This window comes from Taurulus bubalis, assembly GCF_910589615.1.
Source record: "Taurulus bubalis genome assembly, chromosome: 2".
Classification (NCBI taxonomy): Eukaryota; Metazoa; Chordata; class Actinopteri; order Perciformes; family Cottidae; genus Taurulus; species Taurulus bubalis.
This window is the reverse complement of record NC_136590.1, coordinates 43,043,108-43,115,196: the sequence shown is the minus strand read 5'-3', so window position 1 is coordinate 43,115,196 and position 72,089 is coordinate 43,043,108. Positions and strand designations below refer to the sequence as shown.

Here is a 72,089-nt window from a genome sequence, read left to right as displayed (position 1 = left end):
ACGGAGTACACGATGGTATGTTTTTTTTAATTCCCAACTGTCCGGACAGGTGGTGGTCATGGGCTAAGCTCAATACCTGGGACCGAAACTCCTTTGGTACCACCACCTGCGTAACCACATCGAACTCCGCCCCAGCCACTGGGAGCCACTGACGCAACAGGACCCCCTCACCATACACATACGCTGCAGTCTTGGAGTCACTTTTCGGCTGCCGAGCAGCCAACGAACAGGCAGCTAGAGTACTATCAGCTTGTTGAGCGATAACTAGCTGACCTTTCTCCACTGCCAAACACAAGTTATCCTCCACAGTCACCACCTCAACAATAGGCTCCCCTCGCTTGCCAGCGGAGGGGCTGCCCGCATCTCCAGACTTGGAGAGCTCCACTAAATCACCCCGTTTGCGACTCTGCGCCCGCGTTACCACACAGACCGGAAAAATGGGCAGCACGCTATGCGACGCCGGGTTACTAACAAGCACACCAGCCGTAGGTTTCTCAGTTACCTCGGGAGTAGAGGGAAACACTCTAACACCAGCTAAATCATTCTCGAGGATGAGATCAACCCCTGCGACGGGCAACCGATCTCTCACAGCCACTTGAACTGGGCCAGACACAAAGGCGGAGGAGAGTGTAACTATATGATGAGGCACCCGTAAAACACTCAACTTAATTCCCCACACCAACAGGTCAGAACCACAGTAAGACCGGTCAGAGAACGGTACCGCACCACGTCGATCCACAGAATGTTTTGCCCAGTATCCCTTAAAATTGTAATTGGGACCCTGTCCCAGTCACGGCCACAGAGAAAAGTAACCCTGTGAGATAAAGGGTTTAAAAGAATCATCAATCTCCTGCGACGGCAATTGCTCCGCTCAAAGCCCATACTGACTAGTTTTTGCCTCCCCCTGAATTAGACCGATGGCAGAAGGGCTTTTCCTCTCTGATTCTTCCTTTTTCCGCAATACCGGGCAGACTGCAACGAAGTGGCCCGGGTCATGACAATAAAAGCACTCTCGGTTTGCAGTGGGGGTCGAATAGTTACTGCGGCGGAAATGTTTCGGCGACCTCGCTTTATTTATCATAGGTACTGACGGCTCATGGTGCATAGAAGATGGAAACACACTTTTGTGGGTCAGGACATACTCATCCGCCAGGACAGCCGCTTCAGCCACTGTCGCCACCCTCTGCTCATTCAGGTACAAGACAATGCGCTCTGGCAGACACTTTTTGAACTCTTCCAACAGAATCAGTTCCCGCAGCTGCGCAAAGTCAGCAACTTTACTGGATTTACACCATTTATCAAACAGCATGCCTTTCCCACGCGCAAACTCCACGTACGTCTGGCTCCCATCCTTTTCACCACTTCTGAACCCTTGCCTATAAGCCTCAGGCACTAGCTCATATGCCCGTAGCACTGTAGTCTTAACCGCGTCATAGTCTAAACTCTGCTCCAGCGTTAGTGTGTTACACACCTCTTGAGTTTTACCCACCAACTTACACTGGAGCAGCAAAGTCCAGACCTCCCTTGGCCACTTTAAGGTGGACGTGATGCGCTCAAACGCACTAAAATAGGAATCTACCTCAGCCTCCCTGAACGGTGGCACCAGCGCTATATGCCTGCTGACATCGAAGCTATCTCGGGGAGATTGTGGGGTTTGATTTGGTATCGGTGCCTGGGGCGGGCCACCAGGCTGGCGTTCCAGTTCTAAGGCCCTCACCCTAAGATGCATAGCTTCCACCTCTAACTCCCGATTCCTCAAATCCAGCTCTCTAATGCGCAGTGTCAGCTTAAGCTCCTCTGTTTTCACAAGTTCAGCTTTAGCTGATGCTAACACGTTCGTTAGCCTGCGTAGCGAGAAGATGAAAAAGGACATGATCTCAGGATGAGGTCGGAAGTTATACCCGGCTGGGGACTCATCCGAGGTCACACGTGACATTTTTTGGTATACGTACTCGAACTGCGCAAGCGCAAGACGGAAGATATCCAGTGTGAAAACACTGCCTCTGGCGGTCAGTAAGGATGAAATAGAACAGGAAGTTACGAGACAAAAACCCAAGACAACCCTGTGACAGTACCCCCACCTCTAGGGCCGACTCCTGATGGCCCAGGCTGGTCAGGGTGGTCCTTATGGAAGTCTGTGATGAGGGTAGGGTCGACAACGTAGCGAGACGCGACCCACTGCCTCTCCTCAGGGCCATATCCTACCCAGTCCACTAAGTACTGTTTACCTCGGCCCCGGTTGCGAACCGCCAGCAACTGCTTGACCTTGTACACCGGACCGCCTTCTATCACTTCTGGGGGCGGTGGAGGAGCCGGAAGCCCCGTGACGAAATCCACTGAGATGTCGGACCACGGTCTGGAGGGGATGGGAAGTGGCTGCAAGAGACCCATGCGTGACCCGGTGGACGTCTTGTTTCGAGCGCAGACCGAACATGCCTCTACGTACTCCCGGACCTCCGGCTCCATGGAGGGCCACCAGAACCTCCGGGCGATAGCGAACATCGTTCTTCGAACTCCCGGATGGCAGGAAAGCAGTGAGGTGTGGGCCCAGTGGATCACCTTCTGGGCGCAAATCAACCGGGACAAACAAGCGATTATCTGGGCACCCACTAGGTGATAGAGCCTCACCATTAGCCTGCTTAACCTCATTTTCTATCTGCCAAGTCAGTGCTCCAACCACACAGGTACGTGGGAGGATCGTTTCTGGGTCCTTGGCAACAGGCTCGGGGTCGAAGAGACGAGACAGGGCGTCTGGCTTGACGTTTTGGGACCCCGGCCTGTATGAGAGAGAAAAGGAGAATCTGTTAAAAAAAAAAAAATAGCGCCCACCTGGCCTGGCGAGAATTGAGTCTTTTGGCTTTCTTGATGTATTCTAGATTCTTATGATCAGTCCAGACAATGAACGGATGGTCCGCCCCCTCAAGCCAGTGCCTCCACTCCTCCAGCGCGAGTTTGACCGCCAGTAACTCCCAGTTACCAACGTCGTAGTTCCGCTCCGCCTTGGATAGCCGCCGTGACAGGAAGGCACAAGGATGCACCTTACCATCCTGCTCTGACCGCTGGGAGAGGATGGCCCCGACCCCTTCGTTGGAGGCGTCCACCTCTACCACAAACTGTCGTCGAGGTTCTGGCAGGGTGAGGAGGCTGAGGTGAAGCGGTGCTTGAGGATCCGAAAGGCAGCATCAGCTTCTGGAGACCAGTGGAACTGCACCAGTGTGGAGGTGAGAGCATGGAGAGGTGCAGCTATTGCGCTAAAGCCTCTGATAAACCGCCTGTAAAAGTTAGCAAACCCAAGGAACTGCTGAACCTTTTTGCGGCTATCAGGTGTAGGCCAATTGACCACAGCGCTAATTTTAGCCGGGTCCATCTGCACTCTTCTAGGGGCTACGATGAAGCCCAGGAAGGAGACAGTGTCGGCATGGAATTCACTCTTTTCTGCTTTGACATAGAGTTTATTTTCTAGCAGTCTTTTCAATACCTGAGTCACATGGTCTTGGTGTGTATGCAGGTCAGGGGAGTAGATAAGTATGTCATCCAGATAGACACGCAAAATGGTCAAGAAAGTCTCTTAGCACATCATTAATCATGGCCTGGAACACGGCAGGAGCATTAGTGAGGCCAAAAGGCATGACTTTGTATTCATAGTGCTCACTAGGGGTATTAAACCCGGTCTTCCATTCGTCCCCCTCTCTTATCCGTACCAAGTGATAGGCGTTGCGAAGATCCAACTTGGTGAAGATCTTGGCCTGTTGGAGCTGGTCAAACACAGATGACATAAGAGGAAGTGGGTAGCGGTTCTTTATGGTTATGTCATTGAGTGGGCTGTAGTCAATGCAAGGTCTTAGGGAGCCATCCTTCTTGCCCACAAAGAAGAAACCAGCTCCAGCTGGCGATGACGAGGGGCGAATCAGCCCCGCTTTAAGGGAGGTTTCAATGTACTCCCGCATGGCCGCCCAGAAAGCGCATACAGGCGGCCTTTGGGAATGGTTGAGCCTGGAATCAGCTCAATGGCACAATCATAGGGTCGGTGTGGAGGGAGTGATAGGGCTTTGGCTTTGTTAAAAACCTCTTTGAGGTGGTGGTAGCAGGAAGGCACAGAGCTCAGGTCCAGGTAATTGGGATCTGCGGCGGGACTGACAGATCAAATTAATGCCTGCAACGCCCTTTTCCCGAACCAAGAGGTTCAAACAGTCGCTCACACAGTCCCCTCCCCAGGCTAGGATCTCTGTTCGCCAATTTATATGGGGATTGTGGCGAAATAACCATGGCTGTCCCAAAATTAGAGTCTGTGAAGGTGCCTTGAATACATAGAAGCGAATGTTCTCCTGGTGATTGTCAATGCACAGTTTGAGCGGTACTGTGATATGTGTGATTGTGAAAAGTTCCTGTCCATTAAGGGCCTTAGCTCTGATGGGCTTAGCTAAAAGTTCTGTGTTTAGGCCCAGCTGTTCTGCTAGTTCCCCGTCCATCAAGCTTTCATTAGCCCCCGAGTCTATGAGCGCCTTGAGTTCAGTGGTGGTGTGGTGCATTACCTGGACTGTCGTGAGAGTATGTGCGGTGATGCCGGAAACCTTGAATTCACTCACCACCATGGTCCTTTTGGCAGTGCAGTTGGTGACGAGATGACCGGGTTCACCGCATTAAAAGCAGCGGCCCTCCTGTAGACGTCTCTGTCGCTCCTCGGGTGCTCGTCGGGCTCTCCCTAGCTGCCTGGGCTCTCCCTCTTCTTCTAGAGGAGGATAACGACGCTGCTCTGGTGGCGATCGACGGGTGGTCGACCATCCTGGTGCTTGAGTGCGTAGGGGTCTCTCCATCCTTGTGGGTCTCGTGAGGCGTTGCTGCCTGAGTTGGCGGGTTCGGTTGTCCGTCGGTTGTCCGTCCGAAAATGATTGCGTCGAGATCTGTTAGTAGGTCCAAGGGAACCAGAAGGTCTTGGATAGGAGCTGCCAGCCCCTTCAGAAACACGTTGCATAAGGCTGTAGTATTCCAGCCACTCTCCGCTGACAAAGTGCGGAAACGGATGGCGTAGTCACATACAGAGTCACTGCCCTGTTTCAGCCCGCTCAGCTCCCGAGCCTTTTCCCGGTCGCTCGTTACCGGGTCGAAAGTCTTCTGCAGCTCCTTTTCAAACTCTGCGAGGGATCTGCAATCTGGCGAATCCCGGGCCCACTCTGCCGAGGCCCAGGCTTTGGCTCTTCCGGTAAGGTGGGAAATCATAAATGCAATCTTGGATCGGTCAGTGGGAAAAGCATGGAGGTTTAGTTCATAGTGTATGGAGCAGTCTATAAGGAATGTTTTACATAACCCTAGTTCTCCAGAGAATTGCGCTGGTGGGGCTAGCTCACATCCTGACCCGACGACCGGGACAGTCAGGGCGGGCCTCACGGGTGTATCAGCTGCTACTTCCGGAGGCTCGTGGGCTGTAGTCGTCTGCACCAGATGGTCGTGCAGGTCCTGAAGTTGTGACGAGAGAAGGCCCATCTGGGACGCCATGGCGGTCTGGAATTCCTCCTGACGGGAGAGTCGGCCTTCTTGGGTTCGCAGGGCTGCCGTGAGCTGTTCTATCCCTGCTGGGTCCATACTGGCCAAAGTGTAATGTCAGGCCTGGACTGAAAGGAGGACCCAGATGCAGGGGATATTCGTACCGGCGCACTTTATTGTCATAATTACATTGAAATTTTGAAATTTTAGCTGAGTGTGTCTCCATTGGACGACTTATTACTCCCTCATTAGTGCAAAAGAAGACGTTTGTGGAAAAGAAGTGTCTACGGCTAGATAGCAGTCAGGACTCTTAGAGGGTTAGAAATCTTTCTGAAAATGCAATTTAATGCAATGCCTGCTGGGAAGTTTATGCTCACAATGTTTCTATATAACATGATTTGATGAGGTAAATAAAGGATTAATTGCACAATGTGTCCACTCGTTCTTCAATTCTGATACTTAATTAAAGATGATATGTTCTGAAAAACACTTGAAACTGACCAATTTATCTAATTAAACTGAATAAATAATAAAATTATTCATTTCATAAAACTGATAATGACATCTTACACATGAGTCTGGTATAAATGTTTTGTTCAACCAAGAGACTAGCTTGATTTATTGCATTGTTCATATTATTTTTTTTAAAGTCCTAACAACTTGTTGTTAAAGTTACAAGTCCTAACAACTTGTAACTTTCAGTCAAGCTATCTGGTCTAGAAACATTGATTATGCAAGACAACACATTCACTATTATTTGGCCTCTGACTCCTTATACTCTTTTTGCATATGGCTCAAAATCAAAAAAATCATTGTTGTTTTCATAATGTTGTGTTTCTGGACAACTGGCTCTGTTTCTAATGCGATTTATTAACAAAAAGACTCATGGTCTATACTTTTGACCTGTTGCATCCTATAAACTTATCTCAGAGGCCAAAACAGAAGCACCAGAGCCACCTGACATTTTAGAATGTCCGTTACCTTAGAAACTAATAGAACAGAGGTGTGTCATAGAGCTTCCAATTGTGGAACTTTGAAATGGCTTTGATATCAGCAACAAGGCTGGAACTGTCATGTTGTCCTTTGATATGCTTTTCTATAAGCAGGTACCTCTGAATCATTCCCAGTAGTTCGAGAGTACAACTTGCAACTTGCTAAAGTGTCAGCTACGACAGGATCTACAACCATTTGGGATCTACTTTACTGTACGAATCGACTGAAACAGTCATGAAGGATATGACGAGGCCAACCTCGACCTCTGGTGAAAGGTAGGAAAAAGTTCCCTAAACATGGCTAACTAGATTAGTAGAGATAGCTGTGTAATGTAATGTAGTTTGCAGTGGTGTTATACCAGAATAGGAACTAGGAACTGGAAGTTATTTGTTAAAATGTTGCATTTGCATATTTAAACATACATTTTCAGAGATCAGTTACTGTTAATCACTTATCGAAATTGATGTCAGTTATTTATTTGTTGTTGGTTGAGTAATCTATTGGTTGTGGAACAGTTTTCTGCACTGCTAACCAACATTATTATTAATGTATTAGTATTAGCATCATATTCTATCAGTATTATAATATTAGTATTCACTTTAGAGAGTAATTCATCCTCACAAACAACCAAGTTTGACTGATTTTGTCTCTCACTAGTGCCGCCAAGCCCTCAGCAGAGAACCAGGAAGAGGAGACTTTGTTGACCAGGCTGTTCTGCTATCGACGAGTGGTAAGTTTCACAGGCTTCATATTTACAGATTTGTATTATTATTTGTAGAATTAGATGTTTGACACAAAGGATGCTTGACACGGTTTATTCTAATGTTGTTCTCTTACAGAATAAAGATAGGCGTCCAAAAGAGCCAGTGAGGGACAAAATTGAACAGCCCTCCCCACCTGATATGGACACCAGCACGACGAGAAAGGAGAAAAAGAAGAAGAAGTGTGGCTGGATCTGCAGATTATTCAAGTTCTTCAGAGTAAGTTGCGTCTCCCCGACTACAGGCGACGAAGCAGACCAGAAGAAGGATCGAGGTGTCTTGCCCGAGGACACGTCAAGTAGCGTAGAAAAGGATCGAGGTGTCTTGCCCGAGGACACGTCAACTTGCGTAGAAAAGGATCAAGGTGTCTTGCCCGAGGACACGTCAACTTGCGTAGAAAAGGATCAAGGTGTCTTGCCCGAGGACACGTCAAGTAGCGTAGAAAAGGATCAAGGTGTCTTGCCCGAGGACACGTCAACTTGCGTAGAAAAGGATCAAGGTGTCTTGCCCGAGGACACGTCAAGTAGCGTAGAAAAGGATCAAGGTGTCTTGCCCGAGGACACGTCAACTTGCGTAGAAAAGGATCAAGGTGTCTTGCCCGAGGACACGTCAAGTAGCGTAGAAAAGGATCGAGGTGTCTTGCCCGAGGACACGTCAACTTGCGTAGAAAAGGATCAAGGTGTCTTGCCCGAGGACACGTCAAGTAGCGTAGAAAAGGATCAAGGTGTCTTGCCCGAGGACACGTCAAGTAGCGTAGAAAAGGATCAAGGTGTCTTGCCCGAGGACACGTCAAGTAGCGTAGAAAAGGATCAAGGTGTCTTGCCCGAGGACACGTCAAGTAGCGTAGAAAAGGATCAAGGTGTCTTGCCCGAGGACACGTCAAGTAGCGTAGAAAAGGATCAAGGTGTCTTTCCCGAGGACACGTCAAGTAGCGTAGAAAAGGATCAAGGTGTCTTGCCCGAGGACACGTCAAGTAGCGTAGAAAAGGATCAAGGTGTCTTGCCCGAGGACACGTCAACTTGCGTAGAAAAGGATCAAGGTGTCTTGCCCGAGGACACGTCAAGTAGCGTAGAAAAGGATCAAGGTGTCTTGCCCGAGGACACGTCAAGTAGCGTAGAAAAGGATCAAGGTGTCTTGCCCGAGGACACGTCAAGTAGCGTAGAAAAGGATCAAGGTGTCTTGCCCGAGGACACGTCAACTTGCGTAGAAAAGGATCAAGGTGTCTTGCCCGAGGACACGTCAAGTAGCGTAGAAAAGGATCAAGGTGTCTTGCCCGAGGACACGTCAACTTGCGTAGAAAAGGATCAAGGTGTCTTGCCCGAGGACACGTCAAGTAGCGTAGAAAAGGATCAAGGTGTCTTGGCCGAGGACACGTCAACTTGCGTAGAAAAGGATCGAGGTGTCTTGCCCGAGGACACGTCAACTAGCGTAGAAAAGGATCGAGCTGTCTTGCCCGAGGACACATCAACATGGGCTAGTGGTGACAGGGATCGAACCCCCGATCCTCCGATTGAAAGACGACCCTGCTCACTACTAACCTTTAGTCGGCCCTGGAGGACCAAGAAGCGCATCGTCCCACCTAACATGGACAGGCTTGGGTAAGTAAATCACACAAAAACAAAACTAGTATTTAAATGTTCCTAAACATCTATGAAGTAAGAGAAAATGAGCTCCTGTTTGTCACTGCAGAGTTTTCTGATGTTGATGCCTGTTGTTTTTTAGGTTTCCGAATCCAGGATTGAACTGTTATATAAACTCAAGCCTCCAGAGCCTCATCCCATTGGCTGATTTCACCCAGGACCTCAGGCGCCAGAAGGTGGTGTGGAATTTTGCGCCTGAGGCAGAACTGATCAGGTACAGCAGAGAGAGAGACACACACACACACACACACACACACACACACACACACACACACACACACACACACACACACACACACACACACACACACAATCCTAGAGACCAATTAACAGCAGAAACTCACTCCCTATTTTCTTCTCCCCCTACAGGCGATTCATGCACGTGGTTGGGTGCCACCGTTCCGCCAAACACAAGCAAAAACTCAAAGCGCTTTCTAGGTTCAAGAGTGTCCTCTCCGCCCAGGCTCCGGAGTTTAGAGATGACAACCAGAAAGTGAGTCGTCCGTTTCGATTGATGTTGCGCCACCTCCTCCTAATAGTTTGTCCTCTGATCATCTGTCTGTATGTCTGTGTTTATGTCTGTGTGTGTGTGTTCAGGACGCTCACGAGTTCCTCACAACAGTCGTGGAGCAGATCAAGAGCCTGTCCCCGGTGCTCCAGGCCAGAGCTGCGATTATGGGCCAGAGCTACAAGTGCCCCGTTGAAGACCACCTGGGGTTCAAGATGAGGAACACGAGGACCTGCAAATGGTAAGAGTTCAATTGCATATTTAAAACACACATTTTCAGAAAATGTATAATCCAAAGAAAATGATTGTCTCAATTTTGAGTAATCATGATGAGTGTCTTGTGTGACTAGTAACTGTTTGAACTGTCCCCTTTATGAGCAGCTGTGGCGCCGGGTCCTCACGTGACGAAGAATTCACAAACATCTCTCTTGATGTTACGCCACAAGGATCAATCCAGGAGATGTTGCAGGATTATATGAAGGTCAGTGACACCTGCCGTCGTCGTCGTCGTTATCACACACACACACACACACACACACACACACACACACACACACACACACACACACACACACACACACACAACTATCCTCGCTTTCCAGTGTATATCTGACCACATGTTCTCTCTTCTGTTGTTCAGGAAACATCGTTGGAGTACCGGTGCGAATGCGGTGGCGACGCATCCGGCCAGCAGACGGCCTTCCTGACACTGCCCAGGTGAGTGACGTCCATTAACCGTCTAATTCAGATAATCAATGAACTGCTTGAGTCATTTATTATTATTAATTAAGTAACAATACCGACGATCTTTTGGAACCGGCTCATATGTTTTGACTTTGCCCACTTCTTATTTCCCGCCCACAGAGTGCTGATGCTTCACCTGAAGCGGTTCACCTTCACCCCATCACTGAAGCCCCAGAAGCTCCACGACCCAGTTGACATCTACAGGGAGCTGATCGTGACCTCCTCTCAGGGTAATGGCTTGTACAACCTGGTGAGTGTCATCAACCACCTTGGATCCGAAGCGAACAGCGGTAAGATAATCTGAGTACAACTGTTACTCTCCTTGCTACAACTGAGCAGCTTGGAGAGAAATTGCCAAGTGTTTTTTTACATCTGACATATGCTTCTTCCTGAAACAAGCGCGTATTGCTCCCTGTGCTAAGTACTTATTGTTTTCTTGTTGCCCCTCATAGGACACTACATCAGCAATGGGCCGAATCCGGATATGGACCCAGATGACCCCACTGACAGCTGGCTGACTTTTAACGATGCACAGGTCTCACACACATCGGGGGACTCCGTCTGCGTGCAGAGTCAGCAGTCAGCCTACGTTATTTTTTACCAAAGAAAGTAGAAGAAGAAGAAGAAGAAGGAGAGGTAGTGTGTTCTTTCTCTCCTGCTTTTTCTTCTGCAGGCCGTGATGGCGAAAGTAGAAGAAGAAGAAGAAGAAGAAGAAGAAGAAGGAGAGGTAGTGTGTTCTTTCTCTCCTGCTTTTTCTTCTGCAGGCCGTGATGGCGAAAGTAGAAGAAGAAGAAGGAGAGGTAGTGTGTTCTTTCTCTCCTGCTTTTTCTTCTGCAGGCCGTGATGGCGAAAGTAGAAGAAGAAGAAGAAGAAGAAGAAGACGACGACGACGACGACGACGACGACGAAGAAGAGGTAGTGTGGTCTTTCTCTCCTGCTTGTCTTTCTGTAGGCCGTGATGGCGAAAGGCATTCAGGAAAGATGATCAGCTTGTGATGTCTCCCAAAGCGGCAGCAAGTTACCAACCATGAGGTCCCCTGTCCTTCTTCTTCGGAAAACTAGTTAATAATATTTTCTGTGACTCACAATCATTTGTGAAGACTTTCAATAAAAAAAGGCATACAAACATATAATTGGACAGTTATAGTTTTATTGCTAGCATTTTTTGTTGTTGCTATATCTGTGTTCATAGTGAAACAGGACAGAAGTTAGGGCAGCGCAGCAGTCATAGTCAGTTCTGCAGGTTTTAAAGATTTTTAATTAAACAAACACAAAAGTGTAACTGAAAACGTATACCGAGTCCAGAGCTCTATCAATTCACTACACCAACTAAACTATATCAGCCGGGACAATAGACGATTTACCGGCTCAATCTCCGTCATGAAGAGAAGCCTCTCTTCCCTTGTTCACCTCCCTGAGGAGGAGATCAGGATCAGGTGCGTCTCTTCCCACACCTGATCTCAATGCTCTCCTGACAAGGAGTGGGTGGAGCCTTCAAGGCCAGCCACTGCCCTTCCCCTCAGGCCCTTACACTAGATTATGAAATAATATTGTTGTATTTCATCCTTACGGACCGCCAGAGGCAGTGTTTCACACTGGATATATTCCGTCTCGTGCATGCGCAGGTCGAGTATTTATAACAACAAAGTCACCTGGTGACCTCGGATGACCCCATGCCGGGTATAACTTCCGGCGTCATTCTGAGATCATGTACTTTTTCATCTTCTCGCTGCGCAAGCTAACTACTATGTTAGCATCAGCTAAAGCTGAATTTGTAGAAAAGAAGCTCGTCGCTTGTAGCCTTGTGACCACCGGTCGGAGTCGCAGGTCTCTCGCCCTCCAAAGGCTGCGACAGCTAGAACCTCTTATGCTGCGTTCACACCGAACGAGGGGGGAATTTGACGCACGACCAGATTACATGCAAAGTCAATGCACAGAAGAATCAACACGTTGCTCCTGTACTACCTCACTGTGTGACAGCGACACAGGAAACAGACAGAGCTGGGACCTCCAAAGCTACTTCAACATGGTTGCCATCAGATGAGACGCCAGGATCTGATCTGCCCATAGCATGTGTAAATACGCAGGATGAAAAGACCTCTGTCAACACTTTATACACATTTTGACCAATGGATTTCCATGACTTTGAACCATATTTCCATGACCAAACGCACACCAACAGCTACCTCACCCTTAACCGGCTCACAGTCTAGATCCAGCTTGTGCAAAGGACAGAACAGGGAGAATCTTCAGTCCCATCCCATGACTGAGAACGCAGTCCTCAGTGTCAGTCTGCTCAGGCAAAGGAAAAACAGAGTCAACAATGTAGGAATCATAAGGACCTGTATCCCTCAAGATTTTTATCGGGACTTTCACCTCACTTTCCAAAAGTGACACAAACTCGATGATTGTGAGTCACAGAAAATATTATTAACTAGTTTTTTCAGCTTGACATGTAAATACAGTTATGTTACTTTGCATGCCTTTCACCATCACGGCAAATTGGCAAGTCAAAGGTAAGGTCATCCGCGTTGACCCCGGCTCGCTGGCCTTCTCCGTCACACTCTTCACCAACTTCGCCTTCTTCGCCATGGGGGTGCTGATGCTACGCCGGAGGCCGTCTATAGGAGGCGAACTGGGCGGCGCGCGGACCTCCAAAATCCTCACTTTGCTGTTCCTCTTCGGACTCTGGTTCCTCTACGTCCTCTTCGCCAGCCTGGAGTCCTACTGCCATATACAGGGATTCTGAGAGCGCACAGCTGGGGAGAGTAATGCATGCACAATAAAAAAACAACACACACCACTGGGACATTCACCTGTGCAGTTCTGTTCCAGTGACTTACCACTGAGAAGACTTATTGTGTTTATAAATATGTATTTTATATAAATACTTATATAGATACACATATAATTGTAGATATGTTTATAAATGTGTTGTATATATATATATATATATATATATATATATATATATATATACTTATATATTTATATAGATACACATATAATTGTATATATTATATGTGTATAAATATGTATTATATATACTTATATATATACACATATAATTGCAAACAATTCGGTCAAAAGTAATAAGACACCGCTGTAGTTCAAAGTAAAAGTTAAATTAAAATCTTAAGTTATAAACCTTAACCCTTCCCTCAGTCAAACTGATTTAATGTGACTGTGAATAAATAATAATGATTGCTTGCTAAATCCTCGAAACAGAATTATATCTCATGTTTAATCGATACGGAGACATCGGAGCCAGCGGATCATTTAAAAAAGTCCAGCCGAGATCAGGCTGCTCTCGGCGGGCAGCAGAGCGCTGACGGCCCGGTGCTGCGGGGCTCACGGTCCCGCGAGCAGGACCTCAACTCGTCGGCGTATCTTTTTGAGTCGGCCGATTCTTGAGAAAGCGACCACAGATTTGATGCTTAAACAACTAACCTTTCGCCTGAAAACATCCTAAAATTAAATTTTGTGACTCAACAACGGTAGTATCCATAAAATGTCAACTTTCAGTTATGAGTTTTCTTATCCGCCATTGTTGCCCGTTTGCTGGTCCGAAATGCATTCTGGGATATTGGCGCTCAAATCTGCTCTGACGCATCCCCGGTCAAATGGGCGGATCAAGTCACATCCGGGCATTTTCACCGTTCTTGGCGAGAACTTTTGAATTGGACCAGTACTTGGGCCGCGACTGATGACGTTTCACGAGCCCACGAGAACACGAGTACAGAGAAGAACGCATATTGAGAAACGGCCTCTCTCTCAGTGCTCACATCTGCAGTGACCATGTTATAACCCAGACTCTCCACCAGGGGGCACCACGACAATACAAATGAATAGTCATGTTTTGAGAGCAAATTGGCGACTCAAAAAATAAATGTTTGAAAATAACTTTGACAAAGACACCGACTGAGTTCTTTTTAAAAACTATTTCGTTTGTGGCGATTTTTAACAGAAAAATTACTTTGAAGAGAAAACTAAATAAGTGAGAGGGCCATGACTGTAGACGGAGATAAATAACCTGGAAATGTAAAATGTATAATAAAAAGGACACTCAGATACCAAGGAGTTTCAGCAAACCCATGTGCAACTTCCAGGAGATTGCACAACACAACCCACTTATCTTCTCCCTTCAAACAGACCTATAACCTGTAACCTGTAACATGTAACATGTAACATGTAACCTGTAACACCCAGGCATACATTGAAATCTCTGATTTAAATAGGCTCACACTGCCACCTACTACAGCAAGAACTCTGCACATACAATAATGACTAATTAAACTGTATTGCATCAAACACTATCCTGGTGTGTACATGGATAGATGCACAATATTGCACATTAATGTAGTTTTCTGAATTATGTCAAATCATAATGTTCCCTTATTTTTTATTGTTTGTTTTTCTCTGTTTTTCTTATGTTAAGAGGAAGTCTGTTGTATGTGGCTTCTTGACGTATGCTTCATATGCTTCATATTTATTTTATTATCTGGACTCTGATACATTTACCTGCCTTCCTTCATTCTTCTATTCAAAACAGAATACATATGTAAGCAGAATTCAACGTAACACTGTATGATATTTGCTACTATGGCAAATAAAGTCAAATAAAATACAAATGTATGGACGTGGTTGTGTTGAGCTGAGGGCAGGGTGTAACATTAGTTGTTTCCTGATTGGGTTTTATAGCCCTATATCTGTTGAAAAAGTTCAAAATGACTGTGGAATAACTTGTTGTTTGTTACTCACAGTCCATGTATATTTTTATATTCTTCATATACACTACTACTACTACACTACACATACTTAGCATTTTTGCACTTTCTCTATTGTTTCAATTTAACTTCCTAAATTAATACTCTGCGCTGTACATATCTTTCATCCCTGTTATTTACATTTTTGTACATATCTTTCATCCCTGTTATTTTTTCATATATCTTTCATCCCTGTTATTTTTATTTTTGTATATATCTTTCATCCCTGTTATTTTCATTTTTGTATCTGAAAGCTGCTACATTGACAACTAATTTCCCCTTGGGGATGAATAAAGTATATATCCATCCATCCATCCTTCCCTTCTTCATTTCCTGCGTGAAAAAAGCCCGCATTGACGTTACCACACTCCACCACAGGTGGCGGTAATGCGCCTTAACGCTGGCCACTCTAGCCGCCATTAAAAAGAGCGACGAAGACTCGCAGCAGCTAGCTAGCTTGACAGCCAGCAGTCATGGCGTTACCGCTGTGAACGACGCCGACATACATGTCGAGCAGAGCGGCCACGATGTCCCCCCTTCACGTCGGCCGGCTAGGATGTTAATAACGCTGTGCTACGTCTACCTGTGGGTGCGCTTCAACAAGTGCTACTCGGTTTTGATACGAAACAGCCTGTCCCGACTGAGCAGCGGCAGCTTCAGCTTCCGCTTCGCAGTCTGCTCCAGCTCGGCCTCGGCGCCGGCTCCAGCGTCGCGGCGGCCCGGTCCGCTTCTTCCAGCCGAGGAGGACGCCGTCTTCCTCCAGCTGGGAGACAAGGCCGTCTATGTCACGGAGCCTCAGGTCGGACCCTCGCGCTTAGCTCTGAATTAGCATGCTAGCTATCGCACGACAGCCTGTGTTGACACTGACAGGACGCTGCCTGGGCCCGTCCTCCATGTTTACATCCCTCTGTGAGCTCCAGAGAGCCGCTGGGAACCAGACCAGCTAAACATGACCATGTCACTGGGTTAGAAACGCGCCGTCCTGCGTGCCAAAACCTGACTTGAGTCAAAGTACTTGAAAATTGAATGCAGAAGGAAACCAAAGCAGCAGTGTTTGTTTGGTAATCTGCTGTAAACAGAAACACATTTCCATACTTGGCCCTAAAACACAAACACTACAAGTTCTCAACCCAAGTCAGACTTAAGTCAGGAGGAGTCCTCACTTTGTGAGACTACTCAGTGACTTACTGGAGACTTCCCTGGTTGAAGACATCACTTGACATGAGTCTGTCACTGTGCCACTGCCCATGTGGCCCCATGTGCCCCCCTCACTAACGACTAATCACTGTGTAGCAGCCTTGTAGTGTGTGGAGTGACTCTTCTGTGCTGTCCCCCAGGCGTGCGACGACCTCAGCAAATGGACCGTGCTGTTGGGGTCCTCTCTGGTTTGCGGTCCTCGAATAGAGAACATTTCATTCATCATAGAGGCTGCGGGACGCACAGTGGGCTACCGCTCTCCTCGCACGTCCAATAAGAAAGTAGGCACCCAACACATTGTCCAACAAGTAACACAGTGATGAGAAAATCAGATTTATTTCACAACACCCAGCGACATTATACCATAATGATTAGGGTATTCATGTAATTAGGGCCTTATTCAATTAATCTGTTATATTCTATGTCAAGTTGTTCATGTTTTAGTCATCGCAGTCTAAATATATATTATTTTTTTATGAACCGTGTGTAAAGACTTGACTTGTCATACTCAGACACGGTAATACTGTGTTTATTACCTGTTTAGGTTATTAATAATAATATATATTATATAATATCTACTCGTACCAAGGAAACATCCTGAGAGTTAACTTCAAAACATTAAATTGAGACTAGCTTTTAAATAAAAAAAGAGTGTATGTAGCGTCCCCCGGTGGCCAAACACTTACAACCTTTTATATATAAATATATATATTTGTACAATCTTTCAGAGTCTGAAAATACATACTGATACAGCTCTGTTAATCTAGTCATTGAATAATCGTACTGCAGCGCCACCTGTTGGTGAAATGCCCTCACACTTATCAGAACTGTTGGACGGTCACATATGAACAGGCCTTCCATATTCAGTCACATCTGGATGATGCATTCAAGAGTTACGACTCTTGTGCTTCTTTTTTTTGTCATGCTCTATCACTTGTCCTCATGGTGGTGTTCACATGCACATGCAGAGGGAGAACCATTAAAGAGCAGGCAGGGCGACCTCTGACTGAACTCTTCCCCAGCCTGCTTTCCTACAGAGCATGATGAAGTGAAAACATCTATTAGTTTTAATGCAATTCTTTTCACTTTTCTTTTTTTTAGCATGTTGGGTTTTTATTTTCTATTGTTTAATCTACTAACCGCGTCCTTTGCTCGTGAGCATCTCCGTGATTTTGCTGGCCTTTCGTTGCACTTTCCTTTTGCTGCGCTCCCTCTCCCCTCCACCTTTTCTTTTTCTCCTTTCTTTCTCCGGTGCTGTCCATTTTTCTTCCCACCGCTCGGCCATGTGTTCTCTACGCACTCACTGAATGTTGTGTTCCCGTCCCGCCATGTCCTGCTTTGATTTACCCATTTCACTCTGCATTGTGCATTTGTTTTTACGTCACACAAGTGGCCTCCGGATTATAGTATCAGAGTATTCAAATGTATTTCTTAGTATGGGTAAATGAATACATTTGTGATACTTAAGCTGTGCATTAATTCTGGCATATATGCACATTGCATATATAACTTATTTATTACTTATTTTATGTATTTATTTTTATTTCTAATTCTCCAAACTGCAACTGTGCACTGCACACCATCATAATGTCTGCTTAGCGACTGACAGAGTTTGGGGGAAACATCCAGTTATTGTCATCAATAACTCTATTTCACACATGTGGCTCGTTCGTTTTCATTGAATTTCCTCAGTTCCACTTTTTTTTTGTGAGAACAATATCGTACAATGCAATTTGTAGGGTTTTAAACTACAAAGGTGCACCATTGCTACATACTGTATGCTTTATTATATGAGTATATACACATACAGGCCAGTTGCTAGCTACACTGATATAAATCTATAACACCAGTCCTGCATTAAAGTTCTTTTTCTAAACGTCCTCATATTCAGGTTCTCTTCAGACTATTCTAAAGGTGTTTATTTCAACTTTCAACCTATTTCCATTAGTATTATTTACGGCGCAATTCAGATTAAAATATTATTGATCTGTTGTGGGTCTGACAGTTGAATTTAACCCGCTGTGTGTGTGTTGTGTGCAGGTGCTGAAGTGGTCCGACTACTGCCTCCCTCTGGCCCGTAGCCCCGGCCAGCCCTTCAGGGCGGTGGCTCAGGCCAGCGTGGACAACTTCAGTCGGCTGGGTGTGGCTTTTATCGAGGATCGGCTTCGGCTGGACAATGGACTGACGCCGTCAAAGATAATCCGTATGTTGCCTCCCGTTAAAGCTACTTTTCAGATCCCCACCTCAGAACGCCTTGCTGGTGTGGCCATTTATCTCTTTCAGTACTCGTTTCAATACTTGAAATACATTCAATAGTCATAGTTTTATGAACTATGCATCATCTGTTTTGTAAAGTCACGGTTTACGGCCCACAAGCTCCGCCCTCATCCGCCTGGTCTCCAGCAGCAGACCCAGATCGGCCAAATTACGGACAGAATGCAACTGCTGGCTATTTCTAAAAGGGGACCTCTTAGAAATAAACCAGAATACTGCTTGAGCAAATTCCTAATAACTTTCACTGTACATCCTTGTTTAAACACCAGATGTCGGCTAAATCTTGTGAAATGGTCTTTGTTCACCTCTTGGCACAGAAACTATATTTCACCATTTCTGTTTGTTCAATCCTAATATTACACTCAACATTAAAGTCTTACATTTACATTCGCTTTATAATCTTTAAGCGCAACCGTTGGCCAGGAACAGATCCCAATATTTGGCGATTCCTGCTTCATTTAATTGACTTATTTCCAGCTTTGCACATAACATCATATTATAACTCAACACTTCGGCCATAAAGTGTATTAGAGTTGAAAGGTATTAAATTAAATTCAGCAGATTCAGAAATACCTTTTGTATTATTCTTTATAAACACTCTTTATGTCAATTATTTAACTGTTTGGTAGTGTTGTGGAGGTATTTTAATAGAACAAGACTCATGGGGCTTTTCTGGTGTAGAAACACAGATTTTCTTGCAGTGTAAACTACACATTCACTATTGTTTGGCCCGTGACTCCTTATAATTTGTTCTATGTACGGAAACAGAAAAGGTTTGTTTACCTCCACTGAGCTGGTGAACCTGGTGGAGCTTTTAGCAGCTGAAGAGACGGATATGTTTCCCAGGAGTCGGTGGAAACTTGACTTTCATTCATCGTGACTGCAAATAAGTGCTAAAACTATCTGCCGGATAAGTAAACAAGACGTTCACGTACCAACTTTGTAACTTGGCTTTGCTTGTAAACTAAATGTAAGTCCCCACATTGCACTGATGTTTTCCTACGTTCTTCTGACCGTCCCGTAGCCGTCCTCCTCAAAGAATCCACCCTCAGCGAGCTTCTGGAGAAGCGGTGTCCAAACACCCCGACGCCTCCATGTCTCTGCGACACTGAGCCTTTGCTCTGTCACCTGCCGGCCGACCTCCAGCACCCGCCGTGCCGCAAAGGCAGCCTCCTCCTCCCGCCGGAGGTCAAGAGGAGGTTGGAGGAGCGGCGAGGATCGGAGCCGCTGTGCGGCACCAAGGACCCGCATCCCGTTTGCGACTCGGAGGACCGCTCCTTGGGCAACCATCACCACATGGAGGGCCACAGACACCTCCACCTGTCCAACTGCCACGAGTGCTTGGAGCTGGAGAACAGCACCATCCTCTCAGTCAAGTACGCGTCGGCCGACAACATTCCTGACCTTCCCGATGATGACTCGGCAGGGCTGGACAGTGGGGGTGAGACTCTGGATGACGTCGAGCACGACGCCAAAGGGTTTTCCGGGCAGAGCGGCGGACTAGACTGTAATAGCAAGCCGCCAAACATTCTGCTGTACACGGGCGGCTGCCAGGAGCGTTTTCAGTTGGTCCGGCAGATTCTATCAGAGTGTATAAACATGGAGGACAACATAATATACCCCCTCCAACCGCAGCAGGCTCTGAGCGACCCGTGGCTGGACAACGCCAAGCTCCTCGTCCTGGCAGAGGAGGAACCCCTGACCCCCCTGCATCAGACCCGTTTCCTCACCTACCTGAGCCAGGGGGGCCGGGTTCTGGGGCTGGCCTCGACTCTGTGCCCGGCGGGCCTCTGCCTGGAGGCCCGGGAGGAGCGCCGCGGCCGGGTCGGCAGGCTGAGCTTCACCAGGGAGGACAGCACGGAGCTGGAGCTGAGCGTGCTGTCGAGCGGGAAGGTCTACGTCAGGGACACGCAGGGAGGAGGGGAAGTGGAGCTCTGGGGGGAGCTGAAGGGGGACGCCCCGCATCAGAGGGACATGGTCGTAGTCAGGGTGACCCACGGAGAGGACGGCGGGGAGGCTGTCCTCTGTCAGGTAAAGACGCACGACATCACTGAGGCCGATGATTGCAGCGGTTTTCAGGGCTGAATCTGGTCTGGAATGTTTTCTAGCATCAGAGTTTTATTCGTCTCAGTGGACACTTTCTGCTTTTTTATTAGGTGCACCTGTTCATTTTTCTTTTTTGTTGGTTCGCTGCTACTGCCACAGACTCACTGCTGTTGAGGTGGAGAGGAACATAACTATCCAACTCCTGACCTCTGTCCTCACCGCATCGATTCATCAATTAGTCGTCAACTATGAAATCTAGTCTGAAACTATTTAGATAATTAATTAATCTGAGTTTAAAATACTCTGGTTGCAGATTCTTAAAAGTATTTTCTGGTTTCTTTCCTCCGCTCTGACAGTAAACTGATCAGCATCACTGATCGCATTTTTCACCTTTTTCTGACATTTTACAGACCGAGCAATTAATCGATTAATCTAGGAAGTAATCGACAACAAAACTATTTGGGAGTCGCAGCCCTACTTAATTTGTTTACATTTAAATACAAGGACGAGGTCAGCATTTCCTGAGACGTTTTCTGTGGAAATTGCGTGTGCGGATTGTTGAAATGCATGTTGACATTTGCCATTGCAAAATACTTTTGGGACAGTCTGTTAAGTACGTCGGTCTCAGAACTTGTCAGACATGCTTTGTGTTCCCATGTCTGCAGGCCCACCTGGAAATAGCTCCCGACCCCCAGAACTTGACGGCCAAAGGTTTCGATGAACTGAAAGTCAGCAACGCGCTGCGTCATGAGGTCTTGACGGAGATCCTCACCTCTCTGGGCCTCAGCTGCGAGCTAAACGAGACCCCGGCCCCGAGCCCGGTCCACCTGCTGGCCACCTCCCAGGTGAGACCCCCGCTGCTCACTCGTCCAAACCTCATAGCACAGCCTGCTACTCTCTGCAACATCAAGTACAGAGACCAAAGTAGGAAATAAGAGTTGTCTGTGTCGGCGGTCAGTGTAAAAACACAGTCGATGTCTATTCATCCATCATTATCCATCATCCATCCACTCATCCACTCATTCATTCATCCATTCACTCACACACACACACACACACACAGCGAGCACCACATTGTTTTTGTTAAAGTTAATTGTACGATACCCCGGCATACTCGGCATGTGGAAACAATTTGGCCTTTCTTAATGTATGCAAATGTCTGAGCATATATGCAGCAGGCCCGCAGCAGGGCTGTGTACAGAGGGCCAGAACAAACACCAGGCCAGCAATCAGTCTTTGATCAGCCATCACACCGAGTGACGCTCAGTTCGGGGACCATACGGTTAGATTTTTGGAAAAACATTTCACTCTACAAGTCCGCTTTATCGTGAAGAAATATCTATTGACTGCAGTCTGAAGGATTAAAAAGCAAGAAGAAAATACTTGGCATGATTTGAAACAAAGCCATTTGAAATGTAAAGTATAAAGGAATATAGAGAATCGGAATTTTGTTTTGTTTTTTGGAGTAAAAAGGATAGTTTAGATGTTTTGAAGTGGGATTGTATTCAGTCAGTGGATTACCTACGGTGGTCCTTATCTGTGTGCTCTTAAAGGATACCAGACTCCATTGACAAAAACAGTCATTTTAGCTCACAGAGCACAGGATGTTGTAGCTCCACAGCAGTACATTGCATACAAATTATCCCTTTTATATAGCCAAAAGAAAGTCGTCTCTCCTCTGCACTGCACTGCAATGACAATAACCATAAAAGGCGCGTAGCCGCTGGAGATTTTAAGTTTCCACGACACTTCATCAGGCCTTTAAACTAGTGATGTCACACACATCCTGCTGTGGTGTAAATCCAAGCGTCCAGATTTAAAGTGACAGAGAACCCGTCTCTCCTTCAGCACCTGAATACAACAACAAACTGCACACACATCATTCTGCACAGTGAAGGTCCAGCTGATTTAAAGCAAAAAAATACTTGTGTGATAATCAACACAGATTTCTGTTCGATATTTGTATAACACTTTTGCACTTTGGTCTCGTGAGATTGAGACCGTTTTTCGTCGTCATAGAAGTTTCTTTTCACTTTCAGCGCGTACTGCAGCTGCCCTTACAAAGTACATACTATTGCATGCAGTATGCATTCAATTGGGACACTCTACTTTGTCATAACATTGCTCCTTGAACTTTACCCTCTTGCTCTCATACATCTGCTGAGGATTGTGGGTCAGAATAGAGGGAAAAACATGCAGGCTGACTGAAGTAGAACATCCTAGTATTTTTATTTTTTCGGCATACTGCATTTCACATCCTATGTGTTGGGACACACTAAATCTATTTTCTGGCGTACTAAATAGAAACAGCGTGTTTCGATGATGCATGTGGTCAAGAAGAACCACTAGGGGGAGTCGGAGATCCGGGGTTGCTGAGAAACGTTCTTCAAACTGGTCCTATTTTCTAATGTGACCTTTAGTTCCACTGGCTGGTATCAATGAAGCGAGGTGTCCTACTTGGGCACTCCCTTAAAAAAACACAAAAATTGAATCACATTATTATTGGCGGTAGTTGCTTTAGTATTGTGGTCGGTTTTGTCTTCATTGTTGTATATTTGGATTGCTGCGTGACCTTTAACCCTGCTGCCCCCCCTCCAGTCCCAACAAGAAGCAGGCTTATGGAAATTAGGGGCTGCAGAATCGTTTCCAGATTGTTGTGGAGCAGAGCTGTGAACCTCAACATATCTGCATAGCGGCCTCTCTGCTCCTGGTGCACTCTGCTTGGACCGGTTCCAGGAGCTTCTATTCAGTCCCAAAGTTGTTTTTGTCCCTTGGTGTTTTGGTCTTAAGTACGAGCAGGGCAGGTTTCCATCAGTGCTTGTTGTCAGCAGGTTGGAAGAATTTCACAGATTCCATCCCATTCCTGATAATATAAATAACATTCTCACCAGGACTTTGAAATCAACGCATTATAAGCCCAGATACCAAATCACTGCTGCTGCTTTTGATGTGTAAATATACTATATAACTAACTAAAATAAATACACCAAATGATTAGAAACAATCCACAGTTTACCTGATAATGAATATAATACAATATAATATATTTTTGATGCAGCCATATTTGTTACTGTTGGATTTAATCAATTGTATTCTGCGAAAATAACCACATGATTCTCTTGTCCGGGTGAAACTCCGGTGTCTGCGTCACACGTTTCATCCTTTCAACATGCGAATGCGATAATTAACAACATTACATAACTGGACTGTCAAACATGAAAGACTCATATGTATGTTGAACAATTCATTAGCATGGGAATTTGTATCCGCCAATATCCCTACACTTATATTGATATTATGTAAAAATACTGTTCATTTTGAATTAATGGTAAAAAATAATAATATATAGACTGTCTGCATTTACTGTTACTATATGTGTATGTAACACTGTTTCTATATTTTTTTATTTACTTAATTTGCACCTAAAGAATACCTTTTTCTCAGACTTTATGCATAATGGTGATGTATTCTTTATACTTTGACAGTTTTCCTTAAAATTTGATTTAAAAGATCGTATTGTAACGGGATTAAAGTATTGCAACATGTCACAATATATTTATTCATAATATCCCTATCATGATATGTATGCCAATACACAGCCCTACTTGTTATCTATACATACATATATATATATATTACACCAATTATTACTTCTGACTTATAGATATCAGCAAGTAACAAGAAATGTAAACAATTTACCAAAAAAAAGACACTTGTGTACAGATCTATAAATAAGGCAGATAATAATTAAATCCTACACACTATCTACAGGCATTGTTCTGCATGAATCTCTCTTGGGTCATTTTACCAGTAAGTTTCAATTTAGGAAAGAAACAAATGGGTTGTGTGGTTTTAAATGTGTGTGTGGCCGGGTAGCAGTCCCAGTGCTGCATCATGCCACTGCAACAGCTGTGTGGTTGACACACTCTGCTGTCGGCACTGTAGTAGCAGCACTCTTTGCAGGTGATGAAAAGCCTCTCCAGCACACACTAATTCATTCAGTGTGGTGGTGATCAGTGCGACCGACTTCCACCACTGCTCAGTGGGTGTTCCTGTTCTCCGCCATGAGGTGGAAAATCACCATTTCCCTCCGTCTGGAAATGAAGTGGGCTCTTGAGTTAAATTGAATCAGGACAGGCATGGATTTTGTTTTCCTATAATAGGACTTATTCACAAGTGCAGAGGCTTATTGTGTGTCAAAGCTGATAGATGCTATTTTTTTATTTAATCATTATAAATGGAGTGATGTGTTGGCCTTTCACGACGCTCTGCAGTGGGTATCATGCTGTCGTCATATATCTAATGGGACCCATGACAGCCAACACCATTCTCACTATACTCTCGCTAAACTACCAGCCAACGCCTTATCTAGCTCCACTAGTCTTACAAGTAGTGACTAGTTATAGCAGAAAACTCCGGAGATGACATATGGATATTTAGCTAGCTCGCTAGCTTGTCCATTTCCAGAGCTGGTTAGTTAACTAGCTAGCTAGCTTGTCCATTTCCAGAACTGGCTAGTTAACTAGCTAGCAAGGGCGCCCATTTCCAGAGCTGCCTAGTTAACTAGCTAGCAAGCACGTCCATTTCCAGAGCCGGCTAGTTAACTAGCTAGCAAGCACGTCCATTTCCAGAACTGGCTAGTTAACTAGCTAGCAAGGGCGTCCATTTCCAGAGCTGGCTAGTTAACTAGCTAGCAAGGGCGTCCATTTCCAGAGCTGGCTAGTTAACTAGCTAGCAAGTGCGTACATCTCCTTAGTTGATTAGTTAACTAGCCAGCTAGCTTGTCCATTTCCAGAGCTGGCTAGTTAACTAGCTAGCAAGCACGTCCATTTCCAGAGCTGATTAGTTAACTAGCCAGCTAGCTTGTCCATTTCCAGAGCTGGCTTGTTAACTAGCTAGCAAGCACGTCCATTTCCAGAGCTGATTAGTTAACTAGCTAGTCTCCGGCGCCTGTTCTCCCCTCTGTAAAGTGGTCTTTTTGGGTGAATAGTGAGGCAGAGGGAGTGTTAGACCCAGCTTTGGCATGGCTTTAATCTGTCCTTGGTTTGCCTCTAGCTTACACCAGGACGTAAGCATGACGCCAGGCTGCAAAAGGGTTCTGTTGGGTTTTTATATTGGGTCACCATTGAGTTCCACCATTGCTGCAGAAAGACAGACCGGGGGCGATGAAACACTGTGTTGTTGCTAGTCGAGCAGTCGGATCCTTTCGCAGGTGATGGAAACCTTCTCCAGTACAAACTAATGCATTCAGGTTGTGACCAGGAAAGATGACTTCCAGACATTAAGAAAGAGAGTTTGTGGTAGTGTTGGCGGCGTCAGATCCCTGGAAAAGAGACGGCAAACTGGTTTATAAATAAGGATCTAAAGTTCACTTGTGCATATTAACGGGGCGGACATGCTGCTCAACCAGAAACATCTCTGAATGAACAGTAGGGCTTAGATTCTAGAGATTATTTTTAAAACATCTTAGTTATGATGGTAAATTGGTAAAAATCGTCTTAAAGGGACAGTTCACCCCAAAATAAAAACTGCATATTTGTCCTCTTACCTGGAGTGCTGTTCTCTAGATTATTTTGGTGTGAGATGCTGAGTGTTGGAAATATCGGCACTCAGTTTGTTGTGCTTAAAGCGACAAAAAATAAATAAATACCTTTTGAAAAACTAAATGTCTGCTTCCAGAAATCATGACCCGGTTACGGGATTCATTGTAGTATTTTCTCAGTATGTCTCAGCCGATTCTCGGGGGAAGTGATGTCGGTTAGAGGAGTTGAGGAGGGATGTTTAGATGAACCACAAGTCGAGCTGAGAGGATCCATGTGATGTGTGACTGTGTGACATGAAATGTCAGCATCGTTCTGAGTGCAAATCACATCCCGTTAGGTCTCGTGAGGATGACTTCACGTTGATGTCAAATGAAATGAAATCAACTCTTCCAAAGTCGAATCTAATAAGAGAGGTGGCGGAAGTACATAATACGATATAGTCATCATTGTAAAAGAGCAGAGTAAACATTGAGACAATATGTTTTGTGTGTGTAAGGACACAGGAGAGAAGCCTGATTAATGGGAAGTGACTGGAACAGAGCAGGCTGGGACCGCTGCCTAATTCCACCGTGTCATTGATTGGCCACACTGACTGATTAACTCATTCAGCACATTTATTTCAAACGGAAAATCCATCAAATCCAGCTCTTATTTTGGCCAGCTGATTCTGTTATGAAATGTCTCTCTCAAGGCTTGGACTGGGGGACGGTGCCTGATATGAACCCAGTCCACCCAGTGCAATACGCGCGGCTTTAGAAGATCCATAATTATTGACTGAGTAACGCCCACATTTCAGTGTCTGAACTCCCTAATGGATCCCTACCACCACCACCACCAACAGAACATTTATCTGCCAATAAATAGGAACCCTTGTATAATACATCCCTTCTTAAAAAGTTGCTTCGATGTCCTCGGGCGACAAAAAGATCAGCGTCCAAAATCTGCCACGAAATTACATCTTAATTATATTTTCCACTTTTGTTGGCCTAAATCTCAGTCCTGATTGTAACTACCGAATATTCATTGAATTTCAGAATTTTTACCATTTTGTTTACATATTGCTGCTGTTGACTTTTATGAAGTTACATTTTTAATTGAATTATGCTCTATATTCTAAATGCTCATGGAGGATTTTATTTCTATTTGTCAAAGTCTGGGATATGTCAGTTATTAGAAACGACATGGATTTTAAAGCAGTGCATCAAACGCTTAATACCCGAGTGAAAACTAGGTAACATGAGGAAATGACTCAATCTGGTAGAAACCTGTTTTTCAGCCTGATATAACAGGATGCATAAGATTCGATGACCATGGAATTAAAATTGCGGCGTTATGTATTTATCCAAAGGATAAATAATTCCTCAGTATCTGAGAGCCACAGAGTAAGGCAGTCAGAAAGTACTGGCATACCTCGCCTCAGTATATTGTTACGCAAAAGAAATTCCAAACTTTTCTATGAGGCTAAGAGGCTTTCAGGTGGTTTATCCAATTACATGACAGAAAATCCAAGATGTAGCTGTGTGTCTATAGAAAAAAAACCTGACGGTTTCGCTGTCCTTCTCTGCTCCTCACAGGAGGCCAAGACCACCTGCGTGGATTGGCTTCGGAGGCGCGCCGATCAAAATGGCCTCATCGCGCTGCCCAAGGCCTCGCTCTCGCTGGTGTCGAGTTCTGAGCTGCAGGACGGCCCCTCGCTCCCCGCCGGCTCCTTGGCCCTGGTCACCGACTCCTCGGGGGCCCAGAGCTGGTCGCAGTTCAGCGTGGAGACCTACAGAGAGAACCTGAAGACCAGCCTGCTGGGGCACGCCGTGCTGTACGCCGAGGTCGCCACGTCCACCATGGACCTGCTGCAAGGGTAACACACGCTCCTCTGAGCCTGCTTAACGTTGGGAATGTGCCCCGCGGCTGACAATGGTAACTCTGAGACCGGAATGGACACGCAACGCTTGGTTTTTGAGTGCCGCAATGTGCGCGGGCTAACCGGCTGTAGCCTCTCACGCTGCCTTTCAGCACTCTAAAGAACAGCTCCCTGCAGCTGGTCAAATAAACTAGTCGGCTTTCTTGTAATCGTCAAACTTGATTTATCAGAGCCCTCTCTTTTAGTTTATAAGTACACACAAAACGTGCTGAGGCCTTGCTAGCTTGCTTGTTCCTTTTTAAAGCGCGTGGGAGCTTTAGGTCCGTGCATTACCGTTCCTCCCTCACCCTCTGTACATGTGTCGTGTTGCTCTGCGTACCGTTTGTGGAAAGCCAAAAAATTGGATGGGGATAGTTTTGATTATTAATTGATTTGTATTCTTGTGAGTGTAACATTTCTAGCCTGAAAGCGATCGATGGAGACACAACCGATACGATACTGCTTCCCATTAGTTTAGAACTAGAACTGACCTGTGCTTTTATAGGGGCAGCAATGTAATCTCACAGTGTTCATGGATGACATTTATAATACTCACTAAATATACTTGAAAATTAAAATTAATTGAAATTAAACAGCCTTTGAATAAATTAATAAATTGATCCGACCCCTGAAAGTCTCGGTCCACTTTGACTATCACTCGTTTATGTGGTCTTGACTGCAACACTGCCAAAAAAATAACCACGTGACTAAAACCCATTTAAAATCAGTACTAAACTGAATACTATGAAATGTAAAAGTAGAACATGTTTGACATTGAGGCTCCTGGACTCGGAGGCGACAGGTGGATGCAGGCGGGAAGGCGGAGCTCTTTGATTGGCTGTCATCACCAGGCTGCAGCACAGCTCTCAGGTGAGCGAAAGAGTGAGCAGAGCGCCGCTGCGAGGAAAACATTAGAGAGAGAGAGAGAGATGCTCACCCATGAGCGAGTCAGTACGTCTCCTCTTTAGCAGCCGATGAAAAGGCAAATATGAATCCAGCATTTGCCGTGTGTGTGGTTCCCGCTGAGGCGGGGAGTGTAGACGGGCTGGAACTAATTTAATGCCCAAGTGACCTCACTGCAACGGAGGCAAGTTGCACCTAATAGACTTCTTTTGTCCGCGTCCGCACGTGAGAGCCAAAGTGGCTGCAGAGCGGGCCGGTGCGGCGGCAGGTGGGAGCAATTAAAACTGTCATAAAGTTTGACAAATGGAACGGCGGAGCCGCGCTGAGCTGATTGGAACAGACAGTGTTGTCATTAAGGTTATACAAAAACTAATGCAGGGCGAGCGGGCGGGGCCGGACCCGCCGCTGCAGTTTGATTTCACCGCGAACCTCTTGAGTTTCCAGATGTCTCCCCACCCTCCCCCCGCGCAGCCCTGATTAATGTTATTATGAAGGAATGTCTGTTTTATTTCTTGGAGCGTCAGTGTTTATTAAGCGTTCAGCGTGATGCTGAAGGCTCTCGGAGAGAATCAGCCTCGCACTGACGGCGCTGTGCTGCTGTACAGCGAATGTTTCTGTTCACTGGGTTCCCTTTAATGTCTGAGTCACTTGAATCCAGTCGAGCCTGAGCTCGGAGGATTCATTGTTAAAGGGGTTTGAACCGTATTAAGAACTAAAGTTGGGATACATCAGCTGCTACTCCAATTTTGACTGTTTCTTTTATAGATGAATTACATTTTTTGGACTTTAAGTGTATTTTTCCCCCTGATTTTGATTGAATTTTAGCCAACGTCCTTTTAGTCACATTCTGGTACAGCACCTTTTCTAGAGCAGAGCATCACAAACGGCACAATTTTACAATCAATAAAAACAAGGGAATGAGGCAACAGGCTTGAGAGTAAAAACACCACAAAATGTAAAAGAATAAAACTAGAAATGGATGAAACTGCACAACATAAAGTGTGAGCAGGTTGGGCCTGAGCTGCTTTTTAGTTCCTCAAACTCAAAAAGCTCAGTCTCGTTGGCTTTAGCCTGCATTTAATCTGAATTAGCAGAGAGCTGCTGGGGATCCGGGCTGCAGCGGTCTGTGGTGAACCACGCAGCTCCATCTTGCATTATATATAAAGCAACAATACAGATGTTAGTAAGTTAGGAAAACAAAAAGTATTTAATTCACAGTAAAACTAAATGTTTCACCTCTGCAGGACGAGGCGTTCCTCTCATTTGTATTCAATAAATGTCATATGGGGAAACATCTGAAGCAATATGACAAGATGAAGTGAAAAATAACATCTCCATCGCTACGTGTTTTAACACGTATAATATGCAAGAGCGCTCTTCTTCGTGTGAGAAGAAACCAGATGAATGAATCTGGAGTCTGCAGGTCACAATCTGAACGTACGCGCTGCAGAGCGCTGCAGGAAGCCAGTCGGCGTGTTAGCATTCCCCTCGTCTCAAAGTCGCATGACTTGAAGCCGCGTGGCAGCGGGCGTTAACAGCTTCACGCTAGCGCTTTCGTTAAATCGTCATAGTGGTGTTCGTATATATATATTAAACGTAATAATACGTATAAGTATAATAAATGTTTGTTTGTCGCAGAACTTTTTTTATGCAATAATCCAAAATCTAACAAAAAATCCCATCTCTTCCCTGCAGCACTCTATATGAGAAATGCTAGAATACAATACAATATAAATATATTCTATTAATTTATGATTTATAAATGGATTTGTTACAACCAGCTCATTTGTGGACGATGTTAAAGTCGGTGCTCACAGGTCTGTTCTCTGCTGCTGATACAAGAAGCACAAGTATTATATTCGGACCTTTTATCACCGTTGAACTTCCTGAGGACGTTGGAGGAATCGTATCATTTGAGAAAATAGCGCTATATTGTTAATCAAATAAGCAAACAGTCAAACAGATGATGAGTTGCAGACGAGTCAGTTATCAGAGTCCTTTGAGAGGACGATGACTGTGGCTTTTCTTCTATCTGCAGCACAAATAAAGGATTGAGGGCCTAACTGGTGTGAAGGCGAAGCGCCCGCAGGTAAATTGAGGAGCTGATGAAAACACTGCCTTTTTTTTGGGAGCCGCTTGAGTGCAGAGGATGGAAGCCGAGGCTCAATGGCTGGCGGGCCGCGTGTTTGTCCAGGGTATTAACGCTTTGTTGGGCGGGCGGCGGCTAATAATAGCCAGTACCGACACACAGGATAGTGTTCTCACAAGGTCACACCCAGCTGGAATGTCAGTGCTTCTCGGGGAGCGGCCCTTGAAGACGCAGCGATGTCTCGGTTCAGCAGCGAGGACGCGGTGAAGCCCTCATGGTGAACGCTTTCATACGCCTTGTTAAAGGAAAGGGTTTGTCAGCTCGTCATGCCAGCGGAGAAGATTGGTACACCGGTCTGTTTAGTGCAGCTGGTTAGCTTAGCTTAGCACAAAGACTGGAAACAGGGGAAACGGATAGCCTGGTTCCGTCCAGCATGAACACAATCTCCCAAACTCCCAGCACCTCTAAAGCAGAGTAAAAAGTGTAAAAAAAAAATACGATAATAGACGGCACATTGTGGTGTAATATGGGGTTTCGGGGCGGACTATTTCTTGAGCAGCAATACAAAAAAGTTTACCTGCTTAGCGTGTTTTTAAAATGTCACACTATTCCTTAAAAAAAATGTTAAGCCACGTTTTTGTGCGGTATCCTGTTACGCTCAATATATATATATATATATATACATATATATGGTATATAAGTATGGTAAATGGACTACAGACTGAGAGAGATGGGGATTGAACCGCCGATCTCCCGATTAGTGGACGACAGTCCTTCAAAAACTGAAGGACATGATCGGATTTTTATTTGCTTTATCGTTTAGTTCAATCCAGAGTCCGACACTCTTTTATTTAAGCAAAGTGCAGCTGCTTGTATTTATGTAACATCTAATAATATAGACCTTTGGTTTTATTAAAATGTTATAAAAAAATATATCATACTAAACCTCAGCATCACTATTATTATTTGAAACATTAAACTAAATCCAGCATTTCATGTCTGTAAAAAAAAAAAAAAACATGACCAGTGTTAAAGTACACAATACAAATATTTTACAGTACATATAAAATATACATAGAGTGGGAATAAAAACAAAATCAAGGAACAACAATTTTTCAGTCTTAAATGTAATACATTCAATAACAGCAGACGTCCTACGAGTTAAAGCCCCATGCCTAAAATGCCTAAAATTATTATTTTATTTCATTTTCACTCAGAAAAATCAAATTATCTTCCAAACGTGTGTCTTTAGAATATCTCATGTTGTCAAATCCAGTGAGTTGACAGTGATGATGAATCCTCCTTCAGCCAGAATGTTTAGTCGTCGCTCAACAGCTGGTGACTCGTTATTTTTCAGGGCCTGTCGACTAATCGATTGATCAACTAATAGTGTGTGTGTGTGTGTGTGAGTGAGAGTGTGTGTGTGTGTGTGTCAGCAACAAGCTGTTGGTGTTTGGTTCAGGACGGTTAACGGCGTGGAAGTGTTTATTTGTGAGAACGCTGGAAGAAGAGACTTCGGGGTTTTTCTAACACCACTTGGCCGCTCCAGAGAGCATAATCATTCTTTTCCTGCTCGGCTGAACTTGATCCCTGCGCCTGGAGCAACACACTTCCTACTTGTTGACTTTTTCTTGTAAGAGCTTCAGGCTCAGACATGAAAACCCAAGGGCCCACTTTTACTTTTGTATCCCCCCCCCCTCACACCCACGCTTTTATTTCACCCCGATGCATAAAGGAAGAGAGGCAGCGATGGGTGTAAATGTAATTATGATTATTTTTTCTTCTACTTCTGCTCATACATCTAATTTTCCATGTTGTCCACACAATTGGATGATTTTATTTAGTATTTTTCTATCAACCCCTTCACTCTCTGGAGATGCGAGTAGTAAAACAGCCCAAACAACGGATTCTTCTACTTAAAGCTGTTCCAGTTGTCGGGGGCAAAAATAAAACCAACAACCCTGGCACTCACTGTTTGTTTTGACAAGCAATCCAATATCCAAACTGACACTGTATGGAATTAGAGTCCTGTTTCCTGTGAAAAAAAAACACAAACCGCAGAACACGCATGGGGGGGAGCAAAGAAAATGGATTCCTCATAACTGCGGCAATAGGTTCCACCATAAAAATCAAATTGGCCCAATTGACCTTGCATGCTCCACCTGCAATTATAGAAGATTGTAAGCAGATGCCTAAACGTCCCTGTTTCTTATTCTGGGGAACATATGGTGCAGTGTTTGACTTGAACTTTTCATGTCCAGTGGAAGGTATGTTCTCCTCTGGAGCCCCGTGGTGCTGGGGGGGTCATGGGGTCCCATGCAGGGTCCACGGTCCCATGCAGGGTCCACGGTCCCATGAAGGGTCCACGGCCTCATGAAGAGTCCACGATCCCATGAAGGGTCCACGGTGCCATGCGGGGTCCACTGTCCCATGAGGGGTCCACGGTCCCATGAAAGGTCCACGGCCCCATGCAGGGTCCACGGGTCCATGCAGGGTTCACGGTCCCATGAAGGGTCCACGGTCCCAAGCAGGGTCCACGGCCCCATGAAGAGTCCACGGTCCAATGAAGGGTTCACGGCCCCATGAGGGGGCCACGGTCCCATGAAAGGTCCACGGTCCCATGCAGAGTCCATGGCCTTATGAAGGGTCCACGGTCCAATGAAGGGTTCACGGTCCCATGCGGAGTTCACGGTCCCATGCAGGGTTCACGGTCCCATGCAGGGTTCACGGTCCCATGCAGGGTTCACGGTCCCATGGAGGGTCCACGGTCCCATGAAAGGTCCACGGTCCCATGCAGAGTCCATGGCCTTATGAAGGGTCCACGGTCCCATGAAGGGTCCACAGTCCAATGAAGGGTCCACGGTCCCATGAAGGGTCCACGGTCCCATGAAGGGTCCACGGTCCCGTGAGGGGTCCACAGTCCCGTGAGGGGTCCACGGTCCCGTGAGGGGTCCAAGGTGCAGGTTTTCCTTCCAGGACTACTCCAACCTGTTAGCAGGCGGTTTCATCTGTTTACATCCAGAGACCACATGTGGTGTGAGGAGGGGAAACTATATAGAATCTGCTCTGATTGCTTTATCATATTTATATTTCTAGTTTTATACTAATCCCCAAACTGTCCTTGCACCAGCTGTCTTGAAGTATCAGTTCAGAACAACGAGGATATTATTTTCAGAGGTGTGGCCATAGTTTCTATCCGTAATAATAACAACATTGCACTCATCAAGCTCAATGCCAAGATATAGAAACATGACGACATCACTGATGAAGTCTGATGGGACCCTCAGGGGTGTCAATCACTTCCATATGAAGTGGTAGATGTGCACCATAAAGAGCAGTACAAGATAAAACCTCCAATTAAAGACCCGCACGAATCTTCAGGCCACTCTTACATTTATGTATTTTTTATAATGAATGCTTGAAATGATAAAGGCACCTGAATATTACAAAGTAAAGCAAAATGTAACCCAGACTTCATTTACACACTTTCGTTTTCTTTACCTCAAGAATGAATTAAACTCATGATAATGTTCTGACATTACACCTTTTACAAACATGGACGTTGTCGTTTATAACTGTGGTCTCTCCCACAGCTCTCTGTGAATGAGATGATCTCTCACTAGAATTGGTGCTTCTGCAGGTTTTCCTGCTGGTGTGTAGCTCGGCTAGAATGGACTTCCACAGGACGATCTCAGGTGACATTGTTTGATGTTTCAATGTTTCCTGCCCAGCTGTGAGAGGCTGGGACGTTTACTGCAGGACGCCAACGAGGGACTCCTGCTTTGGCCGCAAAACACGGAAAGTGGAGGTCCTTAAGTCATGTAGTGGGTCTAATGGACGATTGCGTATCGCTGCCCGGGAACCTCGGCCGGACCAGACGAGCAGCCAGCAGGAGCAAGGTCACCCAGCGGCCTCAGCTGCCCGCGGTAATGGAGCAGCCCTCTCTCATTGATCACTTCCAATAGTGCTATTTGGAAATGATAATTTCTGCTGTCCCTCGGTAAACAGGATTAGCCCAATTAATCACATTTACAGATTAGTTTGTCCTCCCTTATTGATCATCCCCTTTGATGCTGCCGGGTGATCAATGCAAACACGCTTATGCACGGCAAATCCTGTTTCAAAAATGAGCATCGACGGCAGGAATAATCTTTTAATCTGAGATATTTTAATCCGGTGAAGTGAGGGGTTTTTTTGGTTGTTTTTTTTTCTTCCTTTTTTTCTTAGTGGGAACGGTTTAAGGAGATAAATGGCTTTCAGAAAAATGACATCTCCGCTGACCACATTAAATGCACACATTTAGTCAGATTATGTATCTGCTGTGTTCAATCTGGATGCTGGATTTGTATCTTTACGTCTTTCTGTGGACGCAACTCACCTTTATGTCCACAGACGTCTCAATCAGGTCTGTTTGAGAAGACCAGAGTGAGACGGCTGCTTTAGGACCAGAGTGAGACGGCTGCTTTAGGACCAGAGTGAGACGGCTGCTTTAGGACCAGAGTGAGACGGCTGCTTTAAAACAAGAGTGAGACGGCTGCTTTAGGACCAGAGTGAGACGGCTGCTTTAGGACCAGAGTGAGACGGCTGCTTTAAAACAAGAGTGAGACGGCTGCTTTAGGACCAGAGTGAGACGGCTGCTTTGGGACCAGAGTGAGACGGCTGCTTTAGGACCAGAGTGAGACAGCTGCTTTGGGACCAGAGTGAGACGGCTGCTTCAGGACCAGAGTGAGACGGCTGCTTTGAGCCCAGAGTGAGACGGCTGCTTTGAGCCCAGAGTGAGACGGGTGCTTTGAGCCCAGAGTGAGACGGCTGCTTTGAGCCCAGAGTGAGACGGCTGCTTTGAGACCAGAGTGAGACGGCTGCTTTGAGACCAGAGTGAGACGGCTGCTTTGGGACCAGAGTGAGACGGCTGCTTTGGGACCAGAGTGAGACGGCTGCTTTGAGCCCAGAGTGAGACGGCTGCTTTGAGACCAGAGTGAGACGGCTGCTTTGAGCCCAGAGTGAGACGGCTGCTTTGAGACCAGAGTGAGACGGCTGCTTTGGGACCAGAGTGAGACGGCTGCTTTGGGACCAGAGTGAGACGGCTACTTTAGGACCAGAGTGAGACGGCTGCTTTGAGACCAAAGTGAGACGGCTGCTTTAGGACTAGAGTGAGACGGCTGCTTTAGGACCAGAGTGAGACGGCTGCTTTAGGACCAGAGTGAGACAGCTGCTTTGGGACCAGAGTGAGACGGCTGCTTCAGGACCAGAGTGAGACGGCTGCTTTGAGCCCAGAGTGAGACGGCTGCTTTGAGCCCAGAGTGAGACGGCTGCTTTGAGCCCAGAGTGAGACGGCTGCTTTGAGACCAGAGTGAGACGGCTGCTTTGGGACCAGAGTGAGACGGCTGCTTTGGGACCAGAGTGAGACGGCTGCTTTGAGCCCAGAGTGAGACGGCTGCTTTGAGACCAGAGTGAGACGGCTGCTTTGAGCCCAGAGTGAGACGGCTGCTTTGAGACCAGAGTGAGACGGCTGCTTTGAGCCCAGAGTGAGACGGCTGCTTTGAGCCCAGAGTGAGACGGCTGCTTTAGGACCAGAGTGAGACGACTGCTTTAGGACCAGAGTGAGACGGCTGCTTTAGGACCAGAGTGAGACGGCTGCTTTAGGACCAGAGTGAGACGGCTGCTTTAGGACCAGAGTGAGACGGCTGCTTTAGGACCAGAGTGAGACGGCTGCTTTAGGACCAGAGTGAGACGGCTGCTTTGAGACCAGAGTGAGACGGCTGCTTTGAGCCCAGAGTGAGACGGCTGCTTTGAGCCCAGAGTGAGACGGCTGCTTTAGGACCAGAGTGAGACGGCTGCTTTAGGACCAGAGTGAGACGGCTGCTTTAGGACCAGAGTGAGACGGCTGCTTTAGGACCAGAGTGAGACGGCTGCTTTGGGACCAGAGTGAGACGGCTGCTTTAAGCACATCTTTTTGTTTGGCGGCTGCCTCGCCGTGGCCGTAGTGAGCGATCACCGGTTATCCTCCACCTTTCTTCTGTCACAGATGACTCGGCTGGTGGCCGTTTATCCTCCTGACCTCGCGTCTCGGAGGCTGACCCCTGTGGCTTAGCCGCCCCCTTAAAACAAAGAGTCCTGAGCGGGGATTTAGAGGGCCCATGCTCTTCCTCCTGGGACAATGCCTTCCGCTCGCTATCTGCAAACACGCTACTTTGTATGTCTTTGTCCCGCTGTTGTTGGAATGAGTCGAGGACAACGGCCCCAGAGTGATCTGAGGAGATGAAATGGATCTTAACACCACAGAGGGTCCTCGCTCTCTCTGTCTGGGTGGCTTTTGATCACCTTCTCCCTCAGATAACCTGCCTTTTTCTTTTTCTTTCTTTCCCCCCAATGGAACACACTTTGAACAACGAGAGCCGCGACCCGTAGATTCATCCTTGTGATAATCTGTTAGTCGTCTGTCGTTTCTGAAGCAAAATAGGCAAAACAGTCTCTGTTTTCAGCTTCTCCAATTTGCTGATTTGTTTCTTTTTGTCATTATAAACGGATTCTCTTTGTGTTTCGGACTGTTTGATACATGGGAGACATTTCTCACGATTTTGTGACATTTTATGGACAAAACAATCGATCAATTTGGGGGAAAGAAGCAACAAATAACCCTTATATAAATAAATAATGCATCTTTGGGAATCAGAAACTGACCAAAACCAACAACGTGCCGGTCCTTCTCCCACTGCTTCTGATCTGTGGCACTCGGCTTCATGTCCTCTGGTTCCTACTCAGGATGTGGATCTGGAAAAGCATCCCACAGAGATAGTTTCATTTTCAAAAAAAGGATCTGCGCTTTCACAGACCAGCAGGACTTTTCTCATCACATGCTCCTCAAACAGAGGGCAAGGGTGCGTTTGATGGGGACTATTTTCAGCCGTTGATTAATCCACATTTGGGGAGGGAAAAGGAATAAAAGGGATAAGGAATTAGAACATCTCGCCCTCTCACTTTTTGTCTTGTTTATTATTAAAGCAGCTAATGAGGCGTGTGTGTGTTTGGAGCTTGAACAGTGGGATCAGTGGGTAAAGGCCGTCTCCTGACGAGGTCTGTGGGTGCAATACCTCCAGCGCGACATGGTCTGGACTGGTTTATTCATCTTCACCCCCTCCCACATCTGCAATCTTTTCCTTTTTGCCACTTTGCATCCCCCTTTATGGACATGAGGGAGACTTTTTGTAATACATTTTCGGCTTTTCTCCGAGCTCGTGGTGGCCTCTGTAACACTCAGTGGAGGTGCTTTCAAAATGAGATTAACTTTCCAGAGGAATGCAATTGCCCCCGGCGTTCCAGCCTGGAGCTGGAGTACGCTGGAACCCATGGAGACACAGCACTCCTCCTCCTCCTCTATTGACAACCGCCCATTGAGTGAGTAAGAGCATTAAGGTGTTAAGACACAAGATTCGTCACTGATCTTATAATTGAGTTCCAGAGATGAATTTGTGCTTCTTTGCATGTCGGGATGGACATGTTGGCCAGGGATTTTCATCTCCGTATGAGGCACTTTTCAACGTAAGGGTTGGGGATTTGACCCTCTGACCCGCCGCTGTGGATGTGGTCCTCATAGAAACCCTAAAGAGCAGTAACATAATACACATACGACTAGTAATCTACCAATGCTACTACATAAGCGCTAACGCATGAGGTAACTATAATTAATACAGTTGGCTTCCACCTTATTTTCCACACGGTCCTGATTCAAAACTATGAAGAATGAATGCTGAAGCAGGTCTGTAAAATTTCTCGTGGATATTTTGGGTCAAAACTTTACAGTTGTCCTTTGTTTCCTCCTCCATTGGAGTTTTCCTACAGTCTCTTTCCCACTGGACAAAAAAAACCCCGCTAACATCTGTTTTTTGTCTCCAGTGGGAAAGGTTACAATCGGCATTCACTCCCGGGACAAACGCCTCTGCAGGGGGCCTAATTGGACAATTATCATCATTTATCACGGTGCGAAACATGCAATTAATTTGCGCTCCTCAAAGCCACCGGACTCCAGTCAGAAAATGTTACCTCGCTGATCATGGAAACATGCTTCACTCGTCAAGACTGTTCGTCTTTCCACAGTTCCAACAACCACCAGCTCTGGTTTGGCTGTTTGAAAGAGAAACTGAATCAATACAGGATGCTGTTTTCTACCGTTGAACGTGACGCACCCGAAACACAATAGAATGCTAGTCCGCTGGCAATAGGAGGGAGTCTGTCTGCATAACCGTGCTACTTTTGTTTGGGGAAGAAAAGGTGTGACTTGGATGTGTGTTCACTCGCTGACTGACTGCTTGTGGTACTTGTGCAAACATCTGTCATGTCACTTGCTTGTAACACAAAGAAAGCCTCTCAGGTGGATGGGAGTCCAGAGACATGCATGTAATATATCTGTGGTCAGTCAGGACCGCTGCTTATTGGATCATATTGCACACGAGGGAGGTCCAATGCGCAATCCATAAAGTTATCACGTCAACATTTTGAACATGAGGGTGATTGTTGATGATGTTTTTAGTGACTGGATCAGACGGGGAATAAAATAAATCGGGGCCGAGCCTCTTTGTGTTCTGCAGCGTAGAAATGTGTCCACGTTTATAGTCCAGGTCGTCCCGACTTGAACGTGCGTGCGTGCCTAAATGTAGCCCCCCCCCCCCCACTGCGATATCAGGAGAGACGGTTCAGCGGTGGACTCACTGGTCTCGTTAGGTCCGGCTCCTCTTATATGAAGCTAATTCTCTGAAGCTCGAGGACTCCAGAGAGCCAGCTGGGTCCAGTTCTCTCGCTGATTGTCGGCAGAGACCCGTCAGTCACGGACCGGGCCGACTCTCCGGTGGTCCTGCCAAACGGCAGCATCCCCCCCAGTTACCTCCTAACCAGCCTCGCCCTCAGCAGGGTCATGCTCCAGCTAACGGAGCATACATTAGGATCTCGCACGGCGAGCGCTGGATCGAGCGCCACCCCTCCTCCTCCTCCTCCTCCTCCCGGTGGTGTGTGTTCCATCGGTTCATCTTGAAATATTTCATGTGCCAGTGTAAAAATGTGCACTCCAACATAATTCAATCGCATAAGAAAGAAAAGGGAAACATTCAGATAGATTCAGCCTCGTCTTTCCCAGTTTTCTGCATACGTAATGAGCTATTATTAATATTATTAATCCATCTTCAGGATTCCATCTGAGGCTAAAGACGATGTGTTTCCGACAGCGGTTTTGTTTTTTAAATCTTTTTTTTCTTCTTCTTTCATTAGTGAGCACATGTTGGCAGTTACTTGGCTGCAGAAGCGCCGCACAAAACGTCCACTGTGATCAGCTTCAGCTCCGGGAGCGAATTCCTGAAGCTGGGAGCTTTTTCAGAACCCACCATGTTTTCATTCGCCCCCGAGCTCTGCGCGTACCGGCCGACATATTTGCATAGCGTTAGGGAAATAACCGCTGCACAGGTGAACTCGGAGGATGGGTTGACGTGTCAACAATAGCCGGGTGTCAGATGGTGCTTGCTGGAGTCACTCCTGCTGTTCACCCCCGTTAGCAGAGCCGTTCCTCGTGGGCTTCAGCAGTCTGAAGGTGTCTTCCAAAGTCAAGGTCGTTTATGAAATCCTCTCTTTGCTTTTCTTTGTGTAGTAATAAAACACTTGTTATCCTCTGGAGTTGTCTAAGTTGAATGGATGAGGCCCATTACCTTCAAATGGTTCTTTAAAAAAATAATATGTTAATGTTTTGTACATTTTTGCAACAGAATGAAGACTGGATTTTGTCTTCCCTCTTCCATTTTAGGGCCATTAGGAAGCAACATATGAGTATTGGGCAGCTGGTTATTATTATGAAGTGCTGCATGAAAGAGTCCTACAACCACAGACTGTATAAGAAGTGGACGTCTCTCATTGATTTGAGGGCTGCTGTGAAAAAGCCTCGAGTTCGGCCATTTTCTCATAGACTTCTATACAACCAGAGGAGTCGCCCCCTGATGGGGACTAGAGAGAATGCAGCTTCAACACACTTCCACTCTGCAGAACTGGAAGTTGTCGGCTGTCTCTCATTTCAAAGTCAATGTTTTTTTGTTTTTCTCAATAGATTTCTGGGTAGATGCCTTCAAATACAGGCCAGACACAAGCTTAATATATTTTAAACGTGTTGTCCTACAATATCAAATACATCCGTAGATTAATCTTTTGCGTGTCTTTAAAAAGGAGGTTTCTGACAAGAGTCTGAATGAGACGACTAGACGTCTTCACTAGAACACTAGACCTCCTTGAGCTTAGTGTAGTGACGTGAGGTCATGTGACCCTGATGTAGCTCCTTTATAGCCTAACGTTAGCTTTTTGCTTCTGCTGATCGTACGCACGCTTCAAAAATCATAACAGCTGTGTTAATTTGTGAAGATGTTCTCGATGAACAGGCGTGAGCTTCATAAGCGAGTTTATTCTCTGCAATAATCCAAATTCCTATAGAAAAGTCTCACTGGCTTTTTGTGGAGGGAACCAGTGCGACGTTATGTTCCTACAGCAATGAGTCATCGCTGCTATGTCTATAAAACACGCAAGAATAATTGTGAACCTTCTTTTCATAATCAGTCGTACTTAACTTGACTAACGGCTGATAAACTCCTCGCTAATTCAGTGCGCCGCACAAAGTCATGAGCCCGGCACATCAACATTCCCTGAGCTCAGAAGCTAGATTGAGCCGTCCATCCATCCCTTTGATAAACAGCTCTTACAGAAGTCTGTTACAAAGCTCTATCTGGACAGAGTCGGGGGCGCCCTCCTCCTTTAAGCTGATTTACCGATGACCGACTTTGCATCACAATAGCAGAAAGGCCCCGCTCGCTTGCTTTGGCAGCCTCACCATCTTTGTTCGCCGGCCAATCGAGGGCCGTTCTTCTCGGGCCGCTGGATCAGCTTTAATTGCATTTGGAGATGAGAGAATGTGCAAACATTTTCCCTTTTGCTTTTCTGGTAGCAAGGCAGCCCCCGGCTCTCAAAATGAGCATTGATGAAATGCCGACACACTGTGCTAATAATTACAAGCTCGCGGGACGATCTCGGAAATGCAACCGCACTTCAGGTTGTCACTTGCGTTAACGTTATTTAGAAACTCCCGAAGCTTTAAGAGTGAAACATTTTTAGTTTCTTCAAATTAATTCCGCGATTTGTCAAAAACGGCAAAAATGAAATACGCTCTCTGCATGTTGCGTGTGCTTTTTAGTCTCAGTCGACATGCATAAAGGACGTCCTGAGACGAGGACAAACCCAGTTTTGATGAATATGCATAAATCCAGATCTTCTCTGTAATGTAAAATACTGACCACGGCGCTGTGAGCTAAACCCTTCAGAGATGACGATATTAATAATCAATAATACATGTTAAGAAAAGCCACTTCAACTCAACTTCCCAGTCCCGGGTGAGACTGTTAATACTAAGGATGAACTTTCATAACATTTCTTCTCGCCTCCCTCTTCAGGCTGACTCTGCACTTACCAAAGGACGTGGGCCTGATGGCGGTCGCTGCTCGACAGTGCCAGGGCCGAGGTCAGTGCTCCAGCACACCGGGCACCTTCATAAGCAACAATCACGCATGCATTCAGGTTTTTATTGTGTTTTTTTATCTTATTTGTCAGAGGTGCGTACCACTTACCGGCCCCTTCGTTTGTCTCCTGTGTTTCCGGCAGGTCGGGGGAAGAATGCCTGGCTCAGCCCTCTGGGCTGCGCTATGTTCACTCTGGCGGTGCAGGTGGAGCTGAGCTCCAAGCTCGGACAGAGGATCCCCTTCCTGCAGCATCTGGCCGCCCTGGCGGTGGTGGAGGCCGTCCGCACTCTTCCTGGATACCAGGTACACACGCCCTCCTTCACCGGCTTCCTGGTCGAGATGTAACCGCCTCTGTGATTATCGTATCCAAACATCATTTAGATAGTGGTCCCTGGTAGCAGAATGTCATGTTGTAGCTCAAAGTGAGTATTGGGTATTCTATGGAAATGCATTGTGCTGATGATGGATGACGTTTGAACGCGTTTCAACCTTCATCAGGACATAGACTTGAGGGTGAAGTGGCCCAACGACATCTATTACAGTAACCTGATGAAGCTCGGGGGAGTCCTGGTGACTTCCACTGTGATAGGATCCACCTTTCACCTGCTCATAGGTAACTACCTCCTCCTTCTAGTCACCAGTGGTAACAATCCAGTCAGTCGTGTGCTGTTCCACAGCAAAATGCCTTGAACCCGATGTCGCCCCTACAGGCTGCGGCTTCAACGTGACCAACAGCAACCCGACGGTGTGCATCAACGACCTGATCCAGCAGCACAACGCGGCGCACGGCGGCAGCCTGCAGCCGCTCCGCTGCGACCAGCTCATCGCCCGCACGGCCGGCTGCCTGGAGGCCCTCATCGCCAGCTTCCAGCGGGGGGGCCCCGACGCCGTCCTGCCCGCGTACTACAAGAGGTGGCTTCACAGGTGAGCGCGGGATTCAGCCGGGACCACAATGCTTTTGTTTAGGTGGAGACGGCAATACGGCGTGACTCCAGGATGCCACGTTTAAAATCTGTGCTGCTAAGATAAGAATTAATTTGCACATGAAATGATGACAAACATGTAAGAATGCTGTGCACATACACAAAAACATGCAACGGAACATTACAAGGAAGGAAGGTGTGTAAAACATACATATTTTTCAATGCACATGTTTATATAGATAGGATGTCCCAAAAAAATACAAGCAAATTCAACTGGAAGGTGCAGATCCCACAACCAGTGCAACCCCAAACTGGCTAACGGAGTGTGCACAATTCTGGGAAGCACAGGAAACAGAGGAGGCAGTGAAGCATATGACACACGCGTGACCGTCAGTAGTGGGGAGAACATGGCTTCATGGTTGGGGTTATATTGTATTGGGCTTGTAAGGAAAGCCACTAGTGGATATTGAAGTATTCATATTTTAGAAGCCTGTCCCTAGTGGGTGGTAGTCGTAGATACTAGTGGGAGTCTGTAGTGTTTTTTCTGAAGCGGAAGCGTGACGTGTCTCTCTTGTGCTCTGACCTCAGCGGGACCCAGGTGCGTCTCTGGAGCGAGGACGGCCTGGAGGCCGAGGTGGTGGGCCTGGACCCCAACGGCTTCCTGCAGGTGCACAGCAAGGAGCAGGGCGTGGTCTCCCTGGAGCCCGACGGGAACTCCTTCGACATGCTGAGGAACCTGGTGGTCATCAAGCAGCACTAGGACCGAATCCAGCATCTCTTCCAACAGGCGGGAGCGCTCACTGAGTTATTTAGTCCGACTGTGTCACTATATCGATGTGTCTGGGTTTTACAGTTGATTAATAAATGCGTTGCTATGTTCCAGAGTATTGGTTAGCTTTGTGCGCTAACCTGATAAACTGTGAATATAAGGCTGCTGGTGATGTCTGCTGTCAGCGATGGCTCACTACACACATCAGCTGATTCAGGACCACCAGTTCACACCGTGACCCAAGAGCAATAAATCCTGAAGCCCTCATCTGAACAGCTGACTCCATTTCACCTTTACACGACAACAGGGATCATTGTGGATTTTGCTGTTTGCTGATTTCTGCAAAAATAAAGATTTCCACAGAACTACGTTGCTTGTGTTTTTTTAACTAACCAGCTTCTGTTGACTTACCTGGTCTACAAAATCCTGATTATCAACCAAGAAGTGTCTAAAATACAATGAAATCAAAAAAATAATTAAAACTAATATGGAAAATGATAAAGATTGTAGCTTTTAGATTTTTAACAGGAAGCTGTATTCAATATTCTGACTGTTTCACTTGAAAATAACTCTTTCATACCTTGGACAGAGTTTTCCACACTTAATATAATGCAAATGTAAAGCCATGGCTCAGCTGTTGCATTGGATTACTGGTGTACCTAATAAAGTGGCCACTGAGTGAATCTGCATCATTTCCTCTGATGGCTTCCTATAACATTTAGTGTCATGTTGTGCATGAGGTGTGATCTCGGTGGAGAGCTGTGTGTGTGTGTGTGTGTGTGTGTGTGTGTGTGTATGTGTGTGTGTGTGTGTGTGTCATATTTAGATCTATAAATGCTCTTTTTATATTCTAATAAATAACTACTCAATTCAAAAATGTTGATTTCTGAGCAGTGCATTAAAAAGGACAATATGTTCCTCTGAATTGTGGAGTGAAAGTAAAAAGTATGAGGTCGCATCAAACTGCTCCACTGCTGTTATTAAAAGGTAAGAAGAAGAAAAAATCATTTTTCCTTTCCTTAATGTTGTTGTCTCGGAGCGGCTGTGGCTCAGCAGGTAGAACGAGTCGTCGACTAGCTCCAAGGTCGGTGGTTCGAGTCCTTGAGCGTGACATTGCACCCCCAAATTCCATATTGCATGTGAGTGAATGTGTTTCATCCAAGCATTGCACTTCCTCTGCCGATAGAACGATTTGTTACTGTGTGTGTGTGTGTGTGTGTAACAGTTAATTTGTCTTCAGCACCTGGGCCTCCTGGCTCGTCCCGCCTCCCCCAGATGAAGTGAAAATGTCAAAAGGAGACATGCGAACTGCTGGAGCTGGACGCAGCCCTGTGCTTCATCACAGACTCTGTCCTCCTCTTCCTCCTCCTCCTCCTCCTCCCTATATGTCAGACACAACACGCCAATATGGAAGTCATCACGGCTAACAGGATGTTCTGCCGGTTCTCCTGTGAAACACTCAAAGAAAGCCCATTCACAAAAGCGGCTTAAGTCCAGATTTAAAGATATATTTATTATTATCAGATGTTTATTACAGATAACGGATTCACCCCCTCGTTTTATTGTAGGTTTCATAATTTAACAAAACTGATTCACAGTGGATCGCTTTTGATTTCAGTCAAAAAAGTGAAGAGGAAAAGTGACAGCGTATTATGAAACAAGAATGAATAATTGATTCCATAAACATTTGTTCTCTTTGTGTCCATATGGAAGCAGACATCGCCTGATAGGTCTGTCCTGCATCGACGTTACACTTTCTGAGAATGTTTTTTTTTATTTTTTAGAATATTTTGTCATGTAATTGAAACCAGCTGCTGGACCTTGCAGACACAGATGTCAAACTTGGATTAAATGCACACAGACAATGACAATGAACTGTTGTTGGTAGTAAGTGTTTAATCTTGGAAACGTATTCATTAATTTATTTTTGTCACCAGTTTTTGACATAATTATAAAAATGACAATATACCGTATCTGTCATGGCACTTACAGTAAGTAAGTAAGGGACTGAGAAGATTGAACAAACATGGCCGCCTTGCATCAGCCAGAGTGTCGTGTTTCTCACACACACACACACACACACACACACACACACACACACACACACACACACACACACACACGCTGTCTTGTCACCTGTTCATGTTACCCATCAATCATCATTGCATATCTGTACGTATATGACCAAAAGACTAAATAGTTTACTTTTAGTTTTATTAGTTTAAGTCAAATAGATATATCTATCATTTTGATGTCGCTACAGACTATTTTACCAAAATGCACCCTTACTTTGAAAGGCGTATATAGCAAATGACCCCTGGTGATGTCACCGTGTTCGCAGAACTCCGCCTATCGACTGCAGTGTCATCATAACCCCAGACCAGAGCTATGGAAATAAAAACCCAAATTGCAATAAACCATAGTTTTCCTTAAAAATAACTTTATTTTATTGTCTACAGACATGTTTCCAAAATCCAAACGCCACCTTCTCAGTCACAGTTGAGTGTAATGCATGTTTCAGCCTCTGGGGGCGACGCTCAACGCTCCCTCGCCCGCCCGCTCTATTGCACCAATGTGTGTGGAAATCGCTGATAAGTGAAGTTATGCAATAAATATATAACGTAGAATAAATAGTGCAATTAAAGACAAAACCCTGCCTGATTTAACCATGTCTGCCTGCTAAATAAAATTAGATTTTCATTTGAAGAGCTGCTGCATCATATACACATAGTTGTACTGCACTAGTTAGCTATTGTTTACCAACAAATGACATGGCTCTTTCATTTTAAACAACGTATCAAGATTTTGAGATTTTATTGATGTATGCTTGGCATATATGAAAAATCAATTTTCATCCAAAACTTCAAACATTTAAATAAAGATGGGTTGTGTGTGAATTGTGTTGAAATGAAATGTGTAAATTAAACGTACAATATATCGTTTAGGCCCTAAGTTTGGGTTTAATATTAATAATGAAAAATAGTAAAAGTTAATAAAAAATTCCTGCGGAAGCTGTATTGCATATTATATATTCTATAGAACGCATTTTATATGACGGACAACAAAAGAAGGCTCACAGCTGTAATGTCCTATTGTGAGTCAAACTATCCTGCAGGAGTGCAAAGGGAGGAGCGAGTCCGGCCGGAGTCTCAGAAGCACTCGGACTCTCCTGCGCTGCGGTCCTGGGTCACCTCTCGTTGGTGATGATGACGGAGGTGCCGATGTAATGCGGGATCTCTCTGTGGCTCTCGGGCGAGGAGCCGGAGCTGGGGCTGTGGCTGTTGCAGCTGTACGAGGCCGTCTCTTTGCCGTGGTAGCCGTGGCCGTCCGCTATGTGGCTCAGTGCGGTGAAAGCGGGGGCCTTGAGGGAACCGTGTTTGCCCAGTTTGTGAAAGTTCAAAGACACGTACGGGGCTTGGGCTGGAAGTCCCACCCCGAGCCCCATGCCGATCAACATCCTCCTGTCCTCCTCGGCCGACCTCGGCTGCAGCTCCGCGGCGGCTCCGTGCTGCTGGAGGCCGCCGCCGCCGCCGCCGGGTTGCGGGTATGCCGCGGCCGGGTGGCCGTAGGGAGCCTCCATCATGCAGAGCCGCCTCCTCTGCTCCAGCGCCATCTGCACGGGGAGCGGCTGGCCGCCGTGCAGCGAGCCCGCCGCCTGCTCGGCTTTACCCAGGGCCGGGCCGCTGAGCAACGGGCAGGCGAGGGCCCGGTCGCCTCTCGTGTTATGTCGGACCTCCTGGCCTAAGCGCTTACCGTCCTTGGCGGCGTGAGGACGGGGGAGTGGACAGACCTCAGGCAGCTCGCCGTGGACGAGCGTGTAATGTTCGTAGGGTTCTTCCTTCAGCCGGCTGGCCGAATGCGGGTTTGTGCTGATGGAACAATCGTGGTAGATCTCATCCGGGTGCCTGCGGTCCGCTGCCGGCACTGGGCCTGATGAAGAACACAATATTCACAAGCTGAAATTACACCAGAACGTCTGCAGAGAGAGAGGAGGGGCAAATCCAATTACTTTTTAAAGCGGCTTAATTGAGGTAACTCAACGGTGCTACATTAAGAGCATACCTGTGTACTTATTTGGTGCTGGGGGGCTGCTGATGTTCCAACCGACAGACCCTCTGCCGTGCAGGGAGCCGAGGATCTGCTGAGCCAGCTGGGGGGACGGGCTCTGAGCGTCCAGGTGCCGGTGATTGTAAGGGTAGTGCAGGCTCAGGTTGTATGCGGGGCCGCAGGACCCCTGGCCTGCTTCAGGGCTCAAGCTGGAGCTCCTTTCCCTGCAGGAGGTCAGGGGGTACGGGGATCGGTCCTTCCACAACCCCCTCTGCGGGGAGCAGCTGGAGCGGTCTGGCTGGAAGAGGCCAGCAGCCGGCTGCTATCATGAACAAACACAAACGTTTATTTGTACAGCACATTTAGAAAACAAAGCGAGTCAAAGTGCTTCACACAAAACCACTGAAAGCACAGAAACACTATTCACAGCAGTACAATCTAACGATCTAAATCACATGCTTAGGATTACATCGTCTTCTTTAAGATGTGGGTGCGTGAAAACATTCACCTTTTGTTTACTGAGTAAGCCAAGAGGAAGGCCCACCTCTGGGTAGTGAGCAGCTCTAAGCTTGGTCTTCATCTTCACTGCTTTGGTCCGGAGTTGTTTGCGGTGGTCCTGAACCGAAGGAAGACCGAGACCCGGCTTCGTGGCTCGACTCTGGTCTTCGGAGAGCTGAAGCTCCTTGCGCTCGACGTCGCTGTGTGCAAACAGGCAGGCATCTTCGTACTGGTTTCACTGGAGGGTTTACATGGAGAGGAGCGCTTACTCACGTGAGGACGTAGTTCACACTGACGATGCAGTGAGGCCTGGAGGAGCGGCTGTTGTGGACGATGGTGGCGTAGCTCTGCACCCACACCCAGCCGCCATGCTTTGATAGCATGCGGTAGTACTTAGTGGTGACCTGCCCCTTCACCAGCACTACAGGAAACACAAAGATCAGGATCAAAGAGAAACATTGTCAAATCTGACATCAGCCCCTTTGACATATACAGGAAGGGCCTCTTTTTAAAACCAGCATTGTGCATCAGTCATTCAGAAGAATGGACTGTAACTGAAAACCTGCAATAACAGTTTGTTTGCCACTTGGTGGCAGAAGAAATAAGCTGTGAATAAAACACTGCCATGTTCTTTTTATAATTTAGTTTGAACGGCTACTTAACAGTTATTCTCAATATTCTCTCTCTCTTTTAAATATGCTCACCGGCTCGTCTGCAAGTGAGTCTGCTGTGCTGAGCAGGTCATGCATAGAGGGTTTTTTTTACAACTTTTGCTCTGAAAACAGTTGCCTGTCGAAAACGATGAGAGCAAAGAGTCGGACAGCTAAACAATGAGTCATATTTCTTTTTTGCATTGCCATCTTATTTTCATAAAGTATCAATTATAGCTGCTTTAAAAAGACCACAATGCAATGCAGCCACAATGAACTGCGTTTTAAGTATAACATATTATGGTTGTGAAATAGATGTGATCCCATTTAAGAGCTCCAGGGACTTGGCGGTCTTTGGTGTTCTAGCTTCAGCCTTCCTCCTTCCCATTGGAGGGATCCAGGGTGGCCTGTATCTCTATGCTCACTGGTTGGTCCACACTGGAGAGAGAGTGGCTGGTCTGCCACTCAGAGAAGCTATTCACCACCGAACCAAGAACGTATTCGATCATGCTACAGGAGGAGAGGCAGCTCGAAGTCTGTTCCATAATAAACTGGCTGCCCATCATCTTGTGCGTATCATGGAGGGGGATGAATGGAAAACTGCATGTAACACACCCAATGGAAATGGGACCCTGTCATTGCCTTTGGCTTCAACAAACGTTGACAAAAAAAATATCAACTTTCTATCTTGAAATCCAAGCTGCAGCATGTGCGGTGCATTCTCCAAAGGCTTCCGAAGAGGCCGTCAAGGCCAAGAAAGGTGAGCTTTTTGGGGGCTTTGTCAACGCAGGGAGCATCCATGGGGAACCTGCCAAGTCGAGGCAGTCTTGGACTCCTTTCCTCACAATGAGCTCGAGCATTTCCTGCCCTTTGCCAACTTCTAGTGCCGATTTATCAGGAAGTACAGCGCTGTGGCGGCTCCTCTCATAGCCCTCATCAACTTCTCAAGAACATTCAACCTGATGCCCTCTCTCACTACTTCAAGTCTGAAAGTTCTGCTGTCCAACCTAAAGTGATTCTCCCCTTCACTTGCTCCGTCACCTGGGCAGTGGAGGATGAAACGCTGAGTGTTCTGCTCCCGGTGCCACTAACTGTCTCTTTGTGCCAGCTAACCTCCGCTCCTAGGATCTGCAATAGGGTCACGTTGGCTGTTCTACGGCAATGTTTCTGGTGGGCTGCTCCCTTCATTTCCTTCCACAAATTCCCTTCTGCCACAGAGACAGATGAAATGATGTAAAACTATGACTTTTGACCTTCGTTCTGCCTCCCTGATCCATGGATTGATTCTGGACCTGTGAGTCGTGTTAAGGGGTTCAAGCTGCCTGTTTTTCTGAGTCCCTACATTGTGCATTCATCATTGTTGATTGGTCACTTCACTTCTGTATACTCTCCCCTGCACTAAGGCTGTGGAGGACTCACGTAAATGGTGAGCGTAGCGTAGATGGAAGACGTCGCAGGCGTGGACGTGGTGGTAGAGCGTCTTCTCTATCAGGTCCTGAGGCTCATAGCCGGTGAGGTCTGCCACCCTGGCTCCAGCACACGGGAGAGAGGGCACACGCTCACAGTCAGGGGTCAGTCTGCACAACTAATGTACATTATGTACATATTTCAATAGTGTTATAATGTGTTATCTATTGCATGTGTTGTAGAAAGGGTGTATTTCCGCTCAGAAAGGTGTCTGTCCTACCTCGTGTCCAGGAAAATGAGTTTTAAGTCCAGGCTGGCTCGGAACATGAACATGTTGCTGTGCAGTTTGATCTCGGTGATGCCGCTGGGCGGCAGCGAGTGGCCGACCGCCACCAGGCCCACCGTCTGATAGCTGGATTCGTACAGCGCCATGTCCATCATGAACTGACGCACTTTCAGGTAGCCGCTGCAGTGGATCACCTGTTGACGCCACAGCAGGACTCCAATGCCGTTACACTTTAATTCAGAGTGACAGAACAGTTTAATTTATCCTCATCTCTCATATTGCAATATAGTTTGGATATTGCAAAGTACTTTTCCTCCTACAATTTTCTATTAGATTTAGGGGAACCAAGTTATGGAATAACTTTTCCCACCTCACAAAGAAATGTCCCTCTATAAAAAATTTCAAAAATTGCCTAAAAGAAAGTCTAATTGCTGTTTCGTAAGAGTTTGTTATGTATTGGTGGTTTTTTTTCTTTCTTGTTTTAGCTGTTATATCTACATTTTTTGCTTAGGAATTGCCACAAAGGTAAAAGCCAACATCCCTGAACAAACGCAAGCCATGCTGACACACACACACACACGCGCATGTACTCACACACACACACGCACACACAGACTTGACATAATTACATTATTTGTCTTTCTCTTCTTTCTTTCTTTTGTTGTCTTTCTTATGCATATTTCAATTTATGTGTGTAATTTTGTAAAATTTTAAATATCATATAGGTGGAGGCTTCAAATAAGCCCAGTTGTCTTTTTGTCTCTTCCTGCACTGTGATATTCATTTTCTGTTATGATTTGTTTGTTTTATTGTTTGAATTGTGCACAAATTTAAATAAATAAATAAAAAGAACCAAACACAAGATCCTGGTACTTTCAAAACCCAACTGTTCAACAGCACACTTGGATATGAACTATGTTTCTATCCTTTTAGACGGCGTATTAGATCTCCACCACGATGCCTAGCAGGACCCCTGCAGTGCTCAGGCTGGATGTTACTGCGCTGTGGACCGCTAGAGCCTCCGGTTCCTCTGCTGTCTGCCGAGGCATATAATCACCAACCGGGAGTGTAACTCATCCCTAACAGCCATGACCTTTATGCAAATAACAAATCCTGTCGGAGGCCCACGCATATGAAAAGGAAACAGCAGTTTTAACTTCTACGTGTGCATGTGAATCCCTCTAACTGTTTACCAGCTGGCTCCCGTGTTCGCTTGTTGTGCTCAATATTCAACAATATGAAGAGGAAACGGATTAGTAATTCCATTTAACAGCATATTCAAAACAATGGGTCTGACAATGGGTCACATCCTTCATGCGTTTGGTTTGTTATGAAGGTTGTTTCTAACAAGCCAACATCACCATATCTTCCCTCAGCAGAGCTCTCTCTGTCCTTCTGCTCCCTCACATGTTGCACAGGGCATCACACGTGTGTGCTTGCAATGATTATGAGGGCCTCTATTCATTGAAGTAATTGGACAAAGATCTGACCGCAGCTTTAGTCTTGTTGTGGGGCAGCGGAATATTCCTGGATGTCCTAAATTTGTAGCCAGCTAATGACCGAAGTGTCTCTTCATGGAATTGAATCACTTCCAGTGTGTGTGTGTGTGTGTGTGTGTGTGTGTGTGTCAAAGTAGAGGAGCATCCAGTGGCTGCACCTACCTTATATCCCCCACATGTGAGTCCTGCATTTCGTTTAGCCAGAACACACTTCATCCTCAAGAAGAACGAGCGCTCGATTTCATACTCTGTCACACAAACACACGTTACAGAGACATTACACGCATGTTACATTGTGTTTTACAACACAGCCTCCCTGTGCTGCGGTCACCAGTCACACGTTGGACTTCTAAGATGATCTACATTAAAAAATAGAGTACTCTTCAGGTACCTGGGGAGAGGTGCTGGTGTGGGGGCTGACAAAGACCCAGCACCGCGGTCATCTCATCGTGGTCTGATGGGTGGATGTACTCAAATATGCTGTTTCCTGTCAGCTCCACCTGAGGGACACACATCCGGCACGCGCTCATGAAGGCGCAGCGGCGAGCTACATCGCAGCTAGCCGAGCGAGACAGAACGCAGAGACCATCTAGTTCTGCTTCATCGTGCTGAGGGCGAAGGGGGCGGGGCTTACCTGGGACAGGCCGAGGTGGACTGACGCCGTTTCAGAGATGTACATGATTTTGCCGTCAGAGGCAACGACGAACACGAAGCCATCCAGAGTCTGCAGAAGCAGTTTTAGTTAGTGGGAACATTTTCTTATTATTTACCAGTGATTAACTGTTATTAAGCTTCTTTATTATTACTTTTCAATTAAGAAAAAACATCAGGCAGTATACGTGTCTTCATAAAAACATTATTTAAAACAAACATAATTCCCATCTGTATTTTACCTCACATTGTTCTTCTGTTAATGTTCTAGTATTGAATGCTCTTACTGCAGCGAACACTCTTCTTTCTGTGTTTCTGTTTTTGATGCATGGAAACATAAATCGACGATCATCGGATCAATTGGTTAAAAATTATAAATAAAATAAAAAGAAGAAACTATGAGCCTTGACTATTTACAACTATTGAGTTAACATTTTGCAGATGTGTTGATATTTCTGTGTCTGATAGCTTATATTATCCAAGTGGATTTACATTACTCCAAATAGCCCCCATGTGTGACTCAACTGTCTAAAAAGAAAAGAAAAGCATCGTTGATTTAATCCAGTGCTTAAAGTGGAATAAGGAAACGAGTCAGTCATTTAAACCAGCAGCCTTCATAGCACGCTACTGAGGCACAATCTGTGAGCAAGAATATTTGAGAGGCTGCAAAGTATGAATTGGTAAAACAACAATTACATGTTGCTTATTGTGCAAAAGTTAGGTTCAAAGCGTCCCTGTCTTTATACAGAATACTTATGGACAGAGGAATTTAGAGGCTCCTATTCAGCCACTTCCTCACAGACCTCAGAGCAGCTGCACATTTTTCAGCAGGCCAGTTGTGCTCGGCGCTTTGACCACATGATGAGTACCACGGGTTTGAAAAGGCAGAACAGAACTCAACTGGACCATAAACGATATCATACGAGTCAAGGCCAAGTTCAAGCCTTTACATCCATTTGCTTTGTTGGTCACGACATAGCGGTTATAAATGTCTCCTTCCTACAAGTAACAGAATGAATAATAATATGTGTTAATAATAATAATAATAATAATAATAATAATAATAATAATGATAATATTATTATTTGAGAAACACGTTCCCCAGCATCTTTTGTATTGAGCTCAAAAACAATTATAAATAAAGGGGGTTAAATATGAGTGTTTAATATGAAAGAAAACATTAAAGAAAAGAAAACATAAAACATGCAAAATGAAATAAAACAAATGAAATAAAATAAACAAATTCTGAGCAGTAGAGCTGACAGAGATATATACCTGTAGCCTTTTATAGAGAGGCCAAATTAAGTAGCTTGGCTTACTAATTGTTATCAGTATGAGTAAAACAGTTATTAAAATGAATATTTAAAATGGTGATATCGGTAACCATGAGTGGCCCTGGCAGTGGTTTGGATCAGAAAGCAAACATCATCCTCTATGAGGGTTTAGAGGATGTTACAATCGGAGTCGATCACACCCACTACGTCATCATCCCGCCGCCATGACGCAACACCAGCTCGTGGATCCTGTCGAGAGTTTTCCTCACAGGGACCTTTTTACTGCCCAGAGCACAAGGGCATTGATGTCAGAATCAGCATTGATGCTTAAAGTGGGAAGACAAGCAAAGGTTCGCGTTTCCCCCCACAGTTAAAGTGGAGTAAATCACATGTAATGCAACACGAGCGCGCTGAGGCCGAGGCGCGCTCGTTCTCGGTACCCGGATCGCCCGGTGTGCCGCTGGACCGGCGGCTGTCCGTTACGCGCTCCCAGGTCCCTGTGCTCCCACTGAGGAGGACGGGACCGGAGCTGCGCTCCTCACCGAGCACCGACACCACAACAGAGCCGCACACCGACCTGTGTGTGTCATGGCCTGCAACGAACACGCGCTTTGCAACGTGGCTGTAATTAAAATACATGAGATGATTCATGAACCGACTAGCATGTTGCAGACTTTGTAATTGATTCATGAGTTTATTATCAAAGCCAGCACCTCCTGATAAAACACATATACATATATATATATATATATATATATATATATATATATATATGCATTTAATTGCAAGTATTTGACTGTTATATTTATGGTGGAATAATAAAGAAGCCCATCATCTTTGATGTGTTGCAAATTTAAAATGTAATTGTGGGCCTTGATAATTTGGTGTAAAGTCAGATTTAGCTGGTAGGCTACTTTGCTGACCCCCACTCTAAGGTAGCATAGCATACCTTAGCATGGCATAGCAACATTTGAAATAGCACAGCACACATTAGCACACAGAGATATCATCAACATTGTAGTCGTCTATAAGCAGGGGCAAGAACAAGAACACAGTTTGTTGTTTACTGACTTGTAAAAGGTGGGAGCCCAGTTCTTTGGCCATGCTGTCCAGAGGACTGAGCCTTGATGTCCGACCCCATCCATCACCCAGACCTACAGAGAGAGACACGGAGAGACAGTCAGGGGGACAGAGACTGACATCCAGCAGCAGGAGACAAATACTCACACCGAACATGCACGTCTGACATTGTGCAGATGAAGGGCAAAATCCAATTTAATTCAACTTTGACCCCGAGATATGCTGACTTCCACAAAGCTAACCCAGTAAGGTTCTGCCAGAAGTTATCTGACGCCATCTTGTGCATCTTTAACTTCCAGAGTTAGGGGGGATATTTTGATATATGTCTGCTTTAGCTGTCGTTCGTTATGTGCTGGAGAAAAATCCCAAACATGTGCCGTCAGAGCACATGATACATATCTAAATTTAATTCAACTTCATTCAGCCTCTGGTCTGTGTCATAAACAACACATGGCCTCGTCTGTCAGTGAGCCCGTTTCATGCTGTTCCTGTTAAAAGTCTTCAGGGATATGATATCAAACATAAGAAATGATCCAGATACCTTATTCCGGTTTCTCTGTCCATAAACAGTCATTTCTCTACTGATTTGCAGGCATTATCGGTGTCTGGCATATTTACGAGTACACTTAGCCCCAGTAGGCCTGCATTAAAGTCAACAAAGCAATGTGTATGTGACAGAAATAGCAGATTTTTTGGGGATTCTTTGTTGAAAATGCTGACAAACTTTCTCCAATAACGGCACGAATAAAAAAAGTCATTTCAGAATGATCAGCATTGCAGAAATGTGGCTCATGTCATTACATCACTACAAATCTCCCCACTTGTTCGTCTCTTAATGGATTAACTCCATGACTTGAATTGGGGACACACCTGCAAGTACACGCTCAGCCCCCCGGTTATGATCCGATGAGTGTTGATCCCACGCAGAGCGAGTGGAACATAAGTAGGCTAATCTAGTTATGTCTCTGATTCCTATACGCAGAGCTGTGAGCAAATAAACATGCACAGCAGCGAACACCGATTCAATAACCGATACGTCAGCGAGGCAGCAGCTAAATGTAATGCATGCAGTTACTAATTCAGACAAATGTGCTGTAATTCAAACAGCTAATGTGGCTGTTGGGACTCTATGGGTCATGCTAACTATTAAACTCATCTTGTAGAGATTCGGTAGCCGTCGCCTCACGTGACCCTTATTGTTATCTGTCGCTGCTTCTCTGTCTGCTATGTGAGCTAAAGGTACAATTGCAGTTTTAGCATCTCAACATTTACTGAATGAATTGCCACCAAATGTTGGACGGACAATCGCGGTCCCCAGGGGATGGATCCTCTTGACTTTCGCTGTGTTCCCACTGCAGATAGTTCCCCCTCAGCGTAGGAGGGATTCTCAGCTGATCGCCAGAGTGATGGCGTACGACCAGGTCCAGAAAATGTAAAGTCGGAAGCAAGTTAGCACGCATTAGCATTTAAGTTCAAAGTGCTGCTGTGCTTTTGTACAGCCTGACTGAGCTGCTATGGCTGCAACATTCAAGTACTACAAAAATGAATTTCCATTCACCTCCATTGCATTGGGTTTTTGGGCAGATATCTGTATATCTTGATGAAAAAAAAAAAATATTGGGACTCCTCTTCAACCCAATGCTACTTTGTTCGGGCTTGCTGACAGAGAGGTTAGCTAGCCACCAATCTCTGAACCCATTGGCTAATGGTCTGACACCAGACAAGCCTTTGGTGGAGACAGCAGATCTCAGGGAAAAGACTTCCTTTTTTAGTGCGCTGCTCATGGTCTACAGTCCAATACGAGACCACAGTTGGAGTTGAAGGACTACAACCGGATTGATTTGGAAGTAGCCGGTTAACAAGCTCATTTTAAACCAATATTATAATAATATGCAGCCAAAGCCCGCTCAAACGGGATCAATGCTACTCGGGATCACTGAAACCAAAACGCTTCTTCTGCATATGAATGCAGAATCTGCTTGAGGTCAGATCACCAACACGAGAGTGGACACATGCTCCAGAGGGCTAGAGGACGAGGGCACTCAGTGCACATTTTGGGGACCAACAGATTGTAGGCTCGCTTATTGAAAGTGTGTTGTATTTGTGTTAGTTGTGCATTGTTATTATTCAAAGCAGCAAACTTCATATCTATTCACTGTGTATGTCTGTGATCCTTATCCTTACTTCTAGTTCTAGACTTGGAGACATAGATTGCCTCTTAGTACACTTCTACTTTGTGCTTCAGGCGGAGGTAAAAATACAACACCTTCTAATTCCAACTGTTCACATACTGAGGCCTGGTCAGACTCCTTGGCGTCCTTTTCTAAAGAGGCTCCATACGGTGGCAGTAAATGCTGTGAATTCAATCAGAAACACTTGCTTTGGGTTTCCGGAACAAAACCATTTAGTTAGATTTAGGAAAAACATCATGTTTGGACTTAAAATAGGTATGTAAAATGTAAACAACATAACATAAGTGCGGAAAACACTTCACAAACATTACTAAACTAACTTTGGGACATAATCACCAGTCTCCAACACTGGCCTGCTGTCAGAAAGTCCAGTGTTTATTTGACCCATCCACCTCCCCTCCCTCCCGTCCCGGGTTATACTCTCACTACGACCACTCTAAACAATGTTGCCTTGTGCGTCGGTATCAGACGGGACAACGCGTCTGTATTTGACGAGAACTGACTGCAAAAATAATATTCTGCATTAAGTTATGTATGTGAACAGCTCGAGACAAGGAGCACATTGGAGGAAGCAGAGGGTTCTGTCATCACCTCATCAGGAAGGGCTGACATGTTAAGTGCCTGACACTTCAAATTGAATCTCTCTTCTTTTTTTTTTCATAATCCAGGCCGGCATTCAGAGAGCCCAGTGTCCGCTGCTGCTTCACACAAAATCAAATGCACAGCTGTCCTCAAGCTCGGGAGGGTGAACCATGAGGCTGCTTCGGATTATTCTGTTCAGAGTGTACTTTTAAGATCTGTACAAGGTGTTACGCTCCACTTCTCACTGGTACAAACATTTTGTTTTCATCAGGTGGAGGCCGACCCTCAACCTCACAGATTCCAATCAGTCTCACACTGATAACCCAAAGAAACATTAATACGCTGATGGCACTGAAAGTGCTTCAAAATAAATGTGTGGTGGAGTAAATTGCTCCACTGCTAACATATCAAATAGTGGAATATCTGATTATTCTAGACTAGACTAAATCAACACACATTTGCATATACATCTAGAATAAAACATTCCCGCATTAGTCTTTTGGAAAGTATTTAATTTCTACAGAATCGTTTCCTGCAGAAGGTTTTGCTGAAAGCTGTTTCACTTTTATAGAATCAATTCTGCTTTTCACATCATTTGTAATTTCATACCTGAGCTGCTGGAATATTGGCACTGACGGGGGATGTGGAAATATGAATGCAAAATACTGAATATCTAAGGACATGAAACCATGCAGCAAAGCTCAACATGCACCTATTTCCTGTTAAAACTAGTTGGAGAAACATGCATCATAAGTGACAATGTTATAAAAGTAAAAGTACACTGAAAAGTATAAATATACAGTAAACATATTTTTTTAATGCTAAATATATTTTATATGAAAAATGTTTAAATTGGAACTACTCAACTAAAGCACCAGTGCCTCTAAATTGCACTAAAACTTGTCTTTGAGTTAATACTTTGCTTTTTTATATCTCAGAATTACATTATTGTTCGCTACAATTATTTATTTATTTGCCTTTAGTAATAAATTAACTCTTTTAAAAATGTGTATTTTCAAAAGAGAATACTTCTTTTTTGTTTTACTGAATTATAAGATGTCTTTAACAATATACCACTGCTGTGTATTGACAGAAAAATGTAAACTTCTACACACAAATTAATAATGTAAAAATGTAAATCCAAATAAACTTATCTAAATATCAAAAAAATCATATAAACCTACAAATGGGAGCAAAATCGTCTCATATCCTTTGACCTTGCTGGATTCCTGATGTTCTTCTTCTCAAACTAACTAACAACGTTGCCAAATTAAAATAAAAGCCTAAATCTTAATACCATAAAATAAATGAAATGCGGAATTATATGCAACAACAACAAAAAAGGTGCAAAAACGAAGCCGCACGCGCTCAAATGGTCGCTGCTCGGTGTGTTTGTCCGCGCGTAATAATACGTGTGTTATTGGGCGCGTGCATTTTGCTTGTTTGGTTTTAATTTCTGACGCAATGTGAATAAAAATAGCGAGCTGCGGTGCTTCAGGCGGATGGATCCGCTTTTGAGGCTGTGCTGTGTTCAAAAGTATCCAAATTAATAAAAGCTAAATTTTTACGGGTTATTATTACGTAATTTTGCACTTCAGATTGCAACTATGTAATACTATTAGCAGCTGGAGATCATCGAGATAAAAAAAAAAGGTGACTCGTGTCTGATCCTGTCTGTCTATATTTACACTGACACGATAACTAGGTCTACTCTTCTTCTTCTTCCTCTTCTTCTTCCGAGCATGAAAGCAGATGCTGGAGTCATGAACGCGTCACATTAAGAGCTTCCACGCGCCTCCAGATAACCCACAGTGTGTTTTACAGACTTCCCCGTGTCCCGCGGCTCTGCATTACGGGGCTTTACCGGGATTACGGGGCCACACATATAATCCAGCACACATGGATCCAGGAGGATTCTGGATGTCTTTAAACGCACCGTAGGCTTTACGCGCGGTAGACGTTTACCGGGCCTGTTGCCGTGAGGCGTTCACTGCGTCCCGGACAAAGGAGGTCGCTTCGCCGGACTGTCTCCGGGTGGCCCGGCCACAGAGGGCCGTGTGTTCACTCTGACTTTATGAGTGATGACAGAGAGGAAGGGCTCTGTTTGCCTGCCCTCTAACCCGCCCCGGCGGAGCTGCATGCGGCCTTAATGAAATAATTCACCTTGATGAATGAGTGAGGCGGTTAAACGAGACATCGGCTTTTAATCAGAGTGGGAAAACAACCATAACACTTCGATGACACGCTAATTAACTAAATTGGTTTAACACCCCGGAGATGATGATTGAGCGAAGGAGCAAACTCTCACTTTTTTCTTTTTTCTCTCTACTTTTTCTTTTACTGCGAGGAGAAGTGATACGTCATGGAAAAGTAGGCCCGATAATAAATAATACAAAAATCAAACTATTCATATTATTATCATAATATTATAGCTTTCACGCAAAAAAAGAAGGAGTTAAAACATTAAATAAAAGGCTCCAACATGTAATGGGCTAATTAGAAGCTCTCTGAGAAAAGTGACCAGGCCTTTTAAAAAACTTTTGAATTCATTAGTATGTTGGCGTTTTTTAAAGCTGTACAAATAAAACATGAAATACAAAAAAATACAGGCTCCCATTATGGTTTACAACTTTTGGCTTTTTATAGGATCTACTTAGAAGAACGACATTTAGGTTACCTGGTAGTGAAAATACGTTATTCTGGTTTATATTAAATACATAGTAGAAATGCAGTTATTTGCGTTGAAGAATGGTCGTCTCACTTTTAAATATGACATATAAAGCATTAGTAAATTAATAAATCAATTGACCTTCTTACAGAATCCCTTATTCCTCTTATATTAAAAACTCCCACAACGGAACATATTGAAATGAAATGTAGTCATATATTTGCAATATATTATGGAATAAAGCATGTGCATTTAAAACTGCAAAGCTACTTTTCAAATTTCAATTTGATCATTTGAATGCCTCGTCGTTTCTTACACAGAATAATGAACTGACTATCCATATTATAAGTCAATTAAATATGTCAACATTTAAATATGTCACTCTACTGCATGCTCTATGTGACATTCCGATGGGCAGGACTGGTCCTACCTTCGGGGAAGACGGCCCTCATCTTGAGGTAGCTGCTGGTCAGCCGGATGATGGAGGCCTTGTCCAGCTGGGAGGTGATGGCGGCCGGCAGAGGCAGCATCTTGGCCAGCTCGTAAAACTCCCCGTTCTCCTTCTCCCGCCGCGTCTTCGCCGCGTTCTTGCACTTTTCCTTCATCCTTCTCTGGAAGTTTCACATCAATGATTGTTGCACAAAAGTAAGTCTTTCCCCCATAGACCCGCTGTGTTACTGAGAGGTGCGCACGCGCTCCCGAAGCATCTCCAAAATGTCCAGATTCCTGTTCGGGGTGCAACTTTAAATGACTTCGCGTGTTTCGTTTATCCCATCCGCCGCTCAACGCACCGCGACGCCCGGAGAGGAGCTGCACGTGTCGGAACCATGGCGGCGCCGCTTTGATCCAACTGCCCACGAGCGTCACCTGCTCACCGGCGGCAAAGTCTCGCTGAAACGCCACGTCCCGTTTTCACGGTGAGCTGTCAGTGTTCCGCGCGTCAATTCATCCACCCAGATGTCCAGAAGTCTCGTGCGCAGAAGAAGGGAAAAACAAATGGGCACTTGCTGAAGTTATGAGAGGCGAGTTGTAAGCCGAGCAACAGAAGACTGAAGTGAGCGGTCTGAAACCTCCTCAGACCACCCTGAGTCTGTCTGTCTGTCTTCTGCCTGTCTGCCAATTATTCTCTCTCTCTCTCTCTCTCTCTCTCTCTCTGTGGGAAAGAACTACAAACTCGCTACACTTTACACAATGGTGATGCTCTTTAAAACAAATGATACAAGTGAAAAGAAAATACAAATGCAAAATGTGTTTTAACTGAATAATATTCTAACTGGCTGAGCTCCCATAACCTCTGTGCTCATTAATTCAAGGATACTTTACTGTCATTGTGCAACACAGGGATACACAACCACATTCAGTTGGAGCCTGTTTTCAACACAACGGACACGTGACAAACAAAGCAAATGAAAGCACTGGTACATTCCTGCAGTACTTTTTTTTTTATAGTTGGCATCATAAAGAATGAAAACCGCAGCAACAAAAGCAATTCTTTGGGAAGATAATATGGCCGACATCTCTACATGAGGGAAACATTGTCCACGAATTCTGTTTGAGCACCAGGCATCACGATGTGAACAGAGCATGCTGGGTAGCGGAGCTCAGGTCTTCGCCGGGTTAGCTTAGCTTCCATCTCGGCTCTCCTCCTTGGGGCAGTTTGGTGCCCATTGGACCGGCAGGATCATATGATACTTATATATAATAATATTGTATTTTATTATACGTTACTATAATTCAGGCATTTCTATGCATTGGTAAGAAGATACAGCTCAAAAACACGATCCAGGTCAGATTGAAACATTTACCGCATCCTTTTATTTAACACATGTTATTGCTTTTGTCGTGACAGCAGAGAAAAGATCTTTGGCTGGACTCTTATTAGGAATGTTGTGATCACGTAGTCATGGTCTTAAGCCCACGGGGATCGGCAGTGGGACCGGGGCGAGGCGGGGAGCTGTGTGGCCGGCTGACCCAACTGGTTCTGGGGATGTGGCGCATCACTTCTCGGCCTGATCGATCCGAACCAGACTGGTGCTTTGTTGGAGGAATGCCGTGTCAGCATAACAAACCTGGAACCACAACACTTCAGTTCAAAGGTCAATGATCGTACTATCAGATCTGCAGCCACATTTCGGGGACATTCGGGTGAAGAGAGGAGCAATTCAGGAGGCCGGGGAGGTTCATACGGCCCGCCATGCCGGGTCCATACCACACTGCTCATCCTCCCTTGGAAAGCTCATGACTCAGGAGGAGCGGTGCCAATTCCCTTCAGGCTCATGGGAAGTTGGTCCTGATATAAGCAGACTGAGATCTTTGTTAATATTCATTGGGTGTTGCTCTCCGCCATGGTTGTCCCTAATCACAGATTATGTTTGTGATCTTCAGGAACTGGATCTCAAGACGCAGCCAGGGGGAGAAGATTGTCCGGTTTTGGGGATCTCAGAATCGTTAATCTGCTCTTTGCAGATGATGTGGTTTTATGAGTTGGACGTTGGCCAACATGACCCATCATGCACCGGGGCGTTTTGCAGCACCTCCAAGTCTGAGGCCTCGGTTGCCAGATAACGTTGCATTGCTCCCTCCAGGTTGGGAGTGAACTACTGCCCCAAGTGAAGGAGTTCAAGTATCAAAGGTCAGTTTTCTGAAACCTGCAGTGCACTCTGGGAATTAGTTTTGGCCTTAGAAACTCCAACCAAACTCTAGAGATCGCTCAAACAGATTGAGGAGGAAGAACTCATTTTTCAACATAATATCACAGCTAAAAATGTGCTCAACTAAATGCTTGAGCAGCATATGAAAAGTTGTGTTTATTTATCTTATTTGAGCGCAGACATTTGACCAATTATCACTTCGTCTTTAAAAATGAAACAGAACTATTCCACAATGTAACCGTACACTGGAATATAACACATCAAATACTTGAGTGACAACAAAACGTGTTTCTTTATCACTGTTCTGAAATCAGTCACCGTCTGTCTTCACGGGGCGTTTGAGCAGCGCTTTAAACTTGTGTTAATCGTGCGGTTTCGGCTGTGTGAGCTGGATAGTAACCGGAGGAAAAAATGTTCCTCGCGCTCCTGAAGGCAGCTTTCATAAGAGTGTAATCAGTCCATTTATTTGCATTGGCTGTAATAGTGCGGCTATCACTTTCTGCTTGGCTGTCAGCGTTGATGGATGAACATTGCTCGGGCTGCTGGAGGAAAACCTCAGCCCGGCACTCTCTGCGGACTTCTCACTCCGAGGGCTCTCAACAAGTGGAGGTAGAACTGTTGTTGTTTTTGTTGTTGTTGTTGTTTTGGATGCCAGTACGGTACATTCCTGCAATACGCTCGGAGGTGCCCTCTAAATAGCATGTAATTCAACGGGACCTCACACACTACAGCCTCCAAAACAACCACACTGTTGAAGCTACGCTGGCAAGCTAAACATTATAAATGTCAGACGGTTTTATTAATGAAGGCGGTTGTATTGGATTGCATCAACACAGGTGTTAAGGCAACATTTAATCAGTACATAGGGGACAAGTCGCAATTTAGTCTTCAAGACATTTGTCAAAATGTCTTCAAGACATTTAATCATTAGTGTGAATTTACGATATTTGACGTGACAGATATGTTATCACGTGTAGAAATTACATTTCGACCGTAATAATAACAGATATCTACAATTTAATTTCCACTGGTGACAATTTAATTGTTAATTTCAACAATCAATATTTTGATTCATGGTTATCGTTAATGAAACTCGTCTACTCTACATTACGGATATGTCTACTTGGAATTCTAAAACGTCAAAACTAAATGATAGATAGCTGTTTCTGAGATTCAATGGTAAACGTGGACTAGTGTGTTAAGTTACATAACCACAGTGAACATGTCCGCTAGTAAGAAATTAATGTAACACCGAGAATTAAAATTTAAGAAGTGAGAAATGAATTGTACTTGCGACCAGTCAAAATGACATTATAGATATGTTGGAATTGTAATTAGTCAGAAGGTAGTTGTTGATATCTAAGTGTTGTCACTGCTACTGATGAATGCTTAAAGGGCGTGAAGCCACACAGAATGAGTTTCCAATCAAGTAATAACAGTGGACATGTTTGAGATGGATGCTCATCTTTTACCTGTGCTGCTAGCCCGGTAGCATGCAGGAGGCTCGGTCAAAACCTTTACGGATAAAAGTGGGTTATCAGCTGTCTATATACCGCTTTCTTTATCAACATTACTTTGTCTACGTATAGTTGCTGAAGTTATAATAAGCACATGAAACGAATACTAATAACGGCATTAGCAGCATCGTTTCAGTCACACGTCTGATGCTGCAGCAGGAGTGTGTCTATCTGTGAGTGTGTGTGAGAGGAAGGAGGGCTCATGTTCTTCATACGGGCCTGTGGAGATCAGCTGGTGATTATTGCGCTTCTTCACCTCTCTCCAGATGACAGTTGGGGGAACGGTCCATTTGAGGGGTTAGAGGGGTCTTTGATAACGTCTTTATCTGTCTATAAAGGTCCTGAATAGAAAGCAGCAATGATCTCTTCTGCTGTTCACCCCCTGCTGTCGGCTCTTGCAGTCGGAGGTGTTGCGGTTGCCATGCTAACAACAATGCAACGAGGACTCTTCCTGAGGGCTGCAGCGGCTCTGTCTTTGGGGACTTGGCTTGGTGTGTCCGGTTAAAGTCTCGCATGGACTGTGGAAAAAGTGTAACGAATTAAAATCATGACTGCGAACATCACAAACGGGTACGGGAAGTCACGGCACAGGACAGGAGGCTCTACGGCGGACGATTAAAACCGTAACATCATTGGCACCGCCTCCTGAGCATCAGTGATGTTGGTGAGAAGAGGAGCCTGAGAAGAGCTGAGAGATATTAAAAGACTAAACCCACCCAGCCACCGCCTGTTCACCCTGCTGCCGCCTGGGAGGAGATACACCAGGAAATGGACTGCTTGTAAAGATCTTTCTCTTCAGACCACTCAAAGCTCTTTAACGCTACATGTCGTCATTCACCCATTCACACACTGATGGGAGGAGCTACCATGCAAAGTGCCACCTGTCCATCAGGAGTAGCTGACATTCAAACAGCATAGATACAGCTACAGGAGACTTTTGGGGGTAAGTGTCTTGCACAAGGAACTAGCGGACATGGCTCCTGATTGAAGGACGACCCTGCCACAGTCACCTGGAATGACAGCTGCAGAACCACCAGACTTTATTTATTTTTTTCAAAGACATTTATTCAATAATTGCACAATTAACAAGTACAAAAAACAAGTACAATTTCATAAATTGACAGCAGCAAACGGCAAAATACATTCATTTACAGTTAATCCAACAAGTCAGGGGGGCAACCGAGAAAAAAAAAAAAAAAAAGACAAACTCAAGAAGAAAGACAAATAAAATAATATAAAATAAGAAAAGGACACTAAGGCACGTGTAATTACAAACATTTATTACTGCATTAACTCTCATGGCTTTTCAGAGTTTTTATATATAATTCAAATTCTTTGTAAAAAAAAACACAAAAAATAGGTTTTGGGTTTGTAAATTTACATTTGTGAATATAAAATTTGGCAAAGATGATACTACATTCATAATATATGCCTTTTCCTCAAATGTTCTGTCATAGCTAACAAATCCAAATATAACATGTTTATAAAATAATATACAATCTTTGTACAAAACATCGCTAATACATTTGGAGACATTTTTACTGACAATGCCAAAACAGATGAGGCACAGTTTCAGGTTGCAGAACAGCTTCTTCCTCTCAGAACAGGTTCTCCTCCACCCTCCACACATAATGTAGTTTTTCTTTTCTTTTCTCTCCTATGTAGCAAATTGGGACTACAATCTAAATGTCGTTATCCGTGGCATATCCTTAGTAGGTAAATACACACGTCAAATATCGCTGTCCAAACACCACAAAGGACGATTTCTGTCATTTTGGACGCCAGTCATCGACCCATGTGTTCTCAGTTGCATGCTAGGCTAATGCTAGCATGAGTAAAGCCAACACTGTTGTTGTTGCTCGAGAAACGGTTACAGGTTTTGTATGAAGGGAGAAGACAAGTGGGTTGTGATGAAACTCCTTGGAATCTGAATCTTTTTTTTTAAATTATACATTGTACATTTCCGGGTTACACAACATTTATTTATTGGCTTTTTTTTTTTAAGTCCCCAATTTGCCCTATTGTGGGGCGAAAACAGCAGCTCTTAAAACACGACATTTCATTTGTATTGTCGTGGTGCCCCCTGGTGGAGAGCCTGGGTTATAACACGGTCACTGCAGATGTCTGTTTACGTTGAGCTTTACTTCTGGTTTCTTTAAAGCTGGAGTTCATTCGGGTTTGCACGTTGTTTGTTGTGGGTTGGAGCTGCAGAGTTTCTATATGAATAACTATAATATTGAACAGTTCCCTCCCAAAAGCCGGCTTGCATTCTCCTCTGAGGTAATATGGGTATCGTATTTTATCGATACTACTACTCTTATCAATACTGTTTATCGGTTCGGTTCCTTATTCATACTCTTATTGATGCTTTTTTGTATTTTGTGAGAAAGAAATACAATTACAAGATAATTGATCTTGGTTTAATATTCTTGTATTAAAACAAATAGTCTTTCTTGAGCGGTTAGCTTTTATTTACTAAACAATTGTTATGAGTAAACTCCGTATGGCATCGCTAACGTTACAGTGGAGGAGGACGGGCAGTAGACGACTAAACATTTCTGCAGATGGATGGTTCCTCCCTCACTTGAGGCTCTTATTGAGTTTGAGACAACGAGTTCGGCGTGAGCTGATGGCTGTTATTAAACTACAAGTGGAACTCCAACAGCAGATACTTGTTCTGCCACATCTCACGTATGCTCTGATCAGTCACCCACACACTTTATTACATCATCTTCAAATTGATGATGATGATGATGATGATGATGATGATGGAAGAAAGTGTTTAGGTGACCACGTCAGAGCTGAACTGAGATGATGATGATGATGATCATCATCATCTCAGCCTGAGTCATATGGAACTCATTTAGGCAGAAGAGCGAGGATATCCAGCTCAAATCCAGCTGTGGAGTTCAGCAGCTGCTTCTAACTTAACATATTATGATATTATCTCCAAATATGTAAACAAGAGTGAGTTAATACACTCACTTAAAGATTACATTGCATGTAATAAATGTAAGATGTAAATGTCTAATATTAAGATGTGAAATATTGGTATGGTAATGCCTTTGAGCAAAATGAAAATGAACAGATATGAAATTATAATTTGCACAATATTTATTGTATATAGTGTCATACATTGTCAGATGTTATAGTTATATCAGAAATATTATGATATTGTTTCTAGTATAAAGACATATTTAGAAGGTTTGTTGAACATGTATTTAATTGTGTTACTCAGTAAATGAACGGTATAAATACAGTACATACAGTTTACATGAACATACTGTATTCTATGTGACAAATTAAATACTTTAAAGCTTTTGTCGGGGTGGAGCGGCAGGGAGGACCTGAGTAAAAGAGACTTTTCTTAACGTTAGTAGTTTTTACCGCATCTGTCTGGTTCAGCCTAACTCTAAAAATAAACAGTAAAATGAACAATCTTTGATTGTATCATAAATGACTGGTCTGTACTTGGGACAGTCAAATATCCCAGAATGCATTTCGTACAAGCAACAGGGAACAATGGCAGAGGAGACAGCACACAACTGAAATACGAGGTGAGGTTGAGCTGAGGTTGTGACGTCATCAAGTAAGCTGCTGTTCCAATTGCAGAAAGACCGTACTGCGTCCTCTGGACTCCCAAGTCCAAACTCCAAAGTACACGACTGGGGGCGAAGCTTCTTCAGGATGTTCCGAACCAAAACCTCTGCTGCAGGATGCTACCTATTGCCAACCCCGCCAGACGCGAGGGAAGGCTGTCTGGTGCTTTATCAGTCCTGCCAGACATAAAGGTGCTGGGTGAGAGGGTCATCATCTTCCTCCTCTTCATAGTCATCCTCGTCGTCGTCCTCGGACAGGGAACCGTTTCCGGAATCTTCGTCTTCCTCCCACTGTGGGCTCTTGGACCTGTAGCCGGATCCAGGATCTTCCATCTCGCAGTAGGACAAGCCGTCTCCTCATCGTCTCCTCATCGTCTCCTCATCGTCTCCTCATCGTCTCCTCATCGTCTCCCATGCAGTTATAACAGATCCTCTCTTGTCCCCCGAAAACAAAGTACCACAACAACGAGCATGTTAAACGTTAAATAATTAATGAATTTAATATGATACAGTAAAAGGAGCAGATGTTTGTACAATAAGTCACGTTGCAACAGTCAAAACAAACCATCTCAGGGTCTCCTGCAGGTCACGTGACAGCTGGTGTCTGAGCTGTATGACGTATTGAGAATTCCATAAAAATGTCTCGGGCGCCATTTTGTTTTTTCAATTTTAAGGTTAAACTTCGACGTTTTAGTGCCCTAAGCTCAAAATAACACGGGTTTCGAACCGCTACACGAATTGTTAACACATTCCGCACATCCCCCGAAATATTTACGACATTCTGCTGCTCAAATATCATTTTACAGGAGAAATCCTGACCGAGTGACTTTCCAACAAATCTGACAACATTCTGTGACTTTTTAACCTAGAAAACCTCTAAAACTCTAAAATGTTCACTGATTTCTAAACTGAGAAAACTTTTAAGAGTTTAAGGGGGTACATTGATAATAAAAATGCTAAATTAAATCTAAAAGTTGTCTTACCTGCACAGTCCTTTATTAGTTATTTTTATTATGTTTTTCAGTGATCTGTTGCTATTCAGTTATGAGTTGTAAACCTTACACAACCATCTCTGCAATACTTATTGTGATACAACACATTGGGATTGAGAGAGAGATTAAGTAAACAACAAATTATGTCAGTTGTCCAACCTAGTAGTTAAAAAAAGTACATACTTTATTAAAAACAACGCATAAATGACACACATACGGAGTATAATGTTTTTTGCTCAACATGCAAACACATTCATGTTTAACAGCTATGTTTATCTGTAGCACCATGTGAGAAACCATCAGAGGGTTATTTGGCCTTCTTGCCTTTGCCCTTGTTCTTTTAGGACGTGTGAGTGCTGGAGCCTCTCCACCAGGCTTGGGATGATTTAGCAGCTTTGGTCTTCAAATCCAGCTCTCCTCTGAAGGCATTCATCCTGGATTTCAAACCAGAAACATGTAAATAAAACAACTGAGCTAGAAAACATATTTATTTAAATTGTTTAGTGGATCAACAGGAAATCAATTGGCAACTATTTTGATAATGGATTGGTTGGTACAGTTGTTGAAAACAAGTAAAAACAATAAAATAAAAATGGCAAACGTCAGCTTCTCTGATGTGAAGATGCTCTTTGTCAAATAACTTTGATTTCCTAGGAAAAATTCCCTCGGAGGATTTTGTGAAAGTAAAGTGCCAAGAAGTGGACGAAAAATTCACACTAAATAAAAAAATCCTCTGCTCCGACGTTGTCGGTGCTCAGGTCCAAATGATAAGAGCGTTATTAGTCGAGTGAATCCTAATGAATACTACCGAGATGTAGTTTCTCACTACGGACACTGGGGGGCAGTATTTAGCCTCCTAACGGTCACACCTCACTCCAGGAAAAAATACTTGAAGGGTGGGACCCTTCAAAGCAAAACTATCATATGACATGTGTTTCTAACATGTTTTCTAAGAAGAAGAATACTATGTATATATCATATGTCTGGTATTGTCCCAGATGTAATATATGTGAGCAGAACAACAATGTAATTCATATATTAATACATCATACTCACTGTGCATGACGCTCCGTTTGCCTCTGCAGAACTACACCAAAGCCATGAGGCGGTTTGTGGGGGAGCCGGTGTGGAAAGCTTACAACCGGCCCGCCGACGACTTCGACGCCCGGCAGAAGTACTTGGCTTCTCTGCAGGAACCCGGAGAGAAAGCTGTGTGATGCTTTCACCGGGACCGGGCCCTAAGGGTGATTCTGGAGAGCAGGGGTCTGCAACCCGTTTTGAAATGTTCTTCTTAAACAGTGTGCCGTCGCTGACACTGTGTGACACAAGTAACAACAAGTAACAAGTGTGTGTGTGTGTGTGTGTGTGTGGAGGGGATTCTCATTTATTCAGTTACTCAATAGACAATTTGACTTGTTATAGTAGGAAAAGCATTCCTTAAAAAAAGTCCTATTTCTGGTATTAAGTATAATTGTGAGGTATTCTATCTGAGTTTATATAGTCATCCGTCATATTCCAATAATATATGAGTCATAAATATATGGGGTCATTCTGCTAATACATTTACCTGCTAGTACTTTGTACTAAGCCTAAATAAACCCACTGCTACTTATAAGTAATACAAAAAAGAAGATCTCTCTTTATTTATTAACTACTCAATTAATAAGTTGTGTCATTGTTTTGAGCAGTGACGTAACGTTAGCTAACGTTATAGATATACGACATACAACTGTGTAACACAATGCATCTCGTTATGCAGACAGCGCAACAACCAGATATAACGTTTTGAAAACTGTGGCCAGACAATAAGTTATAGTTAAGAATATAGTTATGAATTGACAGCACAAACACGTCCGACACGCGGGGTGACTGCACTCAACAAACACGGAGAACTAAACATCTTACTGACCTCCCTTATCGTGAGACCGAACATATTTAAAGTACACACTTATGTGACAACCTAAATTAACATCAACCTTTGCAGGGTGTGCGGCACCAGCGGGCCGCCATGTTGGTTTCGATTATCAACGTCGATCAACAGACCCTCCCACCAGGCGAGTGGGCTCAGCAGCATAATCATAATAATACAAAAAATGAAAAACATGTGCATATTTATAGATGAATCTGTCAATGACGCAAGAGTAGATCTAATGTATACATTTATTAAGATAATTGTACTTATTTTAATGCTAAAACCATGTAAGGCCCAAGTGATTCCTTTGAAATAGGACAAATCCTCCGTGGCCTCATGCTGCATGGTGGAGAGTCTGTGTTCAATAACAGCAGCATGTGTATGAGTGAGTCAGCATGTGCCAAGGAAGTTAACTGTTTTTTATGGAAGCCATATGAATTAGATTTTGGGAAAAGGAGTAAGACTTGATCTGGGTGGTAATGAGAATGGATACATGCCACCAAACAGGAGTCAGGG

At 44.9% G+C, this 72,089-nt stretch overlaps 2 protein-coding genes across 2 annotated transcripts; one reads left to right on the top strand and one right to left on the bottom strand.

Annotated features, from left to right (window-relative positions):
* Positions 1–15,449: 15,449 nt before the first annotated feature.
* Positions 15,450–44,423, top strand: hlcs (holocarboxylase synthetase (biotin-(proprionyl-CoA-carboxylase (ATP-hydrolysing)) ligase); the record flags this gene model as incomplete). The annotated part of the gene is made up of 10 exons (XM_079214422.1): positions 15,450–15,692; positions 18,131–18,293; positions 19,389–20,395; positions 21,076–21,255; positions 27,528–27,808; positions 42,311–42,378; positions 42,519–42,679; positions 42,875–42,989; positions 43,087–43,300; positions 43,888–44,423. 10 exons carry the CDS (start codon positions 15,450–15,452, stop codon positions 44,057–44,059), a joined length of 2,604 nt encoding a protein of 867 aa, XP_079070548.1. The 3' UTR covers positions 44,060–44,423.
* Positions 44,424–47,255: 2,832 nt separating this feature from the next.
* Positions 47,256–61,507, bottom strand: sim2 (SIM bHLH transcription factor 2; the record flags this gene model as incomplete). The annotated part of the gene is made up of 11 exons (XM_079235634.1): positions 47,256–47,998; positions 48,131–48,434; positions 48,660–48,813; positions 48,887–49,034; positions 50,683–50,789; positions 50,951–51,150; positions 52,618–52,703; positions 52,847–52,955; positions 53,090–53,179; positions 55,452–55,534; positions 61,333–61,507. The coding sequence occupies 11 exons, from the start codon at positions 61,505–61,507 to the stop codon at positions 47,256–47,258; spliced, it is 2,199 nt and encodes a 732-aa protein (XP_079091760.1).
* Positions 61,508–72,089: the final 10,582 nt, after the last annotated feature.